Genomic DNA, 72089 nt, shown 5'->3' with positions numbered 1-72089 from the left:
CATTCTTCTCCAAAGAGCATTTACTTCACTTCCAAATTTCCACCACCATTTAAGAAGTAAGCTTGCATTGACATCCTTTAATCTTCTAATTCCCAACCCACCTTGATTCAGACTTTTAGAAACTTCAGTCCATTTCACCAAATGAACCTTCCTCTTCAAATCATTCCCACCCCAAAGAAAAGCAGCTTCAAGCCTTTCAATCTCTCTAACCACACCACAAGCCATTCTAAACAACGACAGATAGTAGATCGGAAGATTAGATAAAACGGACTTAATCAACGTTAATCTACCTGCAAAAGAGAGAAGCCTTCTCTTCCACCCAGTCAACCTAGACTTTATTGTATCAAGAACTGGCTTCCAAGTAGATTTCCTCCCTGGATTAGCTCCCAAAAGCAAACCCAAAAATTTAAGTGGCAGTCCATTTACCTTACAATTCAAGATATCAGCATAAGACCCCAACATTTCCTCTTCCACTCCAACTCCACATACCATACTCTTATGGAAATTAATCCTCATGCTAGAAAGGATTTCAAAGCATCTTAGTATTCGCTTTGTGAACACAATTTGCTCCAAATCTGCCTCACAAAAAATTATGGAATCATCCGCAAATTGGAGATGTGAAATCACTACCTCATTCACTCCAACTTTTACCCCCCTTGATAATACCTTTCTCATAAGCTCTGTTCATTAAAAGATTCAACCCTTCACATTGTTTTCCATGATAACCAAACAAGGAATAGTGATTTCTTTTTCATATCTGTCAACAAATCCATGAATGAAATATAGCATAAATGACTCTGATATTAATGGATATGGTATCTTTAAGGGAGAAAAGGAAAACTATAGCAAGAAATGCAACGTGCAAAGCGCGGCTCTATCACCAACTCTATTAGTTAAATGATAACATGCTGCCATTAAGAAGAAAATAATTAATTCAATGCAGAAGTTGTGGACTGAGGGAGACCTCCTTATATGCTTTTGAAAATGTGTTTAGTGATTGATTAGGGTGCCTATCTCTGGCCACTGGATACAATATGGTGTTCACCATAGGAGATAAAATTTGGAGGGTAGCAAATTTCCCGCCGTCTTGATGGAAAATGCATATTCTGAGCAGACTGTCCCTACAATTAAAAATAGTATTATTTTTTTTTTTTTTTTGAACGAACAATTAAAAATAGTATGGTGCTTTAATCTTGCTGGATAGTTTGCAGTTCTAGAGGAAGTGGATAAACCATAATGAATCGAAAAATCTAATGTAAATTCGGAATCACAGGATTGGAGAATGGTTCGTGGATCATATGAAGAACAAACCATTTTGTGAATTGACAGTGTTATGTTTACAAAGAAAGATACATCTGTTACTGTAGTATATTTAATTAATGGAAAATTAAATGGAGCTGATCATAAAATATCAGAATAATGTGTCTAGCTGTATTAACACTCTTTGGTACCAGTGGTTTACTTTGTTGGAATATTTATAACAACAACAATCTAAGAAGCGCAGACACTTTCTAGAAACCGTTGTGCCTTTATCGGGCATTTCCTGACACATATCGGGCACATGTCCAAACTTGTACTATTATTTTAAAACAAAATAGACTCATACACAGTTCAAACCCGTGGGAAACACGTGTCCATAACATGTTACTAGTTTGAACAAAAATAACTTAGGATCTAATGAGTAGAAAAAAATGTAGATTTATACCCATTAACACTTCCTTTAAGCTTTAGAAATTGGTGTTATGCTGTTTTTTATTTTTATTTTTTATATTATCCTTGAAGGAAGTATTCATATATACGACATGACATCTAATAAATGTGTAAACTATTTATTTTGTGTGTCTCTCACGTCTTGTCTCCAGATATATATATTTAAAAATTTTAAATTTACTGTGTCGGTGTCCATGTCGGGTCATGCGTCCATGTCCATGCTTTTTAGGCAACGACTGATGATCTCAGAGAGTGCACTGCCTAGTTGTTGAAGTATCAATTCTAGACCACCAAAATTTTAACAATTGTTGAAGGTTTATAAATGAGAAGTTATGCTTGTATTGACTATTATGTTGTCTAAACCATAATGCAGTCCATATGAGAAGCCGTACGTGTATTCATAAGCCTGGCACAAGACTTCCTTTCATTCTCCTTTCTAGAAATACTCAAGAACAGATAGTATTGTACCCTCTGATGTTGATTATAATTTTAATTTTCTTCATAGCTACTTCAATTTTGAAAATTTCCCCATTAGTTCATGCTTCTTATTCTCATTGTTAGGTATCTGAATGGATGAGCAATAAAAGATATCTTGACTTGTTACCTGGAGATGTTGCGATTCGGTTGGATTTGATATCAAAGGTTCATGGTGTAGCACAAGCAGAGAAGTATTTCAGTAACATTCCTATCACTTTGAGAGGCTTGCAGGTCTATGGTGCTCTTTTAAACTGTTACGCCCATTAAAAATCTTTGGAGAAAGCAGAGGCAATCATGCAGAAGATGACAGACCTGGGATTCAATAGAACATCACTGCCGTACAATGTGATGCTTAAGCTCTATGCTGACATGGGAAAGCATGAAAAACTAGATTCCCTCATGCAAGAGATGGAAGAGAAAGGCATTACAGGTAACAATTTCACATTCAATACCCGCTTAGATGCGTATGCAATTGCTTCTGATATTGAAGGAATGGAGAAGCTTCTGATGAAGATGGAAGCTGATGTCACTGTGGACTGGAATGCATATGTCGTGGCGGCAAATTGTTACTTGAGAGCTGGTATGGTAGAAAAGGCTTTACCAATGGTAAAGAAATCAGAGCGACTTGTTAGGGGTAAGATGAGAAGGTTTGCTTATGAGGTTCTACTCACTCTGTATGCTAGTATGGGGAACATGGATGACGTGTATCGTATATGGAATTTGTACAAGAAAATTGGAAAAATATACAATATGGGCTACCTTAGTATGATAAGCTCACTAGTGAAGTTAGATGACCTTGATGGTGCGGAAAAGATATGGGAGGAGTGGAACAAGAAACATCTTTTGATTATCGAATTCCAAACTTTCTCATCAATGCTTATTGCAAGAAGGGCCTTTTAGGAAATGCTGAATCAATTGTAAATAGGCTGATAGAGAGTGGTATCGAGCCCCACGCAAGAATATGGCAGCGCTTGGCAGCTGGATATCATGATGATGATCAAATGGAAAAGGCAGTGGAGATGATGTTGAAAGCACTCGCGGCGAGTCATTCTAGGTGGAAGCCAAACCTTCCTACTCTGGCAGCATGTGTGGAATATTTGAAAGGAAAGGGAAGCGTAGAAGTAGCAGAGGAGTTGATAGAATTATTAAGGGAAAAGGATGTTGTACCGTCAGAGGTTTGTGAAAGATTAGTAAATTACATAGAAGGTGGAAATCCAGCATCCGGAGCACTTGATCTCATCATGGGAGGCGATGATCAAGCTCTGAAGGGAGAAAGAGGCATGCGAGTTGAAGTGTGAGAGAGTATTAGCTGAATTGTATTGAAAGCTTTGGCTATTTGTGAACTATTTGTATTGATCTGTTGGTTGCTTGCATCTGAGTCTTGTCAACTGATTTTAGGTTTAATTCAGTTTTCCATAGCAGATTTAATTATAACAGCCTCCTAAGCATGAGTAGAGAGAGTCGCTCTCAAAATTACGTTTCAGTGGCAATGTATATCAACACTGCGTTCAGATAATTTGATAGTAATTGTCAAAAAACATGTGCCAAAAGTGGATTGCGTGGTTATATCTTCCTCCCTATTTCTGGACCATTTGATGATCTTGAAGAACAGGAAACCAAAATCCTATGGCCTAGCACATTATTTTATTTTTTAAAACAAGATAATGGTGTAAGGAATATATTAATTCAACCAGCAACTACATTCTACACTTCAACTAAATCAAACATAGGTTCCATTCAAATAGAATCAGTTATGTGAATATTTTCGTCATTTTACTCTGTCAATTACCATATGCTACTAGTTAAATAAAAAAATTTACGTCTTGTTTTACTATCGCATTTCATGTTAGTTTAGGCCTTTTCTCTCTTCATCACATTTATATTTATGGTGATCATTATCACTTTTTTTAACCGTGTTTACAAGTTTTTATTTATGTCTCAGTCCTCCTACACCCTCAATACGTGAAAACAGAGAAGTTGAAACATAGAAAATGCTTCTCGGCCTGCCCATTTCAAGCCTATTAACCTCAGTAATGTAATTTATAAAACAATTTCAGGCATTATAATTAGGCGCATGCAATCTAACCTACAAAATATTTATCTCCCCCTTTCAGAGTGTTTTTCTTCGTAATAGGCAAATTTCAAATAATATATTCTTACTTGCCTATGATATGACCCTCCTCCACACTATACACGAATTTAAAGCAAGTCTGGTGATTTTGCCTTAAATGTTGATATATCCTAATTTCAAATAATATATTCTTCTTGCCTATGACCCTCCTCCATGCTAGACACAAATCTAAAGCCAAGTATGATGATTTTTCTTTAAATGTTGATTTCTCCAAAAGCTTATGATAAAATCAACTGTAGTTTTTAAAAAGCCATACACTTGTACGAAAGTGAGGTGAGGGTACCAAAGTGAGATTGGGACTATATTCCTTGAATTCTAACCCTGAAATGAAAGGAAGTGGCAAATCTCCACTAAAAATAGGTGAGTAGGGAAGGTTGTGATGCCACCAGCTAATAAGATGCGCTACCAAATGAATAGGCAATTTGACCACCATGACTTTCATTTTGAAATGGAGCTTTAGGTGTGCCGCTCCATGACTACCCTACAGAACAAAACTATCTTGAACTAAAATATGAAATGCGCAGTTTCTATTACATTTAGTCATGGGCGAATGGTCTTTCCTCAGCCCCCTTTCCTTCTAGTGAATGTTCTTATTCAGTATTCAGTCTCTTGCCCATGTTATGTATCTCGGCTTACTAATCCCTATTAGGATTTCCACAGTGGGTCGTGTATATCTTCATTTTGAGCTTTGCATATGACTACTTTATACCCTCTATACTGCAAGTTTATGCAATTGCAGCTAGTCAAGCTATTAATTATCAGTACTTTTTAGCCTACTTTGTTTGGTAATAGTTTTAGGTTTCTAGCTTTTTAATTGTGAAATAACTAAATTGTCCTTTAACATTTCATTATTTCATTTTCTATATGATTCGAATTCTAATGCTTGTGGATGGCAAAGTGGTACAACAAGATTACATCACCATGTCGTAATAAAATGGCTTAAAAAAAAATCAATATCTAGACATTTTAAATTTTGCTTAAAAAAACATGTGTCAGAAGAACAATCAGTGTGTTTGATTTCAGTTTTCAAAATTTAATTTTCTGGAAATTAAATTTTTTATTTTTTTGTTTTTTGTTTTTAGTGAATATTTTTAAAATTTCAAATAATTTTTTTACTTTGTTAGATGTACCTTACTTAGATGTATCTAAATATTAAAATATTTGTGAAAAAATATTTTAAAAAATTAATAAATACGTAAAAATACAAAAAAAATGTACTGAATTTTAGTATATTTTTGGTATTTAGTGAATTTTTTACAGATTTTTTTCACAAATATTATACTTTTTAAGTGTATTTATGTTTAGTGTGTCTAAAAATTAAAAAAAAATTGTCAAAAAAATCCAGTGAAAACAAAAAAATACGAAAAATAAAGAAATAGAATTTTTTAAAAAGTAAATTTTGAAAACTGAAACCAAACAGAGTGAGTAGTACCTAACTTTGTTTTAGAAAGAAAATATAATAGTGAAGGTCCATTGATGTTGTGCAAAGTTCAATATATAATTTGATCCCTAAATTTCCTTACATTATTTTCTTAAGGGGAAATTACCCATAGGTCCTATGGGAAACATGTGATCTCCATTTAATCCCATAACTTTTTCACTACATCCAAAAGTCCTTTCCTCTCTCTCTCTCTCTGCTTTTTGCTTCCCTTCCTCTCTTGTTTTTTTTTCTACATTTTTCTGTCACCGTGTTTGTCATGGAAGAGGACCACCGGTGATCATATCTTTCTCCATTGATCGGGGTTCATTGATAACCACCAAGCATTGAAATCAACTCCGACGAAGAAGATGATATATTTTCCGACGAAGAAGATGAATGGATCTACTTAGATCTGATATAGATGTACTCAGATCTACATCAGATCTGAGTAGATCTACACAGATTTGGTTAGACATCCGTCTTTCCCCTTCGATCTCTTTTTTTTTTTCTCTCTCTCTGCTATACACTTCTGTTTTTCTGTTCTAATGGAGAAAATTTTCGAATTCTGAACAAGCAGTTTTCGAGTTTTAGTTACAGGCGGTGAAAATTGTAAAATTTTGCAGTTTCAAATTTTTTTTTGTGCTGGAATGAATCATGGTTTAAAGCTGTAAAATTTTACAGTTTTATAACATTCTTTAGAACTGTAAAATTTTACAGTTTCATAACATGTTTTTTAATTTTTTTTTTCGGACAATATTCTAGACATTCCGGTGAGTCTCCGGCGACCGTTAAACGGAAGTCCGACGGTAGTAAGATGTGAACAGTGTCTATAAATTAAAAAAAAAAAAGATTTTTTGGTAACAATTAAAAATGTGTTGGACTAATTGGTGCAAGTATTTTGTTTTGGGATTAGTTGGATTTTGAACTTGTTACATGGGACTTATCAGTATGTTCCCATTTTCTTAACGGAGGAGGTCAATATGACCAAAGCAAGGCCAGAATCGAGTCGAGCTACCTTTTCAGGACCAAACCAATTCAAGCCCACTTGCATGGAACGAACTCCCTAACGATATTGACGTGGGCCAATCCCATCAAGCCCTATTGATGTGGCCCCTAGAGTAGGCCGAATCCATCTAGTCAAATGAAATGAGTCAAATACACCGTCACTGCCAACGTGGGCCGATTCCACTTAGGGTAACGATGAAGGCCGAACCAACTTCAGATATTGATATGGGAAAAACCCGTTTAGTCACATCAATTTGAGACCTAACACCTGACTAATCCAAGGATATTCAGGCTACCGATGTGGCCGAACCCACCTTGTCCGTTAGAATGGGCCAAGCCTATCAGGACGGAATACTGAAGCCCAAAACTACCTTCAGAGAGGGTCAAAGGCCGAGAATAGATGATAAAGGCTCAGGCCTCGCATTAAACTATAGGCCACAGAAGAAGACATGAGAACATATACATATCATCACCGTCCCTAAGTGATGAACAAAAATGGTTAGAGAAAAATATTACGCCATGGTGATATGGATCAAGGTACATGGGCAGCCATGCCTAACTGATCTGTGGTCCCACGCATCCAAAGGCTATGATCACTTGACCCAGAGAGGCGCATGAGCTACCCTAGGCTCACATTGGAGAGCAAGGCAGTACCTCGTATATAAGGTACGTTAACTTCTCTTGGAGAAGGATCTGAATTTCACTCTCTGCAACTTTTCTCTCTCTCTCTCTCTCTCTCTATATATATATATATATATAGTCCTTTTTTCTTCCTTCATAAGTCCTTGATTTCAGTATCAAAGGACTTATTCGGCGAACCCCAGTTGGGAAGCTTGCCAGTTCTCTTGTCTTACAAGTCTCGATTCCCAAATAGTTCAATTCAGTCATGAAGCTCTGATTTATTTCAACAGTGTAAAATCTACTCTCGCACACAGGGATGTGTAGACACCCCATTTTGACTCACCTTAAGATTTCGGACGCATAGGACTGCAAACGAACCAAATTGTTCGTGAGCTAGCTTGGCTCGGCTCGTTTAGTAAACGAGCTAAACTCGAGCTCGAATAAACTCAGCTAGTCAAGTTCGGCTTGTTTATCTTTATTTAAATTATATAATTGATATATTGTTTAAATAATTAGTTAATATAAATAATATTTTTTATTTACATATCTTTATTTAAATAATATAAATAATAAAAAAAATCTTATTGAGCCGAGCCGAGGCGAGCTTGAGCCTAGTTAGTTATCGAGTCGAGCTCGTGTTTAGCAAAGCTCGACTCGACTTGGTTCGGTTCATTTACAACCCTAGGAGCTTGTAAGTCTCCCAACGATGAAATGATAATTATTTCAACTTTAGAATGTTTATGTTGTTTAGAGTAGCCGTATAGCCCCATTTTAGCCAAAAATTGACTTTTTGAGAATGGCCATTTTAACCCTGAACTTGTTTTTAGCCAAAAAATAACTTTTTAACCCTAAAAAGAGAGAGAGAGAGAGAGAGAGAGAGAGAGAGAGAGAGAGAGAGAAGCCCGATTGTGTATTGAATGCTAACATTTTTCAAAATTAGTGACTAGTTTTATCAAAAACATTGATCGAGAGATAATTCAGGTATACTTGGGCCACAAGCAAGCCAAGAGCATGGAACCTCGCACTTGTGCATGCATGGATGGCATAGGCATCAAAAGCAAACTGTGTGCATGCACCTACTTTGTGTGCGCACACATGATTGGTGCGTACGCACATGCTCTGTGCAGGTGCACTTCCATCTATGGTAGAACCTATTTTGAAAACTCAATCTTGGTGCAATTGCAGAACGGGGCGACAAAAGGAAACGATGGGGAAGCCCTAGGATGCTCCCCAAGGATCATCTTTACCTATAAAATGAGCCCCTTCTCCCCTCTTTCAAGGGTTTAGAATTTTGAAATTTTTTGTGAGTATTGAGATAAAACACTTGTCTTCTTTTCTTCCCTTGCTTTAACTTTGAAAATACACCGTCTCACAATAACTCTAATCACTAAAAATCATCTAAAGCTTGGAACAATTTAACTAAATCAGAAATCTATGCTTGAGGAAGGTTTGCAAGCAAGAAAACTTAGCTTTTTTTGCATTTTCTTCGTGTGCTCTTTGGTTTAATCAAATCAACAGTAAAACCCTCTTATTTATTTATTTCAGCACTTTTTTGCTACTTGTTTTCAATAGTTAATCATAGTTAGGACGATAATATGGCATGATCATCATATAGGGTGTTAGTTTTGCTTGTTTTTCACCTATTTTAACATGTTTTATTTATTTTTCTTAAAACAACATGTTTAGACTAATTTAATAATGTGGAAATTATGCATTAAGTTTGGCTTAAATTATCATGTAGTTTTTAGAATATTTTTGCTTTTTACTTGTTATTTGTTTTTTGTGTATAAAAATCATGTTAGTAGTCTCAAACCAGACTTAGGTTCATATTTATATGATTAGTTGTATATTTAGGATCATATTTATTCTATGTAATGCATGTAAGACACTTGTGAGGGAACCCAGATAAGTTCCTTGTTCTTTATAGCATTACACATGTTCGTAGTTACATTGTTTTCCAATAAAATTAGATGTTTTGAGTGTTTTTATAAACATTGTTGATCTTAATTCATGTTTATGGCCATAATAAAATAAACTCTCTTTTTATTTAAAAATCATAATTTTAATAGAAAACATGGTTTTATTCATTGTATCTAAAATAAATTGTATTTATTTTATTCGAATTACCTAATTTTAAGATTATTAAAGGTTTTAGGGTTAATAATAGATATTGTATAAAATAATTAATCATTAAACTCATAAAATAGAATATTTGTAGAGACCAATATTTGAATTGGGAAAAAGGGAGTGCATCATTCAATGATCTTCCCCTTTTGTACCTTAATTCCTGAACCTTTAATTCTCTAGTTGTGATGGATTATGTTTTTTACTTAGTTTTCATTGTTAAAGATTTCTTAATTTCCCTTAAAATTAAGTGGCGACTCTATCGGTGTAGTAAAGCCAGTTGGCATGACATAGTGTGGAAATGGGCCTTACACCCAAAAAGGCACAACATCCACAAGAAGGAACTAAGATTTCATCACTAATGGGGCCAAAGAAGAATAAAATTTTCTCATCATATACAGAAGTACACATATACACATGCAATATAACATATAAATTTTATAATCAATCAAACATCATGAAAGCAATCTCTAATAGGATGAAAATATTTTTTTATGCAAAATAAAAAAGAAAATGTAAGATAGAAGAATAATGAGATGTACACTTTTCTTGAGATATATATATATATATATATACACTAGTGGTTGGGCACATGTTAGAAATGGTTGGGAAAACTCTGGGTAAAACCAGATTTTTTTTCTAAGTTTGGTCTATTTTTTAGGTGAGCCCCGTGCGACGATTTTCACGGGTCAAAATGGTAACGTGTTTTATTCCGCGTTGTGATTCACGTGGTATATTTGGTTGCTCTAAACCATTATCGGGTGAATGGGAAATTGAAACCAAAGTGAGTTCCATGGAAATGGAGTTTTGGTGAAAATTCCTTAAGGTTGGAAAATGGCTTGTCCTACATTGATTTGGTGGGAAGTTTTGAATGAGTTTAAAAGGCTTAGGATTGGGACTTTGGGCGTGCCCCAAGGGGTACCCAAGTTTGTAGAAGGGAGAGGTTATGGGCAAAATGGGCTAGATCCATTGGACCCAAAAATCACCACGCATACGTGCCGCTGCCGTCCATTAGATCGGCTGGGCTTGGGCGCGAGTGCGTGGTGTGAGGTTGGGCTGGGCTTGTTCGGCCCAATACTAATCTTTTTGGGCCAAAAATATTTGAATTCAATTTATTTTTGATAGAATAAATTCTGTCCAATTTAAATTTCAATTTTTGAATTCAAAATTTTATTTGCACCTCTTTAGAAATTTTGTACAGTTTCAGATCTGTCCAAAACCAAATCTATTCAGTTCAAATTTAAATCCACCCGAACAGATTTGAAATTTGTTTAAATCTCAAATTCAAACAAATTCGGTTATCTGTCCAATTCAAACCTAACAGGTACAGTACCTATTCAAACAGGTATGCCACCTGTTCAATTCAAAATTAAAGGGTGTCATTACTTCTATAAATAGACTAGCCCTCACTTGATGAATTTTTCACTAATTTCGTCCTTAATAATTCTGCAAACATTCTCTTTATATTGCTGCATTATTTTCTTCTGAGAGAGAATATAAACACTTAGTGAGTTCGTTGAACAAATAAATTGTAGTGGTACATTTGTTTGTTGTTGATCATTTCATCTTGGGAGATAGACGTCCATATTTTGAAAGTACCGTGGAGAGGACGAATCTGTCTTAAGGACATAATGTCGAACACTGGACTTGATCAGATTATTATTCAAAAAAATTAATCAAGTAAGTTAATTCTTTTTCCTATTTTATTATTTATTTAAATCAGATTTTAATTTTATTTTTGTAACAAAATAAAATTTATTTTTATTTATTTATTTTATTTTATTTTACTGGTTTGATTTTTGTAATCAAACAAATTCTCTCATTTCCTATTTTCTTTTATATTCTGTTTGTCGTTTAGTACCCAAACAGAATTTATTATTTTAAATACAGTGAAGATTGTCCAACAATCTTAAGATAGAACCGATTTGGGTATCTTCATTGTATTTAATTTTCTGTGATTTCATAAAGACATATTCTGGTTGAAAAAATAAATAGGGATTTATGTTATTCGACAGATAGTAGTAATATACTGTCTATTTTCTTTGACAACTAGTAGTAATATACTGGTGTCATTAACAATTGTAGAATATTAATTTGTGTTACAGAAAATTATTGTGGTATTTTATTTTTCTAGTTTTAGTAACAAGGAAAATAAAATTATTTTGGTTTATAATTTATTTTATGGTTTTAGTAACTAGAAAATTAATTTGTATTTTAATTTTTTCTGATTTTTGTAATCAGAGATTATGGCTACTGCAACTGGTAGTGGTACTCCAATTGTTACACCAACATCGGTCCCTATCCAGAACCATGTTCAAGTACCAATCAATCATGGCGAAAAATTGAAAAAATTTAACGGTACTGAGTTTAAGAGATGGCAGCAGAAAATACTGTTCTATCTTACAACTCTTAATTTGGCCCGATTTCTCCATGAAGAGGCTCCAACACTTAAAGAAGGTGAAAGTGATCAGCAAGTTGTTGCCGCTGTAGATGCTTGGAAACATTCAGATTTCCTGTGCAGAAACTACATCCTTAATGGCCTTGACAACATGTTGTATAATGTTTACAGTCCTCTGAAGTCAGCAAAAGAATTATGGGATTCTTTGGAGAAGAAATACAAGACAGAGGATGCCAGCACGAAGAAATTTGTTGTCGGTAAATTTCTGGACTTTGTTATGGTAGACTCCCAAACGGTAATTTCTCAAGTTCAAAATTTTCAAATAATTTTGCATGATATTCATTCAGAAGGTATGTCTCTTAGCGAGTCTTTCCAAGTCGCTGCTCTAGTGGAAAAGTTACCACCGACTTGGAAAGATTTCAAAAATTATTTAAAACATAAATGCAAGGAGATGGCCATGGATGAATTGATTGTAAGATTGAGAATTGAGGAAGATAGCCGAAAGGCTGAAAAGAAGAATGAGAAAAATCCCATTGAGTCCAAGGCTAATGTGATTAAACAAGTTCATAAACCATATAACAAAAAGAGGAAGTTTACTAGAGATGGTCCTAAACAAGGCGACAACAACGGCAACAAGTAGTTCAAAGGAAAATGCTATAACTGTGGTAAAACTGGACATCGAGCTTCTGATTGCCGCCGCCCTAAGAAGGATCGTGGAAGTACAAGCAAGAAGACCATCAATCAAGCCAATGTGACAGAGTTAGATTACATCTCTAACGGGGTAAATGACATCAACCTCACTGCTGTGGTGTTTGAGGCTAACTTGGTTGGAAATCCCAAAGAGTGCTGGGTTGACACTAGAGCAACTCGTCACATATGTGAGGACAAGAAGATGCTCACTACCTACAATGAGGCTAAAAATGGTGAACTTTTCATGGAAAATTCTTCTACTTCTACTGTGGCTGGACAAGAAAAGGTGATCTTGAAGATGACATCAAGGAAAGAACTGACCCTCAACAACGTACTGCATGTACCTGACATCCGGAAGAATTTGGTTTCTGGCTCTTTGTTAAGTAAAATGGTTTTAGGCTTGTATTTGAGTCTGATAAATTTGTATTATCAAAGAGTGGTATGTATGTTGGTAAGGGATACGTGAGTGATGGTCTCTTTAAATTAAATGTAATGACAGTTGTACCAAAAGTTGCTATGAATGAGAATAACACATCTTTTGCTTATATTCTTGAGTCGAATTTATGGCATGGTAGATTAGGAAATGTAAATTATGATGCTTTGTGTAGATTAATTGGTTTAGATTATATACCAAAGTTTGAAATTGATCCTAATCATAAATGTGAAGTTTGTGTAGAAGCAAAACTAACTAAGGCTCCATTCAAATCGGTTGAAAGGAAAACCCAACCTCTAGAATTAATTCATACAGATGTATGTGATCTTAAATTTGTTCAAACTAGAGGAGGCAAAAAGTATTTCATAACATTTATTGATAATTGCACAAGATATTGTTATGTTTATTTATTTAGAAGTAAAGATGAAGCCTTAGAAATGTTTAAACTCTACAAAATAGAAGTTGAAAAACAACTTGGTAAAACCATTAAAATGGTTAGAAGTGATAGGGGTGGTGAATATGATGCACCATTAAATGAATTTTGTGCACAACATGACATTATTCATCAAACTACAGCACCTTATTCTCCACAGCAAAATGGAATTGCTAAAGGGAAGAATAGAACCCTAAAAGAAATGATGAATGTCATGTTACTAAGTTCAGGCTTACCACAGAACTTGTGGGGGGAAGCAATATTTTCTACTAATTATGTTCTTAACAGAATACCTCATAAGAAAACCAACAGTACTCCTTATGAATTTTGGAAAGGTCGACCGCCTTCTTACAAATACTTAAAAGTGTGGGGGTGTTTGGCAAAAGTTGAAGTTCCTATTCCTAAAAAGACTAAGATTGGACAAAAAACAGTAAATTGTGTGTTTATTGGTTATGCTTAGAATAGTAGTGCATATCGGTTTCTGACTTATAAAACAGAAATACCTGATATAAATGTGAACACTATTATAGAATCAAAGAATGTTGTGTTTTTTGAACATGTCTTTCCTTACAAGAAAGAACATGAATTAAGTTCACAGCAAAGAACTTATGATTGTACACAAAGTCAAGAGACTAATGACAATCAAACACAAGAGACTAGTAATGGTCTCGACCAACAGAATTAACTAATGATGAACCAAGACGAAGTAAGAGAGCGAGAACATCAAAATCCTTTGGTCCAGATTTCCTAACATACCTGTTAGAAAATGAATCTCAAAGCTTTAAGGCAGCAATGACAGGTCCTGAAGCTCCTTTGTGGAAATAGGCTGTTAATAATGAAATTGAGTCCATTATGCAAAATCATACTTGGGAATGGTGGATCTTCTACCAGGTTCTAAACCTCTTGGATATAAATGGATATTCAAGAGAAAAATGAAAGCAGATGGTTCAATTGACAAGTATAAAGCAAGACTTGTAGTAAAAGGTTACAGACAAAAGGAAGGTTTGGATTATTTTGACACATATTCCCATGTGACAAGAATAACATCCATTCGCATGCTTATTGCTATAACAGCGTTGTTTAATTTAGAAATACATCAAATGGATGTTAAGACAACTTTCTTAAACGGTGATCTAAATGAAGAGATCTATATGGAGCAACCTGAAGGGTTTGTAGTGTCGGGGCAAGAAAAGAAAGTTTGTCGGCTTGTAAAATCCTTTTATGGATTAAAACAAGCACCTAAGCAATGACATGAAAAATTTGATCGTGCAATGCTTACTAATGGGTTTAAGATACACGAATGTGACAAATGCGTTTATGTTAAAAACACTGACCAAGGATATGTCATAGTTTGTCTTTGTGTGGATGACATGCGTATCATTGGAAGCAGTCAAAACATGATCAAATCAACTAAGCAAATGGTTAACAAAAGATTTGATATGAAGGATATGGGGGTCGCAGATGTTATATTAGGAATGAAAATTACTAAAACATCTGACAAATATGCATTATCTCAATCTCATTATATTGAGAAAATTCTTGGTAAATTTATCAAGGATGATATGAATGTAGCAAGAACACCTGCAGACATTAGTCTTTATTTATTGAAAAATAAAGGTGATGAGAGGTGTCTCAGTTAAAATACTCCCAAATTATTGGAAGCCTAATGTACCTAATGAATTGTACTCGTCCTGATATAACTTATGCTATCAGTAAATTGAGTAGGTACACTAGTAACCCCGGAGAAGACCATTGGAAGGCAATCATTCGGGTTCTTAGATATCTAAGATTCACCCGTAATCATGGTTTGGATTTTACTCGATATCCAGCAGTACTCAAAGGTTATTGTGATGCAAATTGGATATCAGATACTAAAGATTCAAAATCCACAAGTGGATATGTCTTTACTCTGGGAGGCGCTGTTGTTTCTTGGAAGTTCACGAAACAAACATGCATCGCACGATCCACAATGGAATTCGAGTTCATTGCTTTAGACAAAAGTAGGAGAAGAAGCAGAATGACTTCGTCACTTCTTAGAAGACATTCCAATGTGGCCAAAACCTGTGCCAGCTATTTGCATTCATTGTGATAGTCAATCTGCAATAGGCAGGGCACAAAATCACATGTATAACGGTAAGTCACGACATATTCGTCGTCGGCATAATACCGTAAGACAATTGTTGTCAAATGGAATAATCTCAATAGATTATATAAAATCTAAAGAGAATATTGCGAATCCGTTAACAAAATGTTTAACAAAAGAGCTAGTGTATAGTTCATCGAAGGGGATGGAATTAAAGCCTATTACATAAGAGTCATCATAATAGTAACCCTACTTATATGACTGGAGATCCCAAGAACTAAGTTCAAAGGACAACTAAGTTATGTGTGGTTCGCCAAAAATCACCAAGGGATTAAAATTTCCTACCAATTCCTATGGTGAGAGTGATATCTGCAACATATGTTGTCTGCAGGGGCATAAGGATAAGCTTTACTTTTAATGATTACTTATATCTTGATTTAGGAATAAAATCAAGACGAGTATAAGAAGATACTCACAATAAAAATCACCTATATAAGTGTCGAACTGGGGCCGGTTCTATGAGAATAAAGAGGTTACATTCTCTAGAAGCACTCATGAAAACCAGGAGCGTTCAAGGCCAAAATGAACACAACAGTGAGAACCACGATGTGTTAGAAGATATTTTGTGTGAAATCTATTGTCTTGGCTTTCACAAACGGCTGAACAATTCAAGGCATCGTGTCCATTGGTTAGCCAGTAAGTCTGATAGGTTATCACTAAGGAAGGTTCAAGGCCAAAAGCTACCTATCCTGATGTAAGATATTTTCAACTTATACTCTTTCGATAAAGTCTGCATATTGTTGCATTTCCGTTGTCATCAAATTTCATTCATGTGGGGGATTGGTAGAAATGGTTGGGAAAATTCTGGGTAAAACAAGAATTCTTTCCTAAGTTTGGTTTATTTTTTAGATGGGCCCGTGCGTCGATTTTCGCGGGTCAAAGTGGTAACGCATTCTATTCCGCGTTGTGATTTACGTGGTATATTTGGTTGCTCTAAACCATTATCGGGTGAATGGGAAATTGAAGCCAAAGTGAGCTCCATGAAAATAGAGTTTTGGTGGAAATTCCTTAAGGTTGGAAAATGGCTTGTCCCACATTGATTTGGTGGGAAGTTTTGAATGTGTTTATAAGGCTTAGGATTGGAACTTGGGATGTGCCCCAAGGGGTACCCAAATTTGTAGAAGAGAGAGGTTATGGGCAAAATGGGCTAGACCCATTGGACCCAAAAATCACCACACACGCGCGCGCGCCGTTGCCGTCCTTCCGGTCGGGCGGGCTGGGCCTGGGCTTGGGTGCGTGGTGTGAGGTTGGGCTGGGCTTGTCCGGCCCAATACTTATCTTTTTGGGAAAAAAATATTTGAATTCAATTTATTTTTGATAGAATAAATTTTGTCCAATTTAAATTTCAATTTTTGAATTCAAAATTTTATTTGCACCTCTTTAGAAATTTTGTACAGTTTCGGATCTATCAAAAACCGAATCTATTCGATTCAAATTTAAATCCACCCGAACAGATTTGAAGTTTGTTTAAATCTCAAATTCAAACAGATTCGATTATTTGTCCAATTCAAACCCAACAGGTACAGTATCTGTTCAAACATGTATACTACCTGTTCAATTCAAAATTAAAGGGTGTCATTATTTCTATAAATACACCAGCTCTCATTTGATGAATTTTTCACTGATTTCGTCTTTAATAATTCTACAAACATTCTCTTCGTATTGCTGCATTATTTTCTTCTGAGAGAGAGTATAAACACTTAGTGAGTTCGTTGAACAAATAAATTGTAGTGGTACACTTACTTCATGTTGATCATTTCATCTTGGGAGATAGACGTCCATATTTTGAAAGTACCGTGGAGAGGACGAATCTGTCTTAAGAACACAGTGTCGAACACTAGACTTGATCAGATTATTATTCAAAGAAATTAATCAAGTAAGTTAATTTTTTTTCCTGTTTTATAATTTATTTAAATCAAATTTTAATTTTGTTTTTGTAACAAAATAAAATCTGTTTTTATTTATTTATTTATTTAATTTTATTTTATTGGTTTGATTTTTGTAATCAAACAAATTCTCTCATTTCCTATTTTCTTTTATATTTTGTTTGTCGTTTAGTACCCAAACAGAATTTATTATTTTAAATACAGTGAAGATTGTCCAACACATGTGTTGCATGTGACACGAAATTTTTCATCAACTATTAGTACTATAATTATGTGTGTCTCTTAATTTGGTATATATACAAAGTACAAAGACTTGTATGGATAAATTGATCTGTATTCAAAATATAACTAAATAAGAAATGAATACATACTCGGCTGAAAATTTAAATGATAAATGAAAAATTTTATAAATATAAAATGTGTACATGAGGTATATTGTTTTTCTTGAACTTCACAACAGATATGGCAATTCATGCTTGAGCTTGTCTAACTTTACTTAGAGAGTATGTTGCAATAGATATTCTGTAATTTTTGTTTCACCATCCTTTTGTTTTTCTTCTTGTAATAAAAATATTTTGATAGGTAAGAGTTTGACGTAATGTCATATTATTATGTATTTCAAAATCCATTTTCCCTCAATGTCAATTTTTCTTTTGTGAGGCAAAAACAGTAAAATTATTGTCATGATAAAGGTGTTTTGCAAAGTCTTTGTTTGTTATTGAAAGTGTTTGTTGTGGACACTTGTTTGTATGACATTTATGTACGTATGTATTGAATATAAGTTGATAGCAGAACAATACACAATTTCGCAATTTTTTTTCCTAACGAATGTAACTATATTATTAAAGTGATACATGTTAGAAAATTAAAGTATCTAATGACAATATAGCATTACAAATTGGCAATGTATGAATACAATGATATATATATATATATATATGTATAAATTTACACACGCACCTATATATATATATATATATATATTTATATGTAGACATTGACATATATTGGATATCACAAAAGCAATATGTGAAATCTTTTGTAACAATATAATACAGGTAATAATGAGAAATTAATTATTCATAATCAAATAGTTCGTTATAATATAGATGTTTAGTGTTTTATTTTTGTGTGTACCAACCACTTTCTAATTAGATTATTAAATTCACATAAAAATTGAAAGGAATTTCTAAATAATTTGTGTAAAATTAGAGATTAGTAAAGAAAGATTTTAAAAAAGAAAAGTTTATAGTGTTTGGTCTAGTTTGTTTTTTCAAAGTTTTGTTTTGAATTTTTTAAATTTTATGTTTTTTTGTCTTTGACATTGTTTTTTTTTAATAGCCCTTCTATTTTCTTTTTAGATTCCCTTAATTTAATAATTTTTTTTATTTTTTATTTTTACTTTTAGATTTAGATTCACTTAATCTAAATACACTTAGAAAATTATTTATTTTGTATACTTTTTAGAAAAAAAATTATGAATATCAAATAATAATAATAATAATAATAATAATAATAATAATAATAAAATTTATAATAATAAAAAATCAGTACATATTTGAATTTGTAAAAAAAAAAACATTTACTAATATTTTGATTTTTAATTCTATTTAGATTATTAGATATTAGATTTTCATGTAAAAGTATAATTTAAATATAAAATATCGATAAATTTTAGTATCTGTAATCACCAAAACTAAGAAAATATGAAATATCAATAACTAAAAAATAAATTTAAAAAATAAAACCAACAAAAGTGGTTCCTGTTTAGAATTTTGACATCATACCTTAGTTATTAAAATACAATATAAAATATTACAGTTCATAAAATATAATTTAAACAAAAGGAAAGTGTATAAAGATAACTTGCAAATTTTCGAGATGCAACACAAATCTTTATTTAAAAATGCTTGCTCTTTCCTCTGTTTAGATTCGAATGAATGTATACAATTTTAATATTCAACCAAAAATTTTCATAGTAATTTGATCCATGATGGAGAATTGTAAATATTATGTATATCAATATAGAAGCAGACATAGAAAATAAGAGAGAGTAACTATTTTTTGTTCTTTAATCATCATTAATGTAAAAAATAGGAAGACGGTTTTTTTTTGTTTGTTTGTTGTGTTTTTGTGTTTTTGATAGAAAAAAAGACGGTTTGTTTATATTTATATAGAAATATTATGTATATCAGTATAGAAACAGACGCAGGAAAAAAGAAAGAGTAATTATTTTTTGTTTTTTAATCACTATCAATGAAAAAAAATAGGACTCTTGGAAACAGATATATTATTTTTGAGTGTTCAACTCCAAAAATAAAGAGATAATTGGTTTATATAAGGCTCTTCATGACCTTTAAAAAATATAATATATTTGAGAGGATAAAATTGAGATTTAAAAAAAGTAAAAAATATGTTATGTTTTTCACACTTTTATAATAATAGTAGATATATTTAAAATGCTATGGCAAAATATCTTTCACAGAACACTTCGTCTCTCATGAGAAATATGATCATCATTAACTAAAAAATTTCTTTGTTAGATTTCACATTGTTTATTTGTTTTCAAACTAAACCATTGCATCTATTAATGTAGATACATATAAAATATTTAAAATACTCTTTTTGTTTTAAGTTTAATGGCTAAAATACCTATTTTACGTAATTGTTTTTTTGTTAATTTAAAGATCATTTTTTCCCTAGGGTTACATTACTAACTCCTAATTATGGGAATAAAAGTGTGTTTCAGTATGACAATGTGATAAAATTGGATTTTGAAACTCATGTTGATGCTTTAATGCCTATATTATTGGCAGATTTTTAAACTCCAATAGAATGTGTAACTTTTTTCTTTTCCTTGATTCCTTGGTTACTTGCAGGATGAACAGTTGACTATGCTTTTACAGTGGCATCAATCCTATGTTTGATCATTTGCTTGAAGCCTCGCAAGAAGCCATGGGCATGGGAATCCTGGAGATTGAGCTTATCTATAATAATACTAATTTATCCACGGTGTCAAAAATTGTAGCCAGATTGTGGTAAATCTTTTACTAATATGCAACATAGATGGATAATAAGCGATGTAATTTTTTTTTTTTTTAGGTGTGCCTTGAGCTGTTTATATTGGGTATATGGATCAGTCTTCATACTTGAATTATTGCTTGATAACACACAAGTATGGATAGAATTAGGTTGGCCAAAGAAGCAGAATAATGATACAATTCTGCAATAGCAATTGAACACAAACTGATTTTGGGGATTTGTTGTTTGATTAGGGTTATCTTCATCATGCATAAATATAGCTTCCAAAAGATTAAGCATTCTACGCTATAAAACACTCTTTAATTAGAGCGAACTCGATCCTAAATGTTCTTGGATCTAAAGTTTCATGTGATATTAACATTGGTGGAACCAAATGAGAAAAGAATTATGAAGTTATTGTTGGAATAATCTCTTATGTGTACGGTGTGAAACACGTAATCATTGCATCAAATATATTACCAAATTATATAAAAAAATATAAGTTGAATCTAACCTAAATAATTTGGGTAGAACCAAACAAAACTACATACAGAGAGTCAGAAATACTTACAGATGTAGAAAACTTACAAACATATTGTAAAATCTGTAAACAAAATCAAATGTGATCTATGCTTATGTTGGACACAATTTTCTTAAGACAAATCCGTCCCCCACTATGGTGCTCACGAGCTTTTATCGGACGTTCATCTCCTAGGACACAACGAACAAACCTTGTAGAAGCAACACTACACGGCAAGTCTGGCGAACCTTACTGTGCAGAATTCTAATTACAGAAAAGACAGGGTGCAGAAGGAAAGAAATACAAGATGAATTATCTCTTTAATGAATGCAATGGGGGTCTATTTATATAGGTGAATTGGTAGCTGTTCGAACGGTCATGGTGACTTTTCAATGAAAAGACACATCTCTTTTCTATGAAGAGAAACAACTCTTCCATGGATCAGATTCGAATTTTGAATTGAATCTGATTCGATTTTGACCAAAAAATATAACAAATAAATTTAATTTTAAATTAAATAAATTTCGTCTTAAAATCATAATCAAAAGGTGCACTTTAGAGTCAATTTCTCATTCACCTATTAATGGTTTCCAAACCATTTTTCTAACAATCCACCACATGAATGAAATGACAAAAAGTATGCAAGACTCAGTGCAGACTCAAAGAGAAATCAATTGGAAATATTCTGAATGGGGATAGGTAGTTTTTGGCTTTGAACCTTCCTTAGTGAAAGAGTATCGGATATACTAGCTAATCAGTGGATGCGATGCCTAGAACTATTCAATCATTTGTGTAAGTCAAGATAATATAATTCACACAGAATATCTCCAGACACAACTTAGTTTACACGGTTGTACCCGTTTTGGCCTTAGGCATGTCTTGGTATTTCATGAATGCTTTAGAGATTTTAGCCTTATCAATTCTCATAGAAGCGGTCCCTTCACACTCATATAGATGATCCTTATTTTGAGTCCCTTAAGTACTCCTCTTGAAAGATACCCCTCTAGGTTTTTCAAGATATAAGTGATTACTAAAAGCATCGCTTACCCTAAGTCCCCTATATACAACACATGTTGCAGATATCACTTTCATCATAGGAATAGATATGAGATAGATTCCCTTAGTGATTTTTGATGAGTCATCCATAATTCAATTGTCCCTTTAAACCTATTTTTCATTTGACCTTTTCAGTTATATATCATTGAGTAGTTAGTGGATCCACTATATTATCCTTAGACAATATTCACAACTGAAAGCAATTGTCCATAGTATTAAGTCTTTGATTACATCGAGACTTACCGTTACTCTATATCACTCCCATTTTCAAATCAAATGATAAAGATAGAAGTGTTCCTTAGGAGTTAATGAAACCATTTTTACTTCTACTCTAACTTTGTCCTATAGAAAGAATTGTGATTTTTCGTAGGCCTACTATCGGAACCGTTACTTTAATAAAATCATCCAAGCACCCCCACATTTTAAGTACTCTAAGAAAATTAATTTTCTTATTAATATATATATATATATATATATATATATATATTACCACACGAAAGTATCAATACACCTCCACAATTCAAATATAAATCAGTATATAACATCCATCATTTATTGACTATGGTGTGCTTGAATCATAAAATTCCAAATCAAATTTATGAAATAGAAAATGCAGAATAATTATAATTACACAGGTCACAATTTTGTGATAACATCACAATCATATCATTTCATATAACAAAATATGAATAAAGAGGATGATATTATTAAAAACTAATAACTCAAGTACAAAATTCTATGTAGAGCTTTACTGTTCATTGTTACAAAATAAAAAATAGACTATAATTATTTTTGCTTAACAACACGGATTTAATTCAGAGACTTCATCAGAAAGAGTATCCATCTTAGTTACATTGGCCTGAAAAGACCTTTTACCAAAGTTCTCATTGTCCTTACGAGGTCGGTCACAATCCTTAGCATTGTGCCCTTATATACCACAATTGTAACATTTGCCATTGAACCTCTTATTGTCACCACCATTAGGTCCATTTACAGTAAACTTTCTTTTCTTGGTTCTCTGTGACTGTTCCACCACATTAGCCCTAGCCTCCATAGGATAATCCCCTACTTTCTTCTCAGAAGCCCGATTGTCTGCTTCTATCCTTAACCTTACCATCAAGCCTTCAAACGACATTTCTTTATGTTTATACTTTAGATAATTTTTGAAGTAGCTTCTCAATGATAGCAACCACTTGGAAAGACTCATTTAGAATCATTCCTTCAGCATGAATGTCATGAAATATCACTTGAATTTCTTGTACTTAACTGATGATGGCTTTAGAATCTACCATTAAGTATTCAAGAAATTTACCGATAATAAATTTCTTTATGCCAGCATCTTCTGTCTTATACTTTTTGTCCAAAGATTCCCATAATTCTCTTGTCATCTTCAATGGACTGTACACATTATACAAAGTGTTGTCCAGCCCATTAAGGATATAGTTCCTACATAGGAAATCAGCATACTTCCACTACAACAAACATTTGCTGATCAGCCTCATTTTCATTTAAAACAGGAGCATCTTCACGGATGAACCTTGCCAAATTTAAAGTTGTGCTATAGAATAACATTTTTTGTTGCTATCTTTTAAATTCTACTCCATTAAACTTTTTTGGTTTCTCGCCATGGTTAACCAGAACTATTGCATGAATAGGAGTTGGAGTAGGAACAATAACAGTAGTACCAGAACTAGTATTTCTAGGTTCAGAAGCAATTATTTCTGACATATAACCAATAAAAATAAAAATATTTAAAAGTTCACAACCTAAATAAACTTTATTTAAAATCTAAACCCAACACTGGATTTAAACTAGTCAGAAAATAACACATATTACCCAAGATTTCATAAAAATCTATGATAACTTGATATCATAAAAACTCATTCCAAATTAATTGAAAATACTAAAATTAATACGCTCATGTAAACCATATCAATAATATGATAAATAAATATTGATAATAATGTTTATCATTTCTAACAACATGAATTATGTAAACTAATAATATCATGAAGTGACATCTATACATACTTAAAGAAGACATCATTAAGTTTTAATATCTATATACTGAAAGAGTTTGTAAAAAGGAAAGGTAGTACCATAACTAGTCACAAAAATCAGAAACGGATTCTGTCTGAATTGGAAAGGACATGAAATGGTGGAGACAAGTATGGAAAACGGTTCTTTTGAACAATAATCAAAATACATAAATTTGAAAATGGTTCCCATATAGTCGTACTTTTTCAACAATGAAAGCCTTTGAACAATTGTTTGTTAAAACCAAACCCTTAATATCTAGAGAAATTCACAACAAAATAATTTAATGCAATCCAAAACTGAGGCAACAACACACTATATATGAATAAACAAATTTGTATTTTATAGTAATGACAATATTGCATCAAATTATATCCTTCAGGGCTACTATAGATTCGTAGTACGGATAATACAAATAAAAGTGCATTAGATAGTATTCTAAATTGTCAACAAATATCAAACAAAGAGAGTACACAAATTGACATATACTTTGTAAACTAGAGAACAAACTTTTATTCTATATAATAAATTTATACAGATGAGACCTGAAATAAATTATGTATTAACCAAATTAACTTTGTAGACAATTTTCTTCATTGACACCGTGATAGTTCACCAGAGCAGACTTGTTTGTTTGGTCCAAGAAACAAACTGACGGCCAACACTAATTACTATAAACGGTTAGATATTTTCCGTAAGTTAAAAAGTTAATGAAGAGTTGCATCTATTCAACCAAAGTCAAGTTTCCATAAATGCCATCAAGAAATTGATATGAATATACTATATGCAACCAAAAAAAAAAAAAAAAATTTCCAATTAAAATATAGGTACACAGTTTGATAAAATGCTTAAATTTGACTTAATAGATTCAAAAAAAAAATCTTTAATTTATTAAAAAGAAAACGGTATAATATTGCATCAAATATATTACCAAATTATTAATATTTATATATATATATATATATATAAGTTGAACCTAACATAAATTATTTGGGTAAAACCGAACCAAACTATATACAAAGAACCAAAAATACTTACAGATGTAGAAAACTTACAAACAAATTGTAAAATCTATGTGATTGAGGCTTGTGTTAGACACAGTTTTCTTAAGACAAATTCGTCCTCCGCTATGGTGCTCACAAGCTTTTATCGGACGTTGGTCTCCCAAGATACAATGATCGAACCTTGTAGAAGCAGTACTACCACGGCAAGTCTGGCGAACCTTACTGTGCGGAATTCTCTTATAGAAAAGATAGAGTGTAGAAGAAAAGAAACACAAGATGAATTTCCTCTTTAATGAATGCAATGGGGGCTTATTTAAATAGGTGAAGTGGTGGATCTTTCAAAGGTCATAGTCACTTTTCAATGAAAAGACACATCACTTTTCTATGAAGAGACACAACTCTTCCATGGAACAGATTCAAATTTTGAATCGAATTTGGTTCAATTTTGACCCAAAAAATATAACAAGTAAATTTAATTTTAAATTAAATAAATTTCGTCTTAAAACCATATTCAAATGGTGCACTTTGAAGTCAATTTCTTATTCACCTATTAATGGTTTCCAAACCATTTTTTCAACAGTTATTATATTTGAAAAGAAACCAAAAATATATCCAAAAGTAAAGGTAAACTACACCGTCTTATAATCAAGTTTGGGATAATGATCTATATGTGAGTAAACTACCTCATATCACATCTGAGTGAACTATTGGTATGATTTTCTTCAGGTGAATTTTAATTTGAAAACTGACTACAATTAATTTTTAGATGTCAAACTATTTGTTTAGATGTTACAATGGTTTCCTCTTTTTACTGTTCTGATTTCTTAGAGCCTTCATGTTAATAGATGTTAAGGACCCACCATATGTTTCCTTTAGGTGACAAACCTTATCGTGGTTGTTGATTTCCAACCACACAATCAAACAAGAAGCTTAGCCGGAGAACACTAGTAGAATAGATTAAGCCAACCATTTGCCAACAAGAAGATGAGAATACCATGGTGGTTCATTCACCCGGGGCCACTCCGACGATCAAGTCAGTAATCTTATCTTTCATAGACATCAAAATAGTACTTAAACTCCAAAAAAGAACTTACCTCAAACCGACGAGAGTGCCTCACTTTTATAACCAGCAGTGACCTAGTCCCCTAGAAGCCTCACTTCATTGGACTCAAGATCAATGCTCATCTTGGACTCTCGGCTAGATAGGGATAAACTCCTCATGAGTCTTATCCTTATCTAGACTGAGAGCCTCTTCTGTTCTTGGACTCTTGTCCCTTATCCGGATTCCTTGGGACTCTGGCATTGCCGTAAAACATCTCGGCAATGCCATGGTCAACTCACATGACTCATCCACGTGGCACCTTAGCTGACATCTCAGGGCCATATTGGCCATGTGGCGTCATTTGCAAAATACTTCCCCACAACTACATCCTAGGTTCTATTACATTGGCAACCTGAGGATATAGAACCTATATCGTTTATCCACCCAACATGTCGGCCCATAATGTGGACACCACTTCGATCGAGATCATGACACGTCGGCTTCAAATAACCAAGACTCAATTGCCCATTCTTATCAATAATCAAGAACCAAGTTCTTTAAGCATCCCGACCGAGATCGCTCATTTTGCTGAGGTTATTACCTCATTACTTCAAGAATTTCAAGAGTTTCAACTATGCATGAGTTGTCACGCACCGTCATTTCAACCGTTTCTTCTATGTGTCCCATTCTTACTGGCTCGTACCAGGCACACTCTATCAAGTCACATCGTTTCTGTCCACGCCGCCTGGCAGACATGTCGATCAAGGCAATTCTATTTTGCCGCCCTTTCTTGTTTTTGACAAAACTCTCTCTCTCTCTCACTCTCTCTTTCTCTCTCTTCGTCTTTTCACTCACAATTTCAATCTCTCTCACTCTGTTGGAACTTTCTCTCTCTAGAGCTCCCAAACCTCCATTGCTGCATTTTCAAGCTTCTGTAACCAGTCCGTTCAACTCCTTCGACGAGCCCCTCACCATTCGATTCAGATCATCTTCATTGTCTGATTTCGGTGAACATGAGTCCAGTGACCATTTCTCAAGCTCCATTCTGTATGTCCTCAATTTCTTTCTTTCAATTTCTGCCTCTTGCTTCTAAATTGTTGTATTCATTCTAAAAATATTTCAATTTTCCACCAATGACTAAGAAACCTTCCTTGATGTGTTTTCCATTTTTCTTGTTCTAGATTTTGTTTTATTGTATTATGTTATGCCGCGCACACCATTATACACTGGGATCGTATTTTGGTTGCCATTCATATTTCTGTTCATATTTCCTGAATACTCACCACTACATTGATCATATCTGTGTTCTTGAATGTCTGGCATTGTTCTTGTGTTTCTGTTTCGTTTGGATTTTGAATCTTGTTTTCTCTATTTTCTTTGTCTATTTTCCAAACTCTTGCCCTTGATTCTTGTTCTTGTAGCTTTAGGCTTGGGATTTGTTTAGGGTGTGTTTGGTAACGTTTACGTTTTCAATTTATATTTACAAAAATTTTATAAACTGGTTTTTGTTTATTTTTAGAAAAATATAAACTACAAACGCGTTTGATAATTGACAAAATGTTTAAAAAATTTTAAAAATATAAAAAAGAGTGAGAAATGGCAAGTGGTGGCAAGTGGCGGCGGAAGACGGTGGTGGAAAGTGGTGACGGGGGGTGATGACGGGTGGGTGGTGGTGGTGGGTGGGTGGGTGACGGTAGCGGGTGGTGCGTGGTGGTGGTGGCAGGTGGTGCGTGGTGGTGGCAGGTGGGTGACGAATGGCGGGTGGTGGTGGGTGGTGGCGGGTGAATGGTGGTGGCGGGTGATGGTGGCGAGTGGTGGTGGCAGGTGGGTGGCGGATGACGGGTGGGTAGTAGGTGATGGCAGGTGGGTGGTGGGTGGTGATGGTGGATGGGTGGGTGACGGTGACGGGTGGTGGGTGGTAGTGAGTGGGTGGTGGGTGGGGGGTGGTGGGTGGTGGTGGCAGGTGGGTGGTGGGTGGTGGTGGTGGTGGCGGGTGGGTGGCTGGTGGCGGCAAATGGTGGCTAGTGGTGGCAGGTGGGTGGTGAGTGGTGGTGGCGGGCGGTGGATGGCAGTTGGGTGGTGGGTGGTGGTGGCGAATGGGTAGCAGGTGGGTGGTGGGTGGTGGGTGGCGAGTGGTGGTGGTGGGGGGTGGGTGGTGGTGGCGGAAGACGGTGGTGGAAAATGGTGGCTAGTGTTCGGTGGTAAAAAAAAAAAAAAAAAACTGCAAACTCAAAATGGAAACACATTTTTTGTGTTTTCATTTTTTGGCCAAATTTATAAACTGAGACCACTGATTTATAAATCAAAAATTTTACCGAACAAGTTTTTATTTGAGTTTTTAAAATTTTTGTAAATATAAACAGAAAACTGAAAACGTAAGTGTTACCAAACGACACCTTAGAAATCACATATCTAAGGAAACTAAAACAAAACCTCCATTAGATCCCCAAAACCCGTACCCTAGAGCATGCTAGGGTTCTGCTGAGGTCTTCAAACCCACACTAATCACCTTTCCCTGTAATCTGGTATCAAATACCCTAATCCGAAGTCATGGAAATGTTCAAATGGAGGGTTGATTTCCCAACCAAGCTAGAATATTTTCGCCAGGAGTTTTCTATCCCAGCCGACGTTCAACTAAGGTTGGCTAGGAAGGAGGACTCCATTATACTGGGAATGAAGACTCCATTAGGTCGGGAAAGGACAACATGCCTTTCCTAGTTGTGTCCATTATAGATGGTGGGATTAGATCCCCACTTGACATCCTTTTTCGAGAAGTCTTGCACTTTTACAAACTCAACCCCATGCAATTAGCCATCAACACATTCAGGGTTATCAACGGCGTTGCCAAGTTGGCACGTCGAGAAAACACTAGGATCACCCTCGCCGACTTCCAATTCTGTTATACCATGTGTAGCCTCAAGTCTTCTAGTGGTTATACTTACTACCTCAAAGCCCAAATCCACCGCATACAAACTCATAGCTGACCTCCCAAACTCCAACAAAGATGCCAGAGATGCCTATCTGATTGTCTCGGGCAACGGGGAATTTGCACCAGATGATGATCTTCTTCTCTTCCCTTTGCGCCGAGGAGTTTATAGAGAGGATAAGGGTAAGGACTTAGTAAAAATGCACTTCTTTTGCACTCATGCATCTATTTCTCATATTTGTTCTGAAGTTTGGTTCTTTTTCTTATTTTTGCAGCTCTTCCTCAACCGGGCAAATCATTTTGGGAGTTTTACGTACCTAGTCGAGATCTCAAGCGACTTTTGGACCTTTCTATCCTCAAACAAAAGGCTCCTCTACTGTTCAACTATGTGCCAAACTACCGCTCTCCTCTCCTTGACACCCCTAGACGGAGCAGGGCTACTACATTTCCCTCGACTCCACCAGCTACCTCTTCCCCAAGGCTAGACCAGACATCTAGTTCTGATCCTATAGAGCAACCTTCTACTTCTGTTGTTGCTCAGCTCATTCTACCAGCACAATGCCAACGCTGTCGTTGATCTCCCAACGCTCTCGCCGGCGCAGTTGAAGGCATCAGGATTTGGAGGATTCGGTCTACGATCCCACAAATCTGCCTATTGCTCTACCTATCATCAATTTTAGCACCAGAGTTACCATTGCTACAAACGTCAACGAGATGGGCTGAAAACCAACTGTTGCTGATGATCTCCTTTCTGACATTCCTGGTATTGTGATGGTCCAGTCTTCACATTCTGAATCCCAGCAGAAACCCAAACAAAAAAGAGTGAAAAAAGGCTAAGGCAAAAGCTAAGGTCATTGCCGTTGCATCTGACTCAGAAGATACTCTGCCAATCTTGAAAGTCGTTGAGGCTGAAAAGGGGCTACTGATGTCAAGAAAAGGCCTGCCAAGGCTGAATCAACCGATGTGCCACCGCCCAAGAAGCCAAGATTCAAGGGCGCAGAAATCTTGCACAGTTTCCACCCCGAGAAAATCTGGGCACTAGTTGTCATGGTCGGGGACTGACCTATGATAGTCGGTGACAGTGCCACCAACAGCTTAGAAGTCGGTGCCGCTCTGTCTACTGCGATGCTTTTACCAGTTGATATGAACAGCATATCCGAGTTCAATCAATATAAGAATTTTGCTCTGATGATGCAGTACTCCTTCTTGGTTAGACTTTATGTTTTCTTTATTCAATTTATGTTTCAATCACTTACCCTTAGTGCCACTTTTTAATTGTTTGTTTATTCTCTTCCAAGCCATCCAGCATGTGCACTCTCATGCAGTCAAGACTGAGTTATGAAAAAGGACCTGACGAAGAAAACTCAAGAGGCAGCTAGTCACTTGGCCTCGCTCAACCAAGCCGAGGTTCGCATTCGTGGACTGTTGGACAAGGCCAAAGCTGCCTAGAATGCCCAAGACTTAGTCGAGGAAAGAGCTGGGGCAGCGGAAGCCGTGTCCGAGGTGGCCAAAGCCGAGGCAAAAGTGGCTAAAGCCGATACATAACTGAAGGAGGCCTTGGAGGCCAAAGAAGCCGAAATCAAGGCAGTTAATGAATGTTGAAGGGCAGGCCGATGTACGAGATGCGTACAAAAAACAAGTCAACATAACCTGCAACAAGGGCTACTATCTTGGATGAATGAAAGCCCTCAAAAAGCTATATGTCCCCAATGACTCTCCCCTTCGTGACATCAGCCAACTCAACGTTCTTTTCCTTCCCTCTCCCAACCAATTTGAGGATGAGACCGAGGAAGCATAAGAGACCGACGAGGAGGAGGCTGAAGACAAGGATGAGGTGGAGGCCAAGGTTGTAAAGGAAATATCTGAAGCTGCTGCTGGGGTCAAGTCCCCTACTTTGAATGACTGTAACGCCCCAAAATCCGAGAATGTCAAATAAGTACAATAATACAACACAAGTAGGATAGATAACCAACACATCTTAATATACATATATAACTAGAGTTAATATCATAGATAATTTATTTGTGTTCCATTACAGGATTACAAAACATTGCCAAACCAAAAATCAAAAGGGAAAAAAAATAACTAGTCCAAGTCTTCAAATGAACCACAGCTCCAACACTTCATCTTGTTTGCCTTCGAAATAACCTTCGCCGTTGTAAATTGCTTCATCATCTGGCATGACATGCCATAAGCTTGGAATGCCTAGTAAAAACGTACACACCCTCCTACCTTCTATCAACTAATCAACCATATGAAAAACATATCGAGTAACACATAATACAATACTATAATAAGGTTCCCTAAATTAGTAGTTAGACTAGACATCTAGAATCCCTCAAAGAGATCCTTTCTCCTGACCACAAGGATTGGACACTAGACTATTCAGAACTCCCTTTTTTGTGCTTTGCAGACCTTACCACCAATGCCCACACCGATTATATATTAGGCAGTGACACCGATGGACCTCAAAAGGAACGGCCGAACAAATGGGCTCGCTTACACCCAAATCGTTCCTAGGGCTCGTTTACACCCTGCACATACCATACCAAAGGGCTCGCTGACACCCTAAAACCACCACATAGAGTCTGAATACATCTGTGCCATCCTAGGAGTTCGTTTAGACCGTTTACACAAGACTTAACTCATTTGGTATTAATTCCATCACAATTTATCTCATTCCTATGTATATTACATAAATTATTCCAAAACACTATTGTGAATGTTGCCCATTACCAACCCCTTTTCATTTCACGTTTATTAGATATTTTGATAAGCGAGTTAGTCACATTCGGTAATGTAAATGAGCATGAGGAAAATATAAGAGAGGAAATATAGATGACGATATTCATACACAAGTATGGTAAGGAAATCAAACAACATTAGGCATGCTTTGAAATGCTAACAAACAAATAACCCAACAAGGCACAATTTTCAGCACTTTTCAGAACTACAGAGTTAAAAAGAATGCTTTGGTAAAAATACTTACAGGTCATATTAGGGGGTTGAAATTGTAAAGAAACAATAAAAAACATGTCTATTTTCAATTCCAATTTTCAAAAGTTGCACAACACATCCAGAAATTCATCTATGAGCTCTGTTTGAAAACCTATCCAGATTTGTCTCCCTTTGGGAAAACTAGCTTTCCTCTCAATCTACCCAAGGATTTGCACACAAATAAATTCTTTTGGAAAGAGGACTCAGAATTCTTAATTTTGAAAGAAGAACCAACATGAGATGATTTTTGTGGAATTTTATGAAATTGCAAGAAGTGGACTATTTTCAGAGACTCAGAACAAGATTTTAAAAACAAAATATCCAAGCCCTAAAAACACACAACGAGGGGCTAATAAAATTATCATAAGTTCTAAAAACACCAAATATCCTATATTAAATTCAGATTTGATAAATAAATAAATTTGATATTTCTTTTAAAATAGAGAAGTTGCAGCAGTGCATATTTTGAATAAAATTGCAAGACAATGTCACCAATTCATACCCACATTTGCATACACACCAAAAACCCTATTTACCATTAATATATAACACAAGAGAGCATACTCGACTATAGAGTGACATGGATGACTGAATTGGAAAAGATAGGGACGGATCCAGGATTATGACTTTGGGGGGGGGGGGGGGAGGGGCAAAGTACGTTTAACCTCTAACCAATAAAATTTGAAGTTCAATACCAATTTCTACTAACATGAAAAAAATCAAAAATGTTATGATAAAATATTGAACTATATATTCCTTGTCAACATAGTTGAGTACCAAAAGATGATCATACAATTGAGAATATTTTTTGCCCCATATTCACTTACAAAAAGTAGTAACTATTTCTACATGCATTTATTTACTAAAATTAGGCATCTTCAATTGAGCTCGACGCTCTTTCATAATATCAAAAGCATGAAAGATAGAGTCTACATCAAACCCGCGAGCAATGTCTTTTTTAATGTACGTAATCAAGTAACTAGCCAGAAAACCATCTTCCATCCTATTACGCAATTTAGAATTAACGAGTTTCATTGCTGAAAATGCATGTTCCGATGTAGCAGTTGAAACAGGTAAAGTCAACACAAGACAGATCAATCTATCAATAAGAGGACAACTTGTTGACATTTTTATTTTTGACAACATTGGCACAACTCATAAATGGTTGACAGGTTCTGAAGCTCAAGAAGTATGGAAATATCAAGCTTGTAGCTTTCTAACTGATACTTCAAATGCAATTTTTCTTGCTCGGAGAAATCCATGGGGTAAAATTTATTTGCAAGATTGCAAATATCCTCAAATTTGAATGATCTATAACCATCCCTAGAATCCAAAGCTGAGCTAAGAACAAGCAATTCCATTACATCTTCCTTAAACCTATTGTTTAATTCTTGTAACTGAGAATCAACTGTAACCATAAAAATATCAACTCGAAAATGATGTTCCACGGTGAACTGATCTCTTTCAGAATGAGACTGACCTCGGCCTCCTTTATAAGGATAGCTCATATCAGGAATCTGTATACCATGATCATTAGAAAATAATTTAATTTTCTCCAATAGTGGAACCTATCCATCTTCTCTAAATTTTTGAATAAATATCTTCGTTGTAGACACCAAATGCATTGCATTTAATATACCTTGAGATTTACTTTGCAAAGCTTGGCAAAGATCATTAGTAATCTCCATGATATCTTTCATAAGATGTAAGATGAAGACAAACTCAAAAGATGTAATAGAATCATAAGCTCCATCTGCTTCAGCTCGTTGATTCGATTTGTTTCCATCATTAATTATGTTTCTTAGGATTGCACATGTAGCACTGAACATTTTTATTAAACTATAAATGGAACCCAAATGAGAACCCCATCGAGTATCTCCAGCCCGCTTCAATGTTCCAATCTGATTTTTTCCTTTACCAGTCTCAAATTCATCATTAATGGCAAGCTTTTCAGCAATATATGCAGCATGAGCAGCTCTTAATTGATCATGTCTTTTGCAAGATGAGCGAACTATATTAATTGCTCGAGTCAAGTAAGAGAAAAATTGATTGATAGATATAACCTGTTTATATGCTCCTACTAAAGCCAATTGGAGCCGATGAGCAAAGCAATAAACATAATATGTCAATGGACACTCAGCATAAAATAGAGCCTGCAACCCAGTCCATTCTCCAAACATGTTACTAGCACCATCATATCCCTGACCGCGAATATGTTGCACACTAAGGTTATGATGAGAAAGGACAGTACAAATTTCTTCTTTCAAAGTTGCCGACGTGTGTAGACACGCCATTTTTGACCGACCTTAAGACTCAGACATCACCAGTCGAGCGCTCGGTGATATTGCATATCGTGCACATTCAGAAGTTTCAGAGTCTCGGCTGCGAGCCTTGCCTCCGGACTTTCGGATTTTTTCGTGCCTTGCCTCGGTTTGCGAACCAGGCTCTGTTTTCTCTGTTTTCTCTTCCTGAAGGGAGGGAGAGGTCTCGTAGATCATCTCTCAATGGCCATAGGCTACGTTTCATGGTCGTAGGCCATTTTTCCCGTTTGAGCTCGGTTTCCGATTTTTCGGAGCCGACGACCGTGTGCCTCGGTTCGGGACTGCCTAACCACCTCCGTTTGCTCCGGTTTTTGGTATACACCTTATTTCCTCCCTTTTGAGGAACACTGTGGCTCGAGAGACCAACTTCGTGGTCAAGCGCCACCTCTAGTGCTTAATAACCCATTTTTGGGGCCTCGGGCCGCGCGTTTCGGTCCCCGAACCTCCGTTTTGCATCCGTTTTGGTTCATTTTTGGTGGAGACCTTATTTTCATTGTTAGAAAGCTTGTAGGAGGGTGGGAGGCCAGTAATTGTTCTGAAAAGCCAGTTTTATTTCTTCATCGCTCTCCGTCGCCCGTTTTTCTCACTAGAAAGCTAATGTTGACCACCCTTAGGCCACTTTTTCTAGCCCTAAACCACATATTTGTGTTGTACACACCTGGGAGGCCACCAATATGAATAGGCCGGCCAGTAATTGTCTCTGAACCTTTTGAACCCCTCTAAAAAGTTGGCTTTTCTCTCTCCTGGTTCACATTTTCTGGGTTTTGACCACATAGTTGTGTTGTGCACACATGGGAGGCCACATTTTTGAGGTGGACGGCCAGCAATCTTCATTGACCCTTTTGACCCTTGGCCGGCTGGCCACCTGAACCTTTTGAACCTGGCCGGCCAGAATCCTCTCTCCAAGTGCCTTCCAGCTGTACCCTCTGTTTTTTCCCAGATTTTATATCTGGGGGGCTGCCTTTTGGAGGGGAAATTTGAATTTGATTCTCCCCCCCATTCCTCCACTCTCCTCCTCTATATAACCAACACCCCTCCTTCATGTTTGAGGGTTACAAAAATTGTTTTGAGCCTTGCATACAACTCTCTCTCTCCCTCTCTTCCAAACCCTTCAAACCCTAAGGTTCTTGCCCCATTTACACTACCACTCATAGCACCACACCTCCACCCTCCATTCCAGCCCTTTGAAGCTGATTTCCAGAGGCTAGGAGCACTATTTCTTGGACCAAAAGTTGTTGAAGACTTAGGCTACAAGGGTAAGTCTATTTTCCTTCTCTTTTAGCTCTATTTTGCATGCTTTCTTAGCCTTTGTTGCTTGCATTTTTGGGCTCCGACCCAAACTGGAAATAGTCATATTTTGATCTTTTCTCCATGTTTGATCAAGGGTATTTCTCTGTTTGAGGTCTCCTTCTCCCCCTTTGTGTTTAAACTCTCTTTTAGGCCTATTTTTGCATGATATTTTAGGCTTATTTGTGAGCTGTTTTGGACTTGGTCATAAACTATGAAATGTCTTGTTTTGAGCCCCTCTTCAACCTTGTTGAAGAGATCTCCTCTGTTTGAGGTCAGATGCTACCACTTGCCTCTTTATCCCTCTTTTAGGCCTTTTTCTTGCATGCTGATTTAGCCTCACTTTTGTTCATTTTAGAGACTTGATGTAAACTGTAAAGTGCTTCATTTTGAGCCCCTCTTAAACTTTGTTGAAGGGCTCTTCACTTTTTGGGGCCAGCTTTTGTCCCTTGTCTCTATTCTCTCTTTTAGGGCCATTTTTGCATGATAGATTATCCCTATTTATGTTCATTTTTGAGACTTGTTATAAACTGTAAAAAGGATTTTTTTGACATCATCTTCATGTTTTATTAAGGGCATTATTTTATTTGAGGTCACATGCTTCCTTGTATGCTTGATTGTCCCTTGTTTTGAGCCTTACACCTAAGCCCCAATTGCATGCTTTGTTTGGCCTTCTAGACACTGAAATCCAGTGGATTTTCAGTGGCTAGAACACTGTTTTGAGAGCCAAGATTAGAGAGGGGTGACCTCCTCTCTCCTTCTCTTGTTTGGTGGCCTTTTTGGCCTTCCAAAGAGACCCTACCTTGCATGCTTCGAAGTCACTTTTCAGGATCAATTTGGTGAGTTTTAGGACTACCATATTTTATTTTCATAGTTGTTTATGTCATGCTAAATGTCTACCTTGCATGTGCTTAATAACTCCTTGCATGGCCCTCCAAAGTAACTCATTATTTTTGCATACCATGGTTGCATATCAGTGGTTATTTGGGCCTATTTTCACATGATTTATTGATTGATTTTTGCTGGTTTGGTGAGATTACATTTGCTTCATATACTTTCCATGTAAACCATGATTGCTAGTCAAGATTGCATGCTATTTTGTCCACCATGCTAGCATCTTTTGGCCATACTTTGAACTAGAAATATTCATGTTTTGGGACTGCCTTGGCTCTATCTTCATGCTTCATGATCAAATAATGCATGCTTTGTATAGCTATAAGTCATTCCATGTGCCTAGTTTCGAGTTTCGAGTTTCATCTCATGCATCGGGTGCCATTTTTCCATGTTTCAGGGCTATTTAGCATCATATTTTAGTGCTGGAATTTGTGAGTTTGCATGCCATCTTGCATCCCTTGCCATGCCTTGTTAGAGTTACATGTTATGCCTTAGGTTCGGTCCTCGATTTGCGTGCATATGTGCACGCATTTTGAGAGTCTCTTTTTTACCTAATGGCTACTGATGTGAGTGTGGCTGAGGTCCACTCATGTTGGTGTAAGTCCATCGTGCATTGTGTATGCCATTTCATTTCATAGCATTGTGTATGCTAGGTTGTATGTTAGAGCATTGTGTATGCCTCATCACATCATGCATTGTGTATGCCACTTCATAGCATTGTGTATGCTAGATCGCATGTTAGGATTGCATTCATGCATGTCATGCATATCGCATTGTGTTTGGGATAGGAGTTCGCCGAGCACGGAAAACGAGGGACGTTTCCTCAATTCCCGGTCGCCGACACTCCGGATTATCCATGATGGAGTCTAAGCCCTGTTGTGTTTTCATGTGCATTCATTCCATATTGAGCCATGCAATTCGACTCCTCGGCCATCATGCATCGAGATGCGCGATTTGTGGCACGAGGATCGAGGACTACACTCCCCGAAGAGTAGTCATGCATACATATGTGAAAATACTTTGCCATGTCCCTTTATCACTCTCTGTTGCAGCAAATCAGAAATCAGCAGCCTTTCGAAGCTTGGCACGCATTCCAAGAAAAATTACAAACAAAGGCAAACCGAGGCATCGCAAGGGATTTCCGCGCAAGGTAAATTCAAGCATGCATCATTCATCATCCGGAACAGAGCTGAGGCGGTCCATGGATTTGCGTGCAATTTATTGCTTTCCTAGATTAATGTGTTAATTAATTAGGATTTTGTATTTATTCGGGACTGTATTATTTATTCATTTGGGACTGTATTATTCTTTCGGACCCTCTGTGCGAGGGCACAACTGTAATAAGTGTGCGTGTGTGTGATGTATGTCTTCCAACCCCACGTCTTTCTCCCTTTTATTTACCCGCTTATGATGGTTAGATTAGGCATGTTTCAATTAGCATGCAGTATGATAGCATGTTTGCATTCATTCACCTGTCTTGCATGCACCGGGCTCGGCGTATCATACTAACTGCATTTGTATTTCAATTCCGAGTTGAATACTTGTTAGTTGTAGCATTTCACATGCCATCTTTAGAATAGCCGAGCCTATCTTAGTTGCATTTTGCGTGTGTTACATTTGGCATTTCTGTATAGTTAGGATCATGCATGGATTTTTAATTAGCTTCTATTTTGGCTTGGAGTACTCGGTAAGTTTTATGCTTTAGCATCCTTGCATACGTGTGAGTGACTGCCATGATAGCATGCTTACCATGAGGCTATTTGCTTACGTGATATATCTGCCTGAATGTCTGTGGGTGAAGGTTGGGTTATTTGAATTGGAATAAATGCATTGACTGTGAGTTTTAAGCCCACTAGATAGAGGCAAAATCATGTTTTTCTAAGCCCACCCGAGGGTGGCAAATCCACATCTAAGCCTACTTGCGGGTAGCACCATCAAACCACTTTCAAAAATAAACATGAAATGTTTTGTTCTAATTCAGGCGACCCAGTCTATACTTGTATGCTGTGCGCATCACATAGTAAATCTAGGCTAATAACCGGAATAAGAACACATAATGTTTTCAAAACTCGATATCATGGTTAGTAGAGGCCGATCTTTGATCGGGCGAGCAGGGGTGCTCACGAAGTGACCTTCCCCAATCGTACCCAAGTTCCTGAGCCGAGGCAACTTTGGTGATGACGGACACGTGGCCTTAGGCAACAAGTCAGGGTTTCCTAAATTCCCCCATTAAAAAAAAAAATATTTAGGTGGCGATTCTGTATCTGGCAAAGCAGTCCATGTTTGGCACTTCTTTTCTAAAAATCTGTTTTCTCAAAACGATTTGCCGGATTTGGACTCTTTGGTTCAAGATTAAGAACCGTGACAATTCGAGTCCGAACTGTAGTGAGGCCCTCCTAGGGCGCGTCTACAACGTGGTATCTAACACATGAACTATGTCAAAGAAACGCTCTTTTATAAAACCATATTTATCAACAAATCTCAAAATAATTGCCATTTGCTCTCTTTTCGATTCATATTCAGATTCATCAACTAGAATGCAAAAATTCCCATCATTAATCTCCTCACGAATGAATTTTTGTATCTTATTAGAGAAAATACTTAGAATCTGCTTTTGAATCCCATGGAAATGATATGAAGCATTTTGAGGAGCATTTTCCAAAACCACTGCTGCCACATCCTCATTATAAGAAGCCAAGAGCTTTATCAACTCAATAACATTCCCTCGGTTGTTAGATTCATGGCTTTCATCACGACCTCTAAAATCATACGCTTGGAATGTTAACCATTTAATCACATCTATCGAGGTCTTCAATCGCAAACGATTTCTAGCAATTTGTATGGAAGTTTGTTTTTCAACAATTGCCTCAATATGTTGTGCTTGATTTGTTAAATCACAACAACATTTGACAATAACTCTATGCGATGAGTTAGGATCCTTGCCCATATGCAATAACAGAGGACAATTCTTCCCTTCATTGACTTTCTTTCGAGAAGAAAATCCCTCGATCGTAAAAGCACTAGATCCAGGGCGTCCAGTTGGCTTAGTAAAAAGAAAACATGGAAGGCAAAACGCACAATTTTTTTGTTGGAGAGTATTCCAATCAATTCGGAAATAACTTGTACCAAGAATCTAAAAAACGACGTCCATTCTTATCAGTTTCAAAAGGTTGATTGCTCAGAGCCTTGGGTTAATATGGCCTGGATTTGATATAAGCACGTTTGATCTGATCACGTTTAGATACCGGGTAATCCCATATTTGTTGACGCAACCTGTAGACACCCCATTTTTGACAGCCCTTAAGACTTGGGCGCCACTGATTGCTTACTTGATGGTGCAGGCTATGCAGTGCAAAGGTTCGATTTCTTCGGCAAGGAGAGAGTCAAATCCCAACCTTACGCCCCAGTTGTGGACCAAAACTAGTTTGACCAAAGATTTTAGGCCTTAAAACCCCCTTTTCCAAAATATTTTTGAAAAAGTTCTTACGATGTTTCGACGCTCGCATTTATTAAATGTTGCGCTTTTTGGTAAACCGAGCAAAAAAAAAGTGGAAATGAATGAAAGAGAGATGAAATCTCTGAAAAATCTTTCAAAGCACCTTATTTAGGGGTTTGGGTTGAAGAAAAGAGGAGGGGAGGGAAGAAAACTAGTTTGGGAGAAGGTAGGCATGAATCCGGTTGAGCCAAAACTGAGAAGTCTACACTAAAAGAAGCATATCTCTTATCACACTTCAAATTTGGATGTGAGGCTGACACCATTCGAAAGCTTACTTCTAGGGCTTCAATTTAGACACAAGAATGACCTGCAAAGGAGTCCATATGAAAGAGATATGCCCATTTGAAGTCGGGCCCAAAAAGCAGATTTTTGCCTATTGGCCAGAAAAGTGGCCGGTCGGCCAGTTGGGGTGGCTGGTCGGCTACTACAAGTGGCTGACTGGCCACTTGTGTCCAAAACTCAGATATTTTGTAGATCTTTTGCTCCAGCTGTCTTCCAAAAGCTTCAGCTGTCCTGTAATCAGATATTTCAACCTTGAGCTCATATTTTGCTATATATGGAGGCCATATCTCATATATTGAGAGGTTAGCAAGTTTTGGGAGCCTCTCTCTCTAAAAGTCCTCTCTCTCTACATTCCTCTCTCTCTCTCTAGAGTCGTCTCTCTCTTGCCCTTTTGTGCATACAAGAAGAGAGTGTGCATAAGAAGTAGAGATACACTTCTCCTTTGCCTAGACATCCTTTATCAAAGTTGCATATCTTTGGGTTGAGGTCCCTTGGAACCTATTTTTGGGCTGTTGGAAGGTTGTTTGAGCCTAAGAAAGTGGTTGATTTGTGCTGAGCTTCAAGAGGTATAACTCTTTCCCTTTTAGCTTGTTTTGCATACTAGCTTTGCCATAGTTTTCAACTACTTTGGGGTTGTTTTTGGGGTGGTATTGAACTACAAAAACCTCTATTTTTCAGTCCAAAAAGTGTTGGTTTAAGCCTTTTTTGGTTAAGGGGTGGTTTCCCTCCTTTGCTCTTTGGCTTGTAAAGCCTTTTGAGCCATCTTTCAAAGCTTTTGAAACAACCTTTTCTTGGCCTTTTAACCACTGAATTCCAGGGGAATTTCAGTGGCAAAAAGTTGGTTTTGAGGTCCAAAATAGGAGGGGGTGGCCTCCCTTCCTTGTATTTTATTTGCATGTGTTGATGGCCCAACATGTGAGCATGTTTTTCTACCATCTCATGGCTTGATCTCAGCATGTTTTTGGACTTATTTTAACATGTTATAACTCTATTTTTGGCTGGTTGGAGCACCTCTTGTTTGCCTCTTACACTTGTAGTATAATTTTGCTTACTAGCCTAGCATGCCTACTGAGTTAGCCTATCATTCTAGCTTGTGTTAGCTTAACTCCAACACATTTTTGCTACTAATTTAGCATGCTTTAGCTCTGCTTTGGGTGGTTTTGGTCATATGTGCTTTTCTTTGTATAACTATAGTGTAAATGGCCTTTAATAACTTTGAGTTTTGGGCCTCTAGCATGCTTTTCTTGTGATGTTGGCATGATATAGCATTATTTTGCATGTGATTTCAGAGCATATATTACCATCACGCTCTCACATATCCCACTATTTCATTGCTTTTGAGAGCTGTGCTTTGTGTCTTGTTTGTGAGCCAACATGCGAGCATGTTTTTCTTGCCTCTTGTGCCTAAGTTTCAGCATGTTTAAGTCACTGATTTGGCATGATTAAGCTCTGTTTTGAGCTGGTTTGATCACATGAGCTTTTCTTTATATGCTTGTAGTGCAATTGTGTTAAATTGCCTAGCATGTGCTATTGTTTTGGCTTCTTAATATAGTTATTCTTAGCTTATTTCAAGCATGTTTTAGAACTCCATTTAGGGTGTTTTAGGACTGTTTTGGACTATTTGTCCCTTTTGAGCATTGTGTTGCATGCCTCTAGTATTGTGTCCTTCACTAGCCTAAATGTTTTTGGCTCTTAACATGTTGTACATGAGTTGTTTGCATGTTATAGTCTTATTTCTCATGCCATATCAGCACTGAATTTCTGCAATCTTCTTCCGTGCTTCACTCTTTCATTTTCTTTGAAAGTAGTCTCAAGCCCCTTGTTAGCTTGAGCATGGAATTAAGGCTCTCATGCCTAATGGTTTTAGCCTTCTCTTGAGGGTTTCTACTAACCAAAAGTATGAGGCTTCTTTCATGTTCAATGTGCTTGTGGCTGAGGCCATCTTTCCCATTAGAGGACTTTCACATTGGACTTAACCGGTTAAAGAATGCCTTGGTAATGCTAAAATGAGTAAATAAAATGAATCAAGTAAAACTTGAGCAAGATAAGCATCCGTGTGTTGCATTGCATGTGTTTGGATCGAATGTTAATCCAAATACAAGAAATGTGAGACGTTTCATACTTAAAGTGATGAAACGTGTCACGTTTCTTGGTCGCCGTCACCCTTGATCATGCATGATAGGGTGATGACCCATTTGAGTCTTATGTGCGCATTCATTCACTACAAGAATTAACACTTTTAGCAATCAAAAAATTGGTCACTAAAAGTCAATTTTTGGTCGGCAAAAGTTATCCGCGACCAAAATTTTTGGTCGCTAGTTTGGTCGCCAATTGAGGGTCGGCAAAAGTAATTCGCGACCAAAATTTTCGTTGGTTGGCAAAAGTTGGATTTGCCGACTAAATTTTTGGTCGCTAAATATTTAATTATCGCGACTAATTTATTTTGTCGCTAAAACACTTTGGTCGCGAAAAGTGATATTTTCCCGACCAAATTTCTTAGTCGCCAATTGTCACATTTCGCGACCAAAAAGTTTGGTCGCCAATTATCACATTTCGCGACCAAAAAATTTGGTCGCCATTTGTTACTTTTCACGACCAAAACTTTTGGTCGGCAAAAGTGAGTTTCCACGACCAAGAGCTATTTTGGTCGGCAATAGATGTATTTTTTGCGACCAAAACTCTTAGTTGGCAATTGTCATTTTTTACGAAAACAAATTATTTTGGATGTCGCGACTAATAAATTGGTTGCCAAAGCAGGAAAACAATACACCTGTAATTCCTAATAATTCATTCAATCCATAATAAACCTATACTTTTAAAGCATCATTCAAATTAACCGAATCATTAACATTCGACACAATACATAATTCATTAACATTCGACACAATACAACTATTCTAAGCTTTCATTCACAAGTCACATCCATCTAGCATAACAATTTGAAACATAACTATTTGTTATCCATGCGCAGCTATCAACAAATAAAACTACTAATATTTGTTATCCATACACATCCATCCAAAAATATTTAATCCTCCCTTGTGGAACCTAAATATTTAATCCTCCTTGTAATAACTAAGAGCCACAAGGTCTCAATAAAATTAAGTTTCTCTCCTCTGTAGCTGCTTCAAAGGTCTCACCAGCCACAAGGCCCGGAACCTGGTCATCGTCATCTTCTTGCATAGCAGTTGCATCGGCACCAGCACCTGCACCAGGTGCCTGCTTCTGGAACTGCTCTGCCAGCTTCCTCAAGTTGTCCAAGTTATCGGGCCCTGAAAGAAGGAAATCCAGTGAGTAAACACATCAGGAGAATCTTTTCAGTGTTAAGAATAAACAGATCCATTTAATATAAAAGAAAATGATATTATAAGAAACACAACTGCACATACCCAATTGGTTAATAATTCCAAGGAGAATGTCTTGCAACTCTGGGGAAAAGGAAAAAATTAGTGGTTCAATTAGAATCTGGTTAGTCTAATAATTGAGAACTAGAAGAGATAATTGAATAGCTCAAGGACAAGCAATAATATATGCCTCTGCTACCAAAAATAACCAGGTGGAAGGGTCAAAAGAGAGGAGAAACAAATATATTGAATTTTCAGTTCATCCCAAGGATGTCAAATTTAAAGAATTTGCAGCCCCTTCTTAAGGTGCTGGACATTTCTATCTTTTCCTGGCCCAGATACTTGATGTGGGCTCTTCAGATTGGTGGGGCTTTAAGCTTTGATTCTTTAAATGGAGGGATAACCTAAACCCTTTGTAACTCAAATATAATCTAAAGTTTCCAGTGCAGTCAAGACTCTTGCTCGGGCAATTACGTTTCAGAGTACCAACAATCGTGAGATGCTTAACAAAAATGCAGAGAATACATATCACAGGATGTTTTCTACATGTGTAGGCAGGCCCACTGAACCAATCAATGTAGTTATTTATCACTTTTCCAGGCAACCCCAACCCCAATTCCCACACCGCCTTCCCTTCCTGCAGGCTAAAAAACAAAAGGAAAGAAAGGAAGGAATGCATTAACACACAGCTATATCAATTCAGTTTGCCCTCAAGTTTTGCAACCAAGGCAATGTTAGAAGTAGTTTTCACTGGATCATGTTTTCCTGCTTTATGATGCACTACTTGGGAACAAAGTACAGAAGACCTTATTTTCAAAAATGTTTTATTATAATCTATATTACATGGACCCTTCTAAATGTGTGAGGTACCCATGTTAGACACTCGACCTAAGATAAGCATCCAACACGTTTACTTGGTCATATGCACCTAAGAAGTACGCATTTACTATGTAACTATGCATAAGTCTCCTATTTTGTGCCATTGTGCATAAAACGCTCTATGTTAGTTTGTAAACACCAATTTGTTGTAAAAAAATACAAATAAAATTAAATTAAAGTATTTAAGAAATATGAAATCTAGAAATATAATAGAAAACCACCACATTTACAGCTTGTCCTCTAAAATTCACTATTACCAAGCAGAGTACTTCCTTGGTTGGAAATCAAAGCTTTTATCCACAAACAAACAAACAAACCAAAGGGAAAGAGAAGAGAGATAAAAAGAGAGAAAAACTAACATTAGTGCACCAACTTTGCCAAATTCTAATTAATGGAGAAGGGAGAGCTATCATAATTATATTTATGTAGAGAATAGTATTTCATATTGACGACTAGAAAGGGAGGAAAATATACTCTTTGTTTGAGGAGAACCACTAACAACCCAAGTGTTGGCTGCAATAGAAGCTTGAACTGAAACAAACAACAAAGAAAAACAAAACCTATTAGTTACCTAGAAAAATAAGAAATGAAAAGACAAAATAAAAGGATTTACAACCATGGTTGGTGTTACCTTTGGGATTTATGAATTGGATAACTACATCATCCTTAAATATTAGTAAATTAACCAAAATCAATAAATTAACCAAAATCAATGAATTGGGATTTATGAAAATTTGTAATCTGCTCCACATTTGTTGGTGTGTAGGTTAAATTAGCTTTTGGTGTGGAGACTAAAGCAACAATAAAAGGTGGTATTCTATTCAACCATAACTACATGGCTCCAATAGAAAAGCAGTGAAAAATGTGTGCAATGTGTTTTGTGCAATGGATAAAATGAAATCCATTGGTGTGTTTTGTGCAATGTGTATCACACAAAAAAATTCTGGAGGGGTGTAAGAATAGAGGTATAAGTCGATCATACCACGAATATGAGAAGTACAATCATGGTGTCAAGAGGTAAAAGGAAGAAAGGGAATCTTAGTTATTCAAATTTTATACAAGGTAGTTATTGATCTGGTTCTGGTGTTAATTTAGTAATATAGAGAAATTATAGAATCATACCCACTTATAATTTCTCCAATCTGCATTTTTGTGAAACTGGAAGTAATCATACACACAAGCACTCACACAAGCACTCACACAGACACAAAAGCAAGGAGTAAAAGATTTTAAAACCTGTAAAATGTTCAAAGCCTTTCTCATGTCACCATTGCTAAGTCGTACAAGTGCCTTTAAGCCACACTCAGGTACATCAAGCCTAGTTCAGCAAAATCATATAGTATTAATCAACAACACCAGTTACAGAAGTACAACCAAATCAAGATAACTATAGCTTCACATCTTATTGATTTTTCAGGGTAGCAAGGCAAAATATAACATAGCAGCCTTCCAAGTAACCTGCTATTCCTCATGTTGATGAGCTCAAATTATTGCAATTGTCACACATAAAGAAGCAATAAAAACCCCATGCAGGCCTCTTTTAAGACAAGTAGGCTCTGTTAAGTTGGGCTATCAAATAACCCCTTGAAGAACCTAAATATAACAAAGTGCGACAAAGGAACACTGAAAATTGATGGCCATGACATTGTTAAAGTGAGTATTCTTGATAATTTTGGATTGATCACCAAAATGAGAGTCCAAACGGGGGAGACCATTCCCCAAAGACACAAAAGTCGGAACCCAAGCTTAACACAATTGGTCAGTGCAAAATGGATTCATGAATAATCCAAGAAGTGGCATTAAAGCTTTTCATGTTGCAATAAATAACACTCATCAAATGCCATATGCCACACCAGCTGCAAGTCATTATAACAAATTATAAACAACAAAACGCAGATTTTTTTTTGATCAACAACAAAAGGCAGATCATGATATGTATTTTCCGTCATAAAAAAAGAAAAGAAAAAAGGAATAACTTATTTGGCATAAAAGAAAAAATAATAATAATAAAAAGCAATGTTGCTTAAGAATGATTCCATGACAATATACAGGGCAGTTTAACTGTTTGGTAATAAGCTTGCCCCCAAAAAAGTTGTATGGAACTCACCTGTCAGCCTGAATAACATGTTTAAGTCGCTCACTGACATTAATGGCATCAAGAGGAGCAAACTGAAATCGAGTACATCTTGATTGCAGAGCTGGAATAATCTTGTTGACATGATTACAAATAAGTGCAAACCTAGTGCTTTTTGTGTACTTCTCAATCACTGCAACATGAACATGGAAAACTAGGTGTATGAAAAAATAAACAAACATAAAATAAATATAATCATATTTTGGAGCAGAAAAATAAACAAACATAAAATATACTTTTACCTCGACGAAGGGCAAATTGTGCATCCTTTGTCATGGCATCAGCTTCATCCAATAAGACCAACTTCACTGATGCTTTTGCACTGAGAAAAAGAACATATTTCTTATGTAATTCATGCACACTTGTCCAGCAACTCATTGAGTTAAATTAAACTGCCTCAATCTAACAAAATAAGAGTGATATTAGCATTACTCTCATTTTGGACACAACAATATCATACAGACTATAATAATGCTTTGCTTAATTATTGAAATAGAAGATAGGGCAAATTTCACTTAAACTCCTTGTGGTGTGCAGAGACCTCCCTCCTCCGTTGCCCCTCTTTCTGATAAAAAATAAAATTCTTCTTCTTCTTCTTCAAACATTGATTTCGGTCTCCCTCTTTCTGCTTCTTTTCAACCCAAATCGCCTACCAGCGGAATTCCTGTGCTCTCTGACTGTTTCAGGTTCATTTCTTTTCTTTTCTATTATCTTTTTCTTCTTATTTCTATTATATATGAAAATTGCAATTACCATCTGTTTGTTTGTCGAGAAAACTGTGGAAAATAAATCATTATTAATTTCTAAAGTTTAGTTTGATACATAAATTCCACATTTGTTACAGACCAAAAATGAATCAATGAAAATTTTCCAAATATTAATAATTGGTACAAGACAAATTCAAAACCTTCATCCCAGGCATCTGGACCCAATCGACAGTAGTTCCCGTAACCTTTGAAAGGAACTCTGTCAAGGTCTCCTCTGCAATTGAGAGGAGTATGCAAAAGCATAAAATTTAGATAAAAAACAGTGTCAATATTACAATACTACATATAGTGGGGAGGAGGGAGGGAATGGCATTGATGTTAGAGGGTTACCTAGCAGGGTTATTAGCATCTCTAATAGAATGTTGAGTAGTAGTTACCACAAACTCATAGCTTGCATCAGTAGTTGCCGACGCCTGCAGAACATTCATTGAACATAGGTATCTAAGCCAAAACATGAAAATGCCATAAGGAAACTTTACTTTTGTTGTATTTCAGAACAGTTCAATATAATTCATGGACTTTTATTATATTGTAGAGCAGTTAAATATAAGTAGAAAATTGAATAGGCTACCAATTTCACTGGCTATCGGTGCAGAGCATTGAGCAAATATGTTTGGACATCCAATTTGAGACATAAAATAGATATAATAGGCATCTGAAACACCTAGAATACATATTGAATTTCTAGTAGTAGATCTACAATGAAAAAAGTGTATGTGATTATTCTAGAAAAAATAAACAAAAAATAGGATGGACTTTAGACAGTTATTGTATGCGATCTACCCAATGCTAGGTGTAGACGCTTCATATTCAAATGGTAACCATAGTGTTAAATTGATGCCAATTTGGCATGCTATAGCTTCATTGGACAAATCATGATTATATTAACATGAAAAGTCATGTCATAACCTTTAAAAGAACAGATGAATGTGAGTTACCTCTCTTCAACGCAGTTCAGTTCTTGGAGCTTGTTAAAGGTAAGACTTTGGCCTTTGTTGGGGACTCAGTGGGAAGAAACCAAATGCAATCATTGATATGCCTCTTGGCTAGTGTAAGTGCTCAGTAACTCATTATAGCATTATGTATAGATAGATATACCAAGTAATATTTCAACTTCAAGTCTAACAACCACCCTTTTCAGTTTTTGATATACCAAGTAATATTTCAACTTCATTGGAACAAACATTTTGTGGTGAAAATGATACCAAATCTTTGAATAAAATTGCCGACTAAAGTCAAAGACAAAGATAAAGATAAAAAGTCATTCCAATAGTCCGTGAAACTTCGAATAAAGGCATACCATAAGAACCATCGGTATGACTATCTCTGATGGTTGATAAGGCATAAACTGACAATAGAACTGATTTATTCAAACCAGCTTTCAAGATGCTAAATCCAAATGGAAGGCAAGGGGCATGCTGCACTATTGCCGAGAATGAAAATAACATTTCAAAACCATGGTTATGAACTGCACATAAGCATACAAGCAAAGCTATTTCCAAGAAATCCCAAGAACTGTCACTTTCAAGGAGTCCTACATCATTTCAAATAGAAGTTTTGTTGATTAAGTACCACATGAAAAAAAAAAAACATAAAAACAGAAAGAAAGTGAAATGTATACAATTGTACAAAATTTAACTTTCCCTTGAGGAACAATTATTAAAAGCATAACCATGTCCTCTTAAAAGCAGTAACATACAAGCATACCTAACTGAGATATAATTTCCAGGCTCAACGACCCTGTTTGCTCCAAATAATTGGAGACAGGATCAATCTGAATAATGTACAATATTGCAAAATGAGCTTCGCAAAGAAGAATCAGGGATTGCCATATCTTTTTGCTGATGTTGTGGCTCAAAAGATATGTCAAAAAGAATATAACTGAAGCACATATCAGGATTTAAAACCAATTAGTAAATTACCCTGGAATCGTCAATGAATAAATAAATAATTCATAAATAAATAATAAATTAAATTATGGCTAACTAGACAGAGGACCAGGCTGGATGAAAACCTGGAGTGCAGAATGGATCGTAAACACTCCTGAATTAGGGCACTTCTCTCTGCAACAACATCAGGAAAGACATTCCCAAAAATCTTTCTGGATACCCGTTCGACAGAGGACCAGGTAGAAGGGAGAAACCAGCATTGCCCAGTAAACAATGTCTTCAACCGACGATAGAGAGTGCAAAAATCACAGTACCGTATGCATATGTATGCTTTTGGCGAATACCTAGCAACAACCACAGCAGCGAATACCCAGCAATCGCTCCATCTGTGTGAGAGAAAGATAGAGGGCGATGGCGATTTGCGGCGGTGACGATGTGCGACGGATGTGAGCAACGGTGGTGAGGGACTTCGGTGAGCTAGACAGAGTGGGGACCAATTGAGGGCACCGATTGAGAGAAAGAACACAGAGAGGGAGAGGGTGGACCGAGGCACAGAGCGAGATAGTCGACAATGGAGATTAGGGCTCTTTTTTTTTCTTTTTTCTTTTTTCTTCTTTCATGGTACAAAACGACGTCGTTTTGTAAATGACGACCAAATTTTTTTGTCGCAAAAAAAATTCAATTCCCGCCCCACTAAGTTTCAAATTTTCCTCCCAAACTTTTGGCGACCAAAAGACCACATTAGTCGCAGAAAAGGTACCTTTGCCGACAAATTTCTTTAGTCGCCAAATCTCAATCAACGGCGACTAAAATATTAGTCGCTAAAAGTACAAATTTGGCGACCAATTTTTTTTGGTTGCTGAAAATAAATTTTTGGCGACCAAATTTTTGGTCGCCAAAAAATATGTGACCTTCCGCGACCAAATTTGTAGTTAGTCGGGAAAAGTATACCACTTTCTGCGACCAACTCATTTTTTGGTCGCCAAAATATAACCTTCTGCGACCAATAATATTTGGTCGCCAAAAACAATGATCATTCGCGACTAATTAATATTTGGTCGCCAAATATCATTTTTTTGCGACAAAAATTTTTTTGGTCGGCAAAATTAGTCGCCAAATGTGTAAATTCTTGTAGTAATTAAGCTTGTTCAAGCTTGGTCCTTTGGCCATCATGCATGAAAATGCTTGATTGATGGCTTGAGAGCCAAGTGCCATGCTCCTTTAAGCTTGAGACATGATGAGGAGAGTGGCAGTACATACATTTCCTTGCAAATACATTGATATGCCTCTGTTGTTCTCTGTTGCAGCAAAAACAGAAGTTTAGAAAAGCAGGTGGCCGGCCGGCCACTTGGGGTAGCTGACCGACCACTTTCACTAGCTGGTCGGCTAGTTGAGGTGGCCGGCAGCCACTTTTTGTGGCCGACCAGCCACCAGTCCAGCTTTGGTGCAAAATGATCTTGTTTTAAGGCAGAAGCAGTCTGGAATGTTGGTTCAATGTTCAGAAGTCACGGTGAATGCAAACAGAGGTAGTTGGTGGCAAAATAATGGATTTTTGGGAGGAAGGCAACCGTGCATGCATATCTCTCTCACCTGCGAGGCCGCTTTACTCATTTTAATTAGTTAGTTGTAGCTAATTATTTGATTTGAATAATGTACTTAATTAACTTAGTATAGCTAGTTATTCAAATTCAATTGTGTTGTAATAATTAATTAGCTTAGCATAGTTAATTAGTTTTTTTGTAATAATTTGTCTAATTAGTTCAATTAGATTAATTTAATTAGCCTAGCTTAGAATAGCTTAGCTTATTTATTCGGACCCTCCTTCGCGAGGGTATAATTTTGTAATAAGTGTGCGTGCGTGTGTGCGTGTGTGCATGTCTTCCAACTCTACTTCTTTCTCCCTTTTATTTATCCGCTTTCGATGGTTAGATCAGGGATCATGTTTCGATTAGCATACCTTATGCTTGCATTTGGGCATCATTCATTTGTCTTGCATGCACCGGGCTCGACGCATCATTCAAACTACATTGTCTATTTCAATACACTTATTTGAATACGTGTATCAAATTATTGTATTCATATGCCATCTTAGATAGCCGAGCCTATTTAATTACATACTGCATGTGTTGTATTAGGCATCTTAACATAGTTAGGAATCATTCATTTTTCTAACTTTGTTTTCTTTCTTGGCTTAGAGTACACTGTAAGTTTTACGCTTTAGCATACTTGCATAAGTGTGAGTGTTTCCATGATAGCATGCTTGCCATAAAGCTATTTTCTTAAGTGATTAACTGCATGAATGCCTGTGGATGGAGGCTTTGTTGCTTGAATTGGAACAATTCGATAAATGTGAGTTTTAAGCCCACTTTGCGAAGTGGCAAAATCATGTTTTAAGCTCACTTGAGGGTGGCAAATCCGCGTTTTAGCCCACGAGTGGAAATTTCAAACCATTTTCACAAACAAACATGAGTTGTTTTGTTCCAATTCTCACGATTTAGTCTATACTTGTATGTTGTGCGCATCGCATAGTAAAGTTAGCTAATAATCGAAATAAGAACACATGTGTTTATCAAACATCATATCATGATAGTAGAGGCCGATCCTTTGATCGGGCGAGCGGAGGTGCTAATTTCAAGACCTTCCCCTCTTATACCAAAGTTTCTGAGCCGAGACAACTTTGGTGATGACGGACACGTGGTCTTTGGCACGAGTCAGGGTTTCTTAAATTTCCCAAAAATAAAATATTTAGGTGGCGACTCTGTAATTTGGCAAAGTAGTCCAATTTTGGCATTATTTGCTTTAAAATCAATTTTTCAAAATGATTTGCTGGATTGGACTCTTTGGTGTTTATCAGTCTCACATTGCACTTTGTGGGATTAGATTCAGAACCGTGACAGGAGTTCGAACTGTAGAAGACCAATTCGCACCTCTTCGAAAGGGGTGCGCACGAAGAAAGTCGAGTCTACAGTTTCTGGCGACTCTGCTGGGGATTTAGAGAACTTGACTCGAACTCATGATATGTTGTTTTATTTACATTTATGTGTTTCTTTGCATTGCATTTCCATAGGTGCGCCTAAGTCATAGTGTTTGCCATCTGCTATTCCTGAACGGTTTGCCAGAGGCTCGCTTGGAAAAGCTTGCCAAAAGGCTGACCGGTTGCGGGCTTTGCCACAATGGGAACACAAACCTTGGATCTGGATCACCGCTATACCGTTTGATCCTCCTCTCACTTTTTGGTGTTAGGTGCGAGAGGTATATTAGGTGGTCCTGCTGAGGCACCTTTTTGACCAATCGGCCTAGTTGCATATCGGAAGCCATAGAGACTGTTCCCAACTAGGATATGATGCTCACCCGAATGCAGGATTGTATGAAACTGCATGCGTACGTAGTAAATCCCTAGCTCCTGACAAAATTAGGACAGGGAAACCCTACCCCATCATAGGGGTGTTTTGGCTCCCAATTAACTGATATGTGCTTTAAAGTGAATCTGTACAGGGATATGCATATTAGTTGCCAAGTTGGTATCTGTTTTGGGGTAGACTTCAGTGTAGAGAGCACAATCATTCAGTTATGCTCATACCTGTTTTAGTGAAATCAGGCTGAGATGTTGCCTATTTTCTCTTTTGCAAGGTAGTCCTGGAACCATAGCTTCAGAAGGCTCCAACATCCCTCGGGTACTCTGGATTTGTATCGATAGACTTTGTCAAGTCAGAATTGGTTTAGAAGCAACCTGTGTTTACCTCACCCGCACCAGTTACAAGACGAAGGAAATTGATGCAGAATTCACCAGTGCAGTTTCTACAGCAGTCACACTTCAATTCACCCGGGTCTAGTCTGGTCTGGGAACAGTTGTCTGCATTCAGCTCAACACGAGATCAATCACCCATTCCCATGGCTCAATATCCCCCAGCTAGTGTCGAAGAACAGATACAACACCTGTAATAGACAATCGAGGCATTGCAACAGGATGTAGTCCGTTAGGTTGAAGTCACGGCTCGTTAGGCCGAAATGATAACCTGGCTATAATAACAACAGCCACAGCCGACCGCGGCTTTTGTATTTCATACACCTTCCACGGGTGACCTGACAGCCGAAGCCACTGCCTATATTGCTAATGTCCAAGAGATTCAAGGCAATCCGGCGGAGCCAATCCCAGAATAGGCCTCTAAAGTCCTTGTCTATTAAACCGAAGCTCCGTTTGAATATGAGGTTGACCCAACTGTACTTAAGGCCAATAAACTGGAGAATTTATTCAAACAAGCACGGGAAGTGAACTCTATCCTAGATTTAGAGGACAGGTATATTGAATCTGCAGTTGCCTTACCGGAGCGGTTTAAAATGCCGCATATCAACTGCTTCGATGGCTCTGGAGACCTAATGGTGTATCTCCATCTGTTTTCTGATATCCTAAGGCCAATGGGTTTGACCCTAGCCCAGAAGTTGTCTCTCTTCGGCCGAACCATGTATGGGATAGCCGTAATCTGGTATTCTAAATTGGAGAACTCTGTGAAACAGAACTGGGAAGAGATGGCTGAGGCCTTTATTGCTCAATACTCCTACAACACACAGATCGAGGTCACAACTCGTGATCTCGAAGTCACCCGTCAAGAGCCAAATGAGGGTTTCTCAGATTTCGTAACCAGATGGAGAGCAAAAGCCTCGATGATGACTATAAGGCCTTCCGACAAAGATCAGATCAGGAAGATTGTTCAGAATCTACATGGCAAGTTACTACAAAAGATGATTGTTCTACCTCTGTTTGCTTTTTCAGACCTTCATCAAATGGGGGTTCAAATCGAGGATGCCCTCAGACAAGGGATTTTTATGGAAGAAGATGAGCCTTTGAAGAAGAATGTTGCTCGCAGTTCCAATGCTACTACTAATGGTAGCACAGTTGCGAAATGCTCAGAAGTAGACACTATTACCACTTCTATTAATGGCCAAAAACCAACCACTTCAAATCGGCCCTAAGCCCGAAAGTTCAATCCTCTTTACATGAGTCTCTCTCAAGCTTTGAAAATGCAACGAGAAGAAGGGCACCTAGAGCTCCTAGAACCTCAACCCCTTCCAAATCCTCTTCCACCAAGATATGACCCAACTAAATACTATGCCTATCATCAACAACACTGTCATGATACTACAGACACCCCATTTTTGACCTACCTTCAGACTCAGACGTTACTGATTGAGCGCTTGGTGATGTCGCATATTGTGCTCGTTCTGAGGTTGCGGAGTCTTGGCTGCAAGCCTTGCCTCCGGACTTCCGGACTCTTTTGTACCTTGCCTCGGTTTGTGAACCAGGTCCCGTTTTCTTCGTTTTCTCTTCCTGAAGGGAGGGAGAGGTCTCGTAGATCATCTCTCAGTGGCCGTAGGCTACGTTTCATGGTCGTAGGCCATTTTTCCCGTTTGGAGCCCGGTTTCCAGTTTTTCGGAGCCGTCGACCGTGTGCCTCAGTTCGGGACCACTTAACCACCTCTGTTTGCTCTGATTTTTGGCATACACCTTATTTCCTCCCTTTTTAGGGACACTGTGGTCCAAGAGACCAACTTCGTGATCAAACGCCACATCCGGTGCCTAACAGCCTATTTTCGGGGCCCCGAACTGCGTGTTTCGGCCCCCGAACCTCCGTTTTGCATCCGTCTTGGTTCATTTTTGGTGGAGACCTTATTTTCATTGTTAGAAAGGTTGTAGGAGAGTGGGAGGCCAACAATTTTTCTGAAAAACCAGCTTTTTTTGGTCAAAAGTGATTCAGCATGAATTCAGGAAGGAGGAAAACATCTGCGCGACTTCACCAAAACGGGCATAACTCTTTGCACAGGAGGAATTAAGATATGGGGCCACCACCGTTGGAAAGCTTACTTCCGGGGCTTCATTTTTCACTCAAGAATCTCCTAGAGCCAAGTCCGGGTGGAGGAGATATGGTTGGTTGAAATCCGTTTGGACCGAATCTGCGCGGCTTCACCAAAACAGGCATAACTTTGTGCACAGGAGGAATTTTGATGCAAGGTTTGCGGCATTGGAAAGCTAACTTCCAGGGCTTCATCCTAGGCGGTGGCAGGCCACCTTGACCCTTTTGACCTGGTCGGCCGGCCACCTTTCCTGGCCGGCAGGCCACCTGAACCTTTTGAACCTGGTCGGCCATTTTTGCCCTCCTGAGTGTGTTTCAACTGTGCCAGCTATTCTGCACTTGACCCAATGTCCGAGGGGCTGCCCTTTTGGGGGGAAATTTGAATTGGTTTTTCCCCCCTTTTCCCTTGGCCTCTCCTCTATAAAGCCAGCACCTCACCTCCATTTTGAGGGGTTAGAAAAAACCCTCTTGGAGCTTTTGTATACAACTTTCCCTCTCTCTCTCATCCAAGCCTCCAAACACCTTGGTTCTTCACCATTTACACACCAAGCCATAGCATAACACCTCCATCACTCATTCCAGCATCTGGGAGGACATTTGAAGAGGTTGAAAGTTCAAAAATTTGGTCCAAAAGCTGCTGATTTACTGCTCTTCAAGGGTAAGCACCTATTTCCCTTAAACTTGCATTCTTTTGCTTCATTTATAAGCCATACTTGCAAGCATTTTTGGGCTCCGACCCGAACTAGAAATAGTCTTATTTTGAGCTCATCTTCATGTTTGATCAAGGTTTTTCTCTGTTTGAAGCCACCTGCTACCCCTTTCCCTTTATCTCTCTTTTAGGGCTATTTCTTGCATGATATGTTAGCCCTGTTTTAAAGCATTTTTGGGCTTCGAGCCAAACTGTAAAGTGATTTATTTTGAGCCCCTCTTCAACTTTGTTGAAGGGCTCTTCACTGTTTGAGGCCAGCTACTACCTCTAGCTCTCTATCTCTCTTTTAGGGCCATTTTTGCATCATATTTTAGCTTTACTTGTGAGCATATTTGAGATTTTCCATAAAATTTAAAGTATCTTGTTTTGAGCCCCTCTTCAACTTTGTCGAAGGGATCTTTCTTGTTTGAAATCATTTACTTCCCTGTTTGCTCATTCTCTCTTTTAGGGCTGTTTTTGCATGATATATTAGCCTTGTTTGTGAGCCTTTTCGGACCTCGATCTAAACTGAAAAAAGTCTTGTTTTGACATTATATTCATGTTTGATTAAGGTCTATTCTCTGTTTGGAGTCATCTTCCCCTATGCATGCTTCATTCTTTCATGATTAGGGCTATGCATTAGAGCACTTGTATTGGCCATGGTTTGGCCTCTTAGCCACTGAAATCCAATGAATTTTTAGTGGCTTTGATGCATTTTCGAGCCTCGAAATCAGAGGGGGGTGACCCCCTCTCACCTTGTTTTGTTTGATGGTCATTTTGGCCTTCCAAAGAGGCCCTATCTTGCATGCTTTGTTGATTGATTTCAGGGCCAATTTGGTGAGTTTTAGGGCTACCATATTTGATTTCCAGAGTTAATTTTTCCATGCTAAGTGTCCTTGATGTATGTGCTTAATAACCCCTTGTATGCCCTTCCAAAGGAGCCCCTCGTTTGTGCATGTGTTGGCTGCATTTCCATGCTTATTTGGGCATATTTTGGCATGCTTTATTCACTGATTTTTTCTGGTTTGATGAGTTCTCACCTAATTCATGCACACGCCATGTAACCCATGTTTGCTAGTCAAAGTTGCATGCTATTTTAGTCCATCTTGTTAGCATCTTTTGGCCATGCTTTGAACTAGAAATGCTCATGTTTTGGGACTGCCTTGGTTCTATCTTCATGCTTCATGATCAAATAATGCATGTTTTGTAGAGCTATAGGTCAATGCATGTGCCTAGTTTTGTGTTTCGGGACCATTCCATGCATCGGGTGCCATGTTTCCATGTTTCGGGACCATTTTGCATCACATTTTAGTGCTGGAAATTACATGCTTGTATGCCATATTTCATGCCTTGCCATGCCTTGTTAGAGTTGCATACTATGCCTTAGGTTCGGTCCTCGGTTTGTGTGCATATGTGCACGCATTTCGATAGTCTCATTTTCACCTAATGGATACTGATGTGAGTGTGGCTGAGGTTCACTCATGTTGGTGTAAGTCCATCGTGCATTGTGTATGCCATTTCATTTCGTAGCATTGTGTATGCTAGGTTGTTTGTCAGAGCATTGTGTATGCCTCGTTACATCGTGCATTGTGTATGCCATTTCATAGCATTGTGTATGCTGGGATGCATGTTAGGATCGCATTCATGCATGTCATGCATATTGCATAGTGCTTGGGATAGGAGTTAGCCTAAGCATAGGAAACGAGGGACGTTTCGTACTACGAGTGACGGAACGTGTCTCAATTCCCTGTCGCCGACACTCCGGATTATCCATGATGGAGTTTAGGCCTTGTTGTGTCCATATGCGCATTCATTTCATATTGAGTTATGCAAATCGACTCCTCGGCCATCATGCATCGAGATGCGTGATTGGTGGCACGAGGATCGAGGACTACACTCCCTGAAGAGTAGTCATGCATACATTTGTGAAAATACTTTGCCATGCCCCTGTGTTGCTCTCTGTTGCAGCAAATCAGAAATCGACAGGCTTCCGGAGCTTGGCACGCATCCTAAGAACAATTGCAAACAGAGGCGAACCGGGGCATCGCAATGGATTTCCGCACAAGGCAACTCGAGCATGCATCATCCATCATTCGGAACAGAGCTGAGGCGGTCCACGGATTTGCGTGCAATTTACTGCTTTCCTAGATTAATTTACTAATTAATTAGGATTTTGTACTTATTCGGACTATACTATTTATTCGAGACTGTATATTATTTATTCGGACCCTCCGAGTGAGGGCACAACTGTAATAAGTGTGCGTGTGTGTGATGTATGTCTTCCAACCCCACGTCTTTCTCCCTTTTATTTACCCGCTTATGATGGTTAGATTAGGGCATGTTTCAATTAACATACAGTATGATAGCATGTTTGCATTCATTCATCTATTTTGCATGCACCGAGCTCGGCGCATCATACTAACTACATTACATTTCAATTCCGAATTGAATACTTGTTAGTTGTAGCATTTCGCATGCCATCTTTAGAATAGCTGAGCCTATCTTAGTTGCATCTTCCATGTGTTGCATTAGGCATTTCTGTATAGTTAGGATCATGCATGGGTTTCTAATCAGCTTCTGTTTTGGCTTGGACGCGTGTGAGTGACTGCCATAATAACATGCTTACCATGAGACTATGTGCTTATGTGATATAAACTGCCTGAATGCCTGTGGGTGAAGGCTGGGTTATTTGAATTGGAACAATTCGTTGACTGTGAGTTTTAAGCCCACTAGATAGTGGCAAAATCATGTTTTCTAAGCCCATCCGAGGGTGGCAAATCCACGTCTTAGCCTACTTGCGGGTAGCACCATCAAACCATTTTCAAATAAACAAACATGAAATGTTTTGTTCCAATTCAGGCGACCCAGTCTATACTTGTATGCTGTGCGCATCACATAGTAAATCTAGGCTAATAACCGGAATAAGAACGTATAATGTTTTCAAAACTCGATATCATGGTTAGTAGAGGCCGATCTTTGATCGGGCGAGCGAGGGTGCTCACGAAGTGACCTTTCCCAATCGTACCCAAGGTCCCGAGCTGAGGCAACTTTGGTGATGACGGACACGTGGCCTTAGGCAACGAGTCAGGGTTTCCTAAATTTCCCTCAAAATAAAATATTTAGGTGGCGACTCTGTATCTGGCAAAGCAGTCCATGTTTGGCACTTTTTTCTAAAAAAATCCGTTTTCTCAAAACGATCTGCCGGATTTGGACTCTTTGGTTCAGATTTAGAACCGTGACAATTTGAGAGTCTGAACTGTAGTGAGCCCAAATGAACAGAACGGGACTCATCCTCTCGGGATGTTCGGGGACGTCTACAGATACGAACCGTTGCATCCATCTCCGTCATAAGGTTTAGGATCTTATTGATGAAGAGATCATGGCTCCACCAAAAGGACCTCGGGCCACCACTGACCCGTCACCTCTACATCTCAATCTAATCCATATACTGCCATCCACCTATGACCCCAGTACATACATCAGCCCAGCCCATTTACCGAAGCCTGAGGTGTTCATTCCAGAAAGTACGGACTTGTGCATAATGGATGCACTTGAACCCCAATCATCTCAAACCTATGAACCCACTACTTCTGAGCTAATGAGAATGATTGAAGATCTTCTAAGAACTGTGGCAGATTTAGTCTTTGGGATATTGGCTCCATCATCAACCACATCACATACCAGGGATTTCATGTCAAAAAGTTCCCCAATCTTGGGACAGACTGCATTGGAAGAAGGCCAATCCCTTGGCAAAGTAAAGGCAAGTGGTAAGAACAAGGTAGGGGCAGGCATTGGTCCCCGTGAACACCTTCAGTGGGCTGCTGAGGCTTTGAAAGCAGAAGGGATGAACAAACAGCAAGTGCTCGCAGTTGTTGCAAAGACTGTGGATGACACTTTTGTTGCTCAAGTTGGAGGCATTCTAAATCAAGGGGCAAGCCAGAAAAAGGGATGTTGTACCAGAAACACCCCTTTCAACTCCAATCCTACACTTAGAAGAGATCATCAAACCCAGCCAACACCTACCAACCCTTTTGCTGGTACATCCAACACCTCACAAACCTCAAAGTACCTACCCTGAGGCCAGAGGGTCTTTTATCCCCTCCACATGACTTTGTCCAAAGTTCTCCAAGTCTTTATAGAAAAGGGCTATCTCAAACCCCTTGAGCCTCGGCCTCTCCCGGATTCCCTCCTGGCCAAGCATGATGCTGCCAAGTACTGTGCCTTCCATCAACAAGCCGGCCATGACACTAACATGTGTTTTCGTCTTCGCCATGAAATACAAGATCTGATTGATAACGAGGTCATCATCACACCAAGTCCTGCAAAGTCTATCGGCACTGGATCGATGAATGTGGGGGATAATGTGACTATGTGATCGGGGGATGAACCACCTGTTAATGGCACTCAGTTTACTCCAGATGTGACGGATGGCACGCACTGTTTTGAGCAATGTGCAAATGTTGTTTATTGTACTTTCTAACTTAGGTGTTGGGTCAGTCTTGTTGTGTTGTATTGAGTAAGTCTTTTTGTACTGAGACAGTTGAGTCTGTCTTGTTATATCGAGTCAGTTCTATTGTGTTAGAGTCCGGTGATCTCAGGTGTGTTACCCCGGGCATCACTATTTTGTTTTGTGTTTGTCTTTTACACATTTTCTTTGAAGTCTGTTTCTACCATTGAGCCAGTTGTACCAGAAGATCTGAATGAAACAATAGTAATTTTCACCCTTTTGTGTCTATTTCTGCCATTGCGCCAACTGTGTTAGAAAATTTGAATGAAACGACAATGCTTTTCACCTACTTTTTTGTGCCTTGAAATCATTGCATTGACCTAAATTTTTCAAAAACTTTTTGAACACTGTGATGAAAACAAAGAGGGAGAAATTCCTCGAGATTTGTAAAAATTTGATCAATTGAGAGGAGGAGAGGCATGCTAAGCCCTTAATGAATGAGATCATGTTTGTTAATGTGAGTACTGAGAAGGATCCTGGCTTGATCCAGATTGGTTCTACATTGTCTTCAGCGCGAGTGACTAAAATATTTCAAAAAGATGTTTTGCGTGGTCCTACGAAGACATGTATGGAATTGATCTTGAGATTGTGTAGCATAGGATCGCTCTCAGTCTCGAGACTCGACCCCTTTTGCTTTCAAACCGTGAACCTTGACTCAGAATGTTCAACGGTCAACCACAATGTGAGACTTGTATGGCCAGATTTGAAGCAGCCCATGAACTAAGGGCAATCAGGTCGTATGACATCCAAGGAGGCCCGCCAGGCCAGATTTGAAGCAGCCCTCGAACTAGGGGCAAGAAGGTCAGGTTAATCAAAGGAAGCTTGCAAAGCTAGATCAGAAGTAGCCCTTGAACTAGGGGCAAAAATGTCAGATGTGCTCAAAGATTCAAAGATGGTCCATTTCGCAAACCAATGAAGACTGGCAAGAAAGCCAAATCCCAGAATTTGAAAGAAGAAAGTTTATTGCTGAAGGACAATCAAGTTCCTATCCATAACACTAGGGGCAAATTCCGCCCCCATTGGATGGACTCCTACATCAGCAGCAAACAGCAGCCATTCTCCTGGATTCAGATGGCTAAGAGATCCTATGGCCAATCAACATGGACAAAGTTACACCTTTCTATCATTGAGAGGCTCGCTGGGCCGAAAATCCGGAAGGGCGACCCAGGCAAAAGTTAGAGCAAATGAAAAAGAAAAAAGATGAAAAGAAATGCAAAAATGAAAAAGAAGAAAAGAACAAGAAATGAAAAATGGAAAAGAAAAGATGAAAAGAAAAAGAAAAGATGAAAAGATGAAAAGAAAAAGAAAAGTTGAAAAGAAAAATAAAAGAAATGAAAGAAATGAAAAGAAAAGAAGAACAGAGCTCACAAGGTTGAAAACCTAGAAGGGCGGCCTTGGCAAAAGTTAGAGCGTAAAAGGAGAGTGTTAACACCCGAGTGGACCTCAACCCGGAACTACGTATGGCCTAATTCCCATGTTTGAGATACGTAGGCAACTTCATCCTGAAGTTCGGCCCCAATCATTTTCAGACTACTTGGCTCATCCATGTTGATTGCTTTATCCTTGTTCAACTCGGCTATCTCATCCATGTGAATTGGCTCATCTTCATGATCATCTTCGTTCAGACTCGGTTGTCCTACACAGTTAGAAGATTCAGCTGCAAGATAATTCAAGTTCAGATCTGAGGTTGTACATCTCAAGAGTAAATTCTATGTTGGTTGAGCAGTGGCCAAATGCAAAAATAGTTTTGAGGATTTTTAATGAAGTTGACTAATTTTCTCGAAAATTATTCCCTTTTTTCCAAAACTGGACCATTTCTTGGACCCAAAGAAGGAAAATTTTCAGTGCTCACAACCTGACTTGCATGATTTCAAATCAGAAAATCGAACAAGTATGTTAATCTAGTTCTCATGTTAGTCAAAAATGTTTTAGCAGAAGCCAAAAAAAAAAAAATAGTCAAAATGATGAACTAGGGGCATAGTTGTGTCAGGTTTTCTGTCTTTTTCCCGTTGTTACCATACTTGCCAGAAAGGGCACCATACTAGCCAAAAATGGCACAACTGAAGCTAACAGCAGAGGGTCGAAAGCTTTCTCATCCTCTAAACAATGAGGTATCGAGCTAAGTGCAAAACACAAGCTAGAAGGGAGCAGGATATTCCACTCCCTTATCTGGGCAGGTCTGATCACATCCATACTAGCCAGGGGCATCGTCAACCGATGTCAGTTGCAGATCTGTTGCACATACAGTCGCATCACAACCCCCTCTGTGAGAGAGCTTACTAGCTGTGAGCGAAAGAAAGAGAATCTGGCAGAATAACAGGGGCAAGAGCCCACAACTTTCAGCTTATTCGTCAACCACTCAAAAGAGGGATAAAAAATAAAAGAGATTGAAAAATAGAGAGATGTGCGTTGAGAGAAAAAGTGAGAAAAATGGCTTTTCAGAAAATTAGAGATTGAGTGCCAGAGTGATATGAGAATCACAAATAAGAAAGGATGGGAAACAATACTTGGAGAAGTTGTGGGCTCCCCGTGAACCGAGAGGTCTCTCACCATTGGGACACATCTGAATGTTGTGTGTGTGTGTGTTTTTATTTGTCTTGATTCTTGTTTTGAGTTGTTTCGAGTGTCAATAGATGTGTTTAGGTTGTTTTACCTTTGTTTTCCTTTGTTGAGTCGTAGTGTGCTGTGTTCAGTTGTAGGCTCAATACCCAGTTAAGAACTCATTTCTTAATTTCAAAAGTGAATCGTTTTGTGCTCAGAGTGCAGTATCGTTCTTCACATATGTGCAAAACAGGTTTTGTTCTTTTAAAAAAACTGCAGGGTTCAACCCAGGTCATGAGAGAGCAATAGAACAAGGACCTATCTGAAGCTATATAGGTTCCAGACTACAAAGCAAAAGAAAAAAGGGAAAATGCGGAACATCTGAGTGTGTTTCAACTTCAGCAAATTCCGAGATTGCATTCCGAATGTGCCTCTTCAGGCCTTGTCAATGCTCTGAAGTATGAGTGTGCCTCTACCTCAAGCTCAAGATCACGCCTGCTTCAAGCCAAAATGGAGGTCAGAAGTGCCCTCCCTAAGTTCTATTCCATGCCAGGGGCATCTTGGATGTGTTTGCAATGAGTTCCTAGGAGACCAACTGCGACGGTGAAAACTAGAGTTCGAATGGCTGATGCCTAAAACGCAAGTGTTTGGAATTTCCGAGACTAAAGTTTGGTTTAAATACCCAGGGGTGTATCCCCGACTTGAAATCTATATGGAAGCCCCATAGGTTGAGGTACCGTGTATGCGCCTCAATTCTGGATACTGAACTAACCTAGTCTGTCACCCCGTTGGAGAATAGGGAAAGTTGTGAATATGATCAGGAAAACAAGCGACATCTGTGGGTTCTACATGCAGAGGCTACCTCTTGTCAGCATTTCAGGACCTTTGAGCTGTGAGTTAAAGGTAAGAGTTTGAAGCACACAAAGGGAGATCCCCGTTAGAGTAGAGCGGTTCATCGCCACTCGCCCCATGAGGTGCTTTCTAAAGTACCGCTTTGATTGTTTATTGTATTCCTTAAACATCATGCACTACATTGCTTGTAACATGTATCATATCATCGCACTTATTGCATCTTGTGTTATCTTGTATCATTTATCCTTTTACGTTGAGTAGCGTTTAGGATCGTTGTCCCCCAGGGCTCTTCTCAGGTTGCGCATGAGTGCGTTCCTGATTGCTTTTCTTCGAACCTCTTCTCACGATTTCAACGTTGTTAGAGTGTTCATTTCCTTACACGATTTCAGCGTGTTTGGAATTTATCTCAGGTTGCGTCGAGTACGCACCTGAGCGGTTGTTTTCGGATCTCTTCTCACCATTTCAGTGTGGTTAAAGTGTTCCTTTCCTCACACGATTTCAGCGTGTTTGGAAGTTATCTCAGGATTGCGCATGAGTGCGCTTTTGATTGCTTTTCTTCAGATCTTTTTTGATGATTTCAGCGTGGTTAGAGTGTTCCTTTCTATACACGATTTCAGCGTGTTTGTAATTTATCTCAGGTTGCGTCGAGTGCGCACCTGAGCGGTTGTTTTTGGATCTCTTCTCACGATTTTAACGTGGTTAGAGTGCTCCTTTCCTTACACGATTTTAGCGTGTTTGGAATTTATCTCAGGTTGCGTCGAGTCCAATCCTGAGTAGTTGTTTTCAGATCTCTTCTCATGATTTCAGCGTGGTTAGAGTGCTCATTTCCTTACACGATTTCAGTGTGTTTGGAATTTATCTCAGGTTGCGTCGAGTGCGCCCTTGAGTAGTTGTTTTCGGATCTCTTCTCACGATTTCAGCATGGTTAGAGTGCTCATTTCCTTACTCGATTTCAACATGTTTGGAATTTATCTCAGGTTGCATCGAGTCCGCCTCTGAGTAGTTGTTTTCGGATCTTTTCTCACGATTTTAGCGTGGTTAGAGTGTTTCTTTCCTCACACGATTTCAACGTGTTTGGAAGTTATCTCAAGTTGCGCATGAGTGTGCTCCTGATTGCTTTTCTTCGGACCTCTTCTCACGATTTCAGCGTGGTTTGAGTGTCCCCTTCCTTACACGATTTCAGCGTGTTTGGGATTCGTTCTTCCTCCTCTCACGATTCCAGCATGGATGGAGTATGTCACCCTTTGCATCTACTGGCAATATCTGTTACATCTATTGCATCATACCGTTTTATCATCATGCATGATTTCCATGTTAAGCTTGGTTTGGCATGTGCTCATGCATTTCCTTCGTTGAAGCATTGTTCTATGATAATGTGCACGCGCCTATTCCACTAAGAGAATTGTGTTCTGAGGGTGTCAGTACCTTTTTTGTGTTAGACGTGGTCTGTTTTGTGTCTATGCCTTTTCTAGGCAAGATGTGATTTGGCCACGCGCCTTATTCACTATATCCATTGCATTCATTGCATTGTACTTTATTTTGTTGCATTCAGTATGTAGGATCACGATCTTTCCTCAGCGGATCATTTCCTCACTTGTATCATGCCACCCAATTACTTGTATTCTTACTACGAAACACACAGTTCTGCATGTACACACGCCTACTCCACTAAGAGAATTGTGATTTGAGGATTCTGGCACATTTTCTGTGTTAAACATAGTTTGATTTTGCATCTCCATCCCTTTATGATATTTGTGTGGTTTTTGACTGCTTGTGGTTTGATTAGTTCATTATATGCATGCATGCATTGTATATCATTTGTGTTATTTCGTTACATTATATATTATTTTCATTGTTTTGTTGCATTGTGCATTCTGCCCCTGAACTACGCTGGTTTGATTCCTTGCAAAGAGATACGTAGGCAACTTTCGGGTTCAACCAATTGCATTTGCATTTTGTTTGTTTGTTTGAAGAATAATCTTAAACAATTATCAAGTATTTATATAATATATAATACTAATTTACATAATATTTTTCATATATATAATACTAACTGATTTTACATAATATGTTTTGTATATATAATACTAATTTGCACTAAATTTCACATATCAGATTTCTCTCACACTAATTTTTACTTTAATATTTCATTGAAAATATTATATATATATATATATATATATATGTAATAACTATGGCAGGACGAGGCGATTTTGAAGGTGGAATATAAATTTTAAATACCAGATCAAATCAACCCGTGGTTAGCGGGCGGATCGACGCAAATTAAAAAAAATTAGCAGATTAGACGATGTTTTGCACAGACGTACTCTCTAACGGCTAATTCAACTAATACAAGAAGGAAATTCAGCCTAAGGGAAAAAATACGCAATCTTGAGCATTCATGCTGTTGTTTTAAGAGTTTGCACCAATAATTTACTAACTTAAGTATCATAATGCCTCCGATTGAATACCCTAGTCGGCAATGACTCACTGTTTTTGTTACAAGTTTAGAAAGTGAAAGAGAGTTCAAGGAGTGGGCTCCATTTATTGTCACTTCGACCAATGTGACAGTTTTTCTCCCCACACATACACCTTCAACATTTTCTTCCATATAATTTTCTTCTTCTTCTTTTTATTTTTTGCAAACTTTTATTCAACCTTTTCATTTGAATTCATCTACATCTTGTAACCTATATTTCATTAGATAAAGATTGCCTCAAACTTGAAAAACAAATTTAAGTTTTGTCCATGCCCAACCTGGAGATTTTATACCTTCCAAATGCTTCCAAAGTTACACACACACACACACACACACACACACACACATATATATATATATATTGCCTTCTTCAATATTTTCAATGTTTTTTTCAAGGGAAATTTTTTTTAAGCTACCTGATATTAAGATTTTATAAGATAAAGGACATGCAATATTTTCATAATAGTTAAGGTCCCTCAACATTTCTACTTACAAAATTTGACTCAAAAAAATTTTACCTGACTCAAAAAAATTTCACCCCGACTCAGAGAAATTTCAAAATTTCTCGGTGATACCAGAGAAATTTCAAAATTTCTTTAAGTTGGGGCCGAAATTTCTTTGAGTCGGGTGAAATTTCTTTGAGTTGGACAAAATTTCTCTTAGTCTAATTTTCTCTGTGAAACTATAGACAGATCTTAACTAATAAAAAAATTATCTTTGACTTCTCCTACTACACAAAATTAGATAGGGATGTTTCATTAATTTTTTTCATTTTTAATTATTTTTTCTCTTTTTTCTTATTTCTGTCTCATTCGAAAAATTGAAAATTTAATATGCAATGAATCAATAAAAAGTTATTTTTTTCTTTCTCCAGTGTTGCTAGACACAAAATATGGTCACTTGCCCCTTTTTTTTATTTATTTTTTATTTTTTTATTTTCCATCCCAAACCTTTCTTCTCTAGGTTTTGCTGCCTTTTTATTTCACACTCAATATATGGTCAGAAACACTCTAACACCATGTTGTCTTAATTTCCATATGCTCAGTTTTTTGTTGTTTAATTTTTGTGACAACTTTTGCTGGGCGGCTTTATACTCTTAGGTCATGTTTGTTTGGGTGGACATGAGTTTGGGATTGGACTAATAGTCCAATAAAATTATTAATCCGATGTTTGGTTAAACAATTAAAGTACGGATTAATTATTTTAAACTTGACTATTAGTTAAGATAGGATACATAATCCAACGGATTGGTATTCCTAGGACTATTAGTCATGGGAATACTAATCCAGTCCGTCCAAACAAACATGGCCTTACGGGCCTTACTTTCCTCATTGTTTCACTTGGGCTTTACATTTTCACATCCTCTTATTTAGGAGCTTTCTCTTTTACACTCACTGATGATCCACCTAAACATCTCAAGGTTCTTAACTCACGTGAAATTCTATTTCCACTTCAATAACAAACTTTCCATATGATATTGAACTACATTAATTATTTTGAATTTTTCATGTTATCATTGTTGAGTGATCACATGAGTTGAAACTCACCCTCTCCATTGGTGCAGCGGCTAACATGGATAGCCTTGAGACATGCTAGCGCACCACGAGCTTGGCAGCCAATGACCATCAAAACGAAAAACAATTCATATGGCTTGGCCTACGACTACAAGGATTGGATTGACACTCTCCTGATCGGCTGGTATCACTGTTCCAGGTGGATATGACGACTCTAAAACTCACAAGGGCATGGCACTTATGGTAAAAAAGTTTGCATTTCAAGTATTCGTGATCGCTAATGCTGTAGCTATGTGTAGTTCCATTATTGTTGCTGTTTTGCTCATATGGGCACAGTTGGGAGATCTTAGTCTCGTTCATGTTTCCTTGAAATTGGCTTCGCCGTTGTTCGGAGGAGCTCTTATGATGCTCGCAATATCATTCATGACAGGTGTTTATCTAGTGGTGAGCAACCTTAATTGGCTTTCTCATGTTATTTTGATCATGGGCTTAATCTTTGCCCTTGCCCTTTCCACGCTGTTGATTCTACTCTTTCTACCAAATTCCTTGAACCATCGCATGCTACGCTACATCTTCTACTATCCATTTTCTCTTTTGCTATTAATCAGCAAAAAGTGGTGTTGATGTCTGGTCTGTTGGTATTGGAAACTCTCTTTTAATATTTTCAAACAAAAAAAAGTATGTAAAATTATTGTAACAACCACATCATTCCTTTTGGCACTCCATTAGAGATACGTGGATTTCGTGTGTCTTTTTTCTTTTTCTTTTTCTTTTTTATAATGAAACAGATTATGTATTTATTTCAATATGTATTGAAAGTTTATTTGATATACTGTCTACATTTTGTGCTAGAACTATTTGGAGAATTGTGTTGAGTCCGATTTTGTTCAAACACTCAACAGAATGTGTAAACAACACACACAATGACTGACAAAAAATAGCACGATATATACATTTGGGCAGGGAGATTACATGTTTTTGGGTATAGAACTTGATATTTTGCACCAATCATATGTATTATTCACAATTGATATCGCAACGGAACATGAATTATCTCAAACCGTATTATTTAAGCATTCAATTTTATTGATCAACACTCCCAAAATTATATGATGTATTGGGAGTGGGGTTTCCTATCCCATGCTTTTAAATCAATAACCGTATAAATTCAAAATTTTATTCAAAATTATCAATTTATGTTCAATTTTATTTCCATATATGACAGTACACAATATCTTTTCAACCTCAACCATACAATCATCATATGGCCAAAAATCTAATAAATTTTTTTCTGGATAAGAGGGATTTCTGATTTTGAACAGATAGGTAGGACCTTATCGTGTGCTAACTTCCTTCAAATAATTACCACTAACAAATGATTAGTAGTCAACTTTATCTAAATTACCCTAATTTTGATTGTAAATAAAAACATATAAGTAATATAATTTGGAGTACTATTCAGCTTGTTTGATTTTAGTTTTCAGAAAACACTTTTCAGAAAATTCTATTTTTTTTATATTTCTTATTTTTTTGTTTTCAATGAATTTTTTTAAATATTTTAAGCAATTTTTTTTTTAATTTTTAGACACACCTAACATAAATACACTTAAAAAGTATAATATTTGTGAAATTTTTTTTTTTAAAAATTCACTAAATACCAAAAATACAAAAAAAAAAGAAAAGAAAATATGAAAATTCAGTATATTTTTCATATTTTTGTGTATTTATTAATTTTTTTAAAATACTTTTTGACAAATATTTTATTATTTAGATACATCTAAGTAGGTGCATCTAAAAAAGTAAAAAAAAAAAATTGCTTAAAATTTTAAAATATTCACTAAAAACGAAAAAACTCGAAAAATAAAAAAATTCAATTTCTAGAAAACTGAAACCAAACATACTGATTAGCACTCCATCAATTATTTTGGATTCTCATTTTTTAGTTTTTTTTATTACAATAATAATATCAAGTGAAATTACTAAAAAATACATCAATAATTTTAGGACACCTCACTTCACAATTAAGCTCACATACCCACAATATCATGAGTTGGAGTTTATGAGAGCACTTACATTCATCACCACATATCCATCTTTCCTAAATCTCACCTTCAAAATCTGCTCACTCTCAAAACTTGAAAATCCTTTGACGGCAATATTTCGGCTACAACAGTGGCAACCATTTGATTACATACACTTCTCGGGCAATGACAATGAGTGAAAGTTTTTCTGACAACCTCAACTCCATGAGACCAGAGAAGTACAACAATAAAAGTTTAGAAGAGATTCATAGTTTTGATGGTGTTCTTAACTCAAATGAAATTAGCCTTGTAAGAGTAAATTTCTTTAAAAAAAAATGGAAAAAATAATAAAAGTTGTTTGTCATTTTTTGGGACTGAACTCCCAAACATATGACCAAAATTCGGGAACACAAGCCCAAACATTGTTTATTTGTTCAGGAATAGGTAACCGAATATTTATTATTTGTTAGGAAATAAATAACTGAAGCAGCAACAGCAGAAGGAGGCGCAAACAAAGGAGATCAAACCACCCTTGGCCGATCGACCGGAGGGTGAAATATATCTTGCCAAATTTTGCTTACACAGAGAGCATACAAGTACAGTGAGACCATAGATGAATGACAGAAACTAACTAGAAAATCATGGAAGTAGATTGTATGTTAAAAGAGGTAATAGAAAAAAAAAATCAAATAGATTGACAAATCTCGTAATTATAGACGCGCCCTCGGGCCTCACTACAGTTCGGACTCAATTTGTGCCACGGTCCTGTATCTAATCTCGCAGAGTGCAATGCAAGACCGATGACTCATCAAAGAGTTCAAATCCGGCAAATCGTTTTGAAAAACAGATTTTTTAGAAAGAAATGCCAAACATGGGCTACTTTGTCAGATACAGAGTCACCACCTAAATATTTATTTTGGGGGAATTTAGGAAACCCTGACTCGTTGCCTAAGGCCACGTGTCCGTCATCACTAAAGTTACCTCGGCCCGGGAACTTGGGTATGATTGGGGAAGGTCACTTCGTGTGCACCCCCGTTCGCCTGATCAAAGATCGACCTCTTCTAACCATGATATCTAGTTTTGAAAACATTATGCGTTCTTATTCCGGTTATTAGCCTAGATTTACTACATGATGCGCACAGCATACAAGTATAGACTAGGTCGCCTGAATTGGAACAAAACATTTCATGTTTGTTTATTTGAAAATGGTTTGATGGTGCTACCCGCAAGTAGGCTAAGACGTGAATTTTCCACCCTCAGGTGGGCTTAGAAAACATGATTTTGTCACTATCTAGTGGGCTTAAAACTCACAATTAATGAATTGTTCCAATTCAAATAACCCAACCTTCACCCACAGGCATTCAAGCAGTTATATCATATAAGCACTTAGCCTCATGATAAGCATGCTATCATGGCAGTCACTCACACACATGCAAGGATGCTAAAGCATAAACACATACCGAGTACTCCAAGCCAAAACAGAAGCTTCGTTAGAAATCCATGCATGATCCTAACTATACAGAAATGCCTAATGCAACACATGCAAAATGCAACTAAGATAGGCTCGGCTATTCTAAACATGGCATATGATGATGCTACAGCTAACACGTATTCAATTTGGAATTGAAATACAAATGCAGTTAGTATGGTGCGCCGAGCCCGGTGCATGCAATACAGATGAATGAATGCAAACATGCTATCATACTGTATGCTAATTGAAACATGCCATAATCTAACCATCATAAGCTGGTAAATAAAAGGGAGAAAGACGTGGGGTTGGAAGACATACATCACACGCACGCACACTTATTACAGTTGTGCCCTCGCTCGGAGGGTCCGAATAAATAATACAGTCCGAATAAATAATTAAATATTACAAAACCCTAATTAATTAACAAATTAACTAGGAAAGCGATAAACTAGCATGTAAGCCTATGGACTGCCTCAGCTTTGTTCCGAATGGTGGAATGATGCATGCTTGAATTGCCTGGCGCGGAAATCCATTGCGATGCCCCGATTCGTCTCTGTTTGCAATTTTTCTCAGAATATTGTGCAAAGCTCCAGAAGGACACTGATTTATGATTTACTGCAACAGAGAGCAACAAAGGGGTATGATAAAGTATTTTCACATATGTATGCATGACTACTCTTCGGGGAGTATAGTCCTCAATCCTCGTGGCATCAATCACGCATATCGATGCATGATGGCCGAGGAGTCGAATTGCACGACTCGATGTGAAATGAATGCACATGAAAACACAACAAGGCCTAA

The 72089-nt window shown here is 37.3% G+C and overlaps 2 protein-coding genes and 1 pseudogene across 4 annotated transcripts in view; 1 reads left to right on the top strand and 2 right to left on the bottom strand.

Moving 5' to 3' along the window:
• Nucleotides 1–3618, top strand: part of LOC145795234 (pentatricopeptide repeat-containing protein At2g20710, mitochondrial-like) — a 6476-nt pseudogene extending 2858 nt beyond the window's left edge. Inside the window, exon 2 of the transcript XR_014335822.1 lies at nucleotides 2272–3618. The product of XR_014335822.1 is annotated as a pentatricopeptide repeat-containing protein At2g20710, mitochondrial-like (transcript). The remainder of the gene's footprint in view (nucleotides 1–2271) is intronic.
• A 27155-nt stretch (nucleotides 3619–30773) lies between these two features.
• LOC114261503 (uncharacterized) lies at nucleotides 30774–34368 on the bottom strand. The gene is made up of 4 exons (XM_082880975.1): nucleotides 33714–34368; nucleotides 33219–33563; nucleotides 32938–33111; nucleotides 30774–30979 (listed from the first exon to the last, which is right to left on the bottom strand). The coding sequence occupies exons 1-4, from the start codon at nucleotides 34366–34368 to the stop codon at nucleotides 30774–30776; spliced, it is 1380 nt and encodes a 459-aa protein (XP_082737101.1).
• A 9177-nt stretch (nucleotides 34369–43545) lies between these two features.
• LOC114260047 (replication factor C subunit 5) lies at nucleotides 43546–49540 on the bottom strand. Of its 2 annotated transcripts, XM_082878956.1 has the most exons (9): nucleotides 49186–49540; nucleotides 48779–49012; nucleotides 47809–47891; nucleotides 46954–47033; nucleotides 46685–46844; nucleotides 45814–45895; nucleotides 45052–45108; nucleotides 43744–43782; nucleotides 43546–43626 (listed from the first exon to the last, which is right to left on the bottom strand). In XM_082878956.1, exons 2-9 carry the CDS (start codon nucleotides 48821–48823, stop codon nucleotides 43603–43605), a joined length of 570 nt encoding a protein of 189 aa, XP_082735082.1. In that variant the 5' UTR covers nucleotides 48824–49012; nucleotides 49186–49540; the 3' UTR covers nucleotides 43546–43602. The 2 variants fall into 2 exon arrangements, with proteins under 2 accessions (XP_082735082.1, XP_082735081.1); XM_082878955.1 differs by lacking the exon at nucleotides 49186–49540 and having other exon boundaries at nucleotides 48779–49082.
• Between the last annotated feature and the right edge of the window lie 22549 nt (nucleotides 49541–72089).

This window comes from Camellia sinensis, chromosome 7 (genome assembly GCF_055761805.1).
Source record: "Camellia sinensis isolate YWXY chromosome 7, ASM5576180v1, whole genome shotgun sequence".
Classification (NCBI taxonomy): domain Eukaryota; kingdom Viridiplantae; phylum Streptophyta; class Magnoliopsida; order Ericales; family Theaceae; genus Camellia; species Camellia sinensis.
This window is presented reverse-complemented; position numbering and strand designations above follow the sequence as displayed.

What these genes read in the sequence shown, in the direction of transcription:
- LOC114261503 (XM_082880975.1), bottom strand. Translation starts at nt 34,368, where the DNA reads ATGGCGTGTCTACACACGTCGGCAACTTTGAAAGAAGAAATTTGTACT. An exon ending in TTTGCAAAGTAAATCTCAAG is followed by an intron (nt 33,564 to 33,713) that starts GTATATTAAATG and finishes ATCCTTATAAAG; the next exon opens with GAGGCCGAGGTCAGTCTCAT. An exon ending in ATTGAAGATGCCTAATTTTA is followed by an intron (nt 30,980 to 32,937) that starts GTAAATAAATGC and finishes GGGGCGTTACAG; the next exon opens with TCATTCAAAGTAGGGGACTT.
- LOC114260047 (XM_082878956.1), bottom strand. Translation starts at nt 48,823, where the DNA reads ATGCCTTATCAACCATCAGAGATAGTCATACCGATGGTTCTTATG. An exon ending in AGGCTTTGAACATTTTACAG is followed by an intron (nt 45,109 to 45,813) that starts GTTTTAAAATCT and finishes TGTTTGTTTCAG; the next exon opens with TTCAAGCTTCTATTGCAGCC. An exon ending in TGGTTCTCCTCAAACAAAGA is followed by an intron (nt 43,783 to 45,051) that starts GTATATTTTCCT and finishes CCTTTTCCCCAG; the next exon opens with AGTTGCAAGACATTCTCCTT.